Consider the following 60,948-nt stretch of genomic DNA (forward strand, 5'->3'; position numbering starts at 1 on the left):
GATCATGAAGTTGTGGAAAGACAATACGACAAAAATCATGAAAAACGCATAACATCCCACTACGAAAAGGAACACATAGCTATTAATGAAAGTTGAGCTATAATGACTACAGCAGGAATCAAAGCTTAGTAATTTTAATCATAAATGAAGTTCTGTTACCATAGATGTAATATTATGAAAGTGAATATTGGCTCCTCTACTTCAGACAATACTGCTAACCAAGAACAGACCACGATAGAAGGTGACTTTGAATGAACCAATACACATAGACAGAGAAGCCATATTAATATAAAGGTGTAATAAGCAGGAAAATGCAGTAAATGCGAATATATTTGGTGAGCCATAATATCTGCCGGCAAATATTTTAATAAAAACTGGTAAAAGCAGAGGGCAAAACAATAACCATAAAGGAATTCCTTTATTGTGCTCATTCCTATTTCTCTGAATATTACCCAGCAAGTAGCAGATATTAATCCTAGTTGAAATAGATAGTTCAATTGATAGAGCCACATAAGGAGAAAGAAAAGTATCATGAAGATTTTTATATTTATCCTGCAAACATAGATTATAATCATCGTCAACATCTAAGAAAATGTCACCCCAAAGCCTAAAAAGATCACCTAAAAAGAATCCAGTTTTAAAAACAACCCAAAGGACTCCACGAATTTGTTCGGATAAATGCGGAATTACAGATGTGGTGCTTGACGTTTTCTTTTTATTCTTAGGTAGGTCGTTCTTTATATTCTTAAGTCTAAAAATGGTTAATGACTGTTCATCAGTACGCACTCTGATTCAGGAAGAAAATAATTGTAAAGATGAAAAGCAGCCTTTACTTGAAACCTACTTAGCACGCAAAGGAATTTGTCCTTCTGATGCAAGTTAGGATACATCATTTTTGAAACACACAATTTTATTTTCAATATTAGAATAATCCATACGTTTTAAAAATCAGGGGACAAAAAACACTTAAAATTCTGTTCCCTCCAGCCCCCTAGATAACCACTTTTCTTAATTTTTTGTTTATGCGAAACATCATTTCTAAACCATTTCTTCACTGTTCATTTATAAAACTGTCAAGTGTCATCTGAGTTCAAAGAAGAAACAGAAAAAAACCAGGCAACTACATATGACTTTCCTGGTGAGCTGCTTTTCCTAGTGACACCCTGCTGTAGCCTTAGTTTCCTTCTTAGTCCGGTCATCTAAGCACTTGCTGACTTCATTTTGCCCTGCTCTGAGGAGATTTCCCTCTATGCTCGTGCCCCTTTCATATAAAATCTCGAGTCCCCTTCAGCATTCCATCACAAACTGCCTTCTTTTTTCCTGAGAACTCCTGCGTGCTCTCCACCTCTTTCATCTAGTTTCTCCTTCCTCATTTTTACATTCACTTGCCCCTGTCAGTTCCTGTTGGCCTGTGCTGGATGAAAACAGTTGCCAAACTTCCTTGCCCCAAGAACATCTGTCTCCTTCTGGCCCGCTACTCTCCATCCCCTCTCCCTATATGTCTTCACCTAGTTTACACAGAAAACGCCACAACAAGTGAATGTTACTTTTTGAACAGCACTGAATTTGAAATACTGGAGTTAATATATTACTACAGGGAGACAATTACAGATGAAACCTCTTGGTAGATGTTGTTAGTTTTCTACACCACCGAGGCTTTTTCTCTGTTTCTCTTGAAGCAAACAGTCTCAAGAAGTGTCTAATTTCATTTTCTGTGCACAAGCTCTTTAAGATCTAACATTAGAAAGGAAAGGGTCCAGAAAGAATAACCAATCTATTATCCTAATATAACATATGAGGAAACAGATTTTGTGAGAGAGTAAATGGTTTGTCCGAAGTTACACAGCTAGTACATGCCAGAGCCAAAACTGAAATGAGGTTTCCAGATTTCTGGTTCAATACTTTACCCCATTATTCTAAAGTGTCTTTAACTGTACTACTAACTTTAGGGGGAAGAAATCCAATGAAACACTAGGAAGTTCCTGTCCTTACCTGACATGGAGAGAGACGAGGAAACGTCAACTGAGGACACACAGGATGAGGAGACGATACTGGAGGATGTCTGGGTGGCAGAAGCCAAAGGGCGCATGTGTCCAGTACAGAGGTTACCGATCACTGGCCACTGGCCACTGGCGATGATTCGAGTTTATTGACACACAACTCCATGGAAACCCCAAGATTCTACCAGGTGGCAGTAGGTTGGTGGGCAAATGATGTCACAAAACAGGCAGTTTAAAGGTATCCGGTAGCCAATAGGGAGGTCAAATTTCCAACAGGAAGGTGAGATTGGACGGAGAGAGTGGCAGGAGCAGCATCTAAATGTCTGAACTCTGGGGAGGTTCAATACTGCAAGGCAGACATGATAGTTCCACGTTCCCCTAGATCATCTCAGTGCTTCTTATAGATGTTCGTTAATATAATTAACTAAGAGTCATTGATATTTTGTATGTTATTTTTAATGGAATATATAATATTATACATTTCTAAGTAGATATTACATATTCAGTTAATTAATATCCTTGGGGAGGAAGGAAAGGGGCACATAGTGTAAGCAATAGCAGTTGTTCTGAAACTATTTCAGTTATTTTGCTTAGTGAAATTACTGCAACTTTCAGGGAGCAAAGGAAGGGATTAAAGGGCTCTTTCTGTGCCTTGGTTGAAGACTAGGGTGAGTGTGCCTTGTAGGGAATGATGTAATCCACGGCTCTTCTCTTAGTTTCTTCTCCTTGAATCCTACCTTCCTTGGGCTGGGCTGGGCTGGTCGGGGCTGGGCTGGGCTGGGCCGGGCCAGGTGGCGCCAGATCGGACTTGCAACTCTCTTCTGCTCTCCTTTCTTCCCCTTCATTTTAGGCATTGTTTCTGAGATGAGCCTTGATGTCGCCTTCTTATACTCGTGGATGTTACTTCCTGCAAACTTCAAGAAGCAGCGGTCTTCCCTTCAATGCCCCGATGCTTTGAATAATGGACTCTGCCTAGTCAAAGCCAACACCAGAGTGGTAGATGATACAGGTAATTGCAGACGTTCCTTCTTCTGGTCTGTGGTCACAATTCTTTTGCCCATAAGTTGCTACCTCTGGCTCCTTGCACCTCTTCATAGACATTCTGCCATCCTGCTCTTTTATACGTGGGAAGCATTTGGGATATTTTCTCTCTTCTCACTCGAGAGAATCCAGTGTGGCAGTTACTGTAGCTTCCTCTCCCTTGAAAACAGCCACTGGAGAATCTTGGGCATCTAGGATTTTTCCTATGCCATGCTTGAGTGCAATGCCAGGCAAAATGAAGAGAAGAATAGTTAGAGAAAGAAGACATCGATGGAAAATAGGGAACGGGTAAGGCAAGGGCACAGGAAAAAAGAGACTTGTGTACTTTTTGGTTTCTGTAAGAAACAAGTTGACATTCTTTGGCCTCATTTTGTACTAGCAGAGCAGACAATTCAATGTGTGTTGTGTGTGTGTGTGTGTGTGTGTGTGTGTGTGTGTGTGTGTGTGTGTGTGTGTGTGTGTGTGTGTGTGTGTGTGTAGATATATGTTTTTGACGTGTATATGTTTTATGTAGCTAGAGAATCCAGAACCTGCCATGGATTTGTACACTGAAGAGAATAGTCATAAATGGATTTGCTTTTTTTGTTTTATGTCATATTACCTTATGTATGCCATTCATTATTATGTTTGTAGAATAGGGATTGCTTTTAAATGCTTTGGTTTTTCTACATTTTTTTTTCGACCCCTAGTCCTATGTTTCAAGAATCCAACCCTGGAAGACATATTGCATGTTCTTTTCTCTTGATTAGCTTATATTGAAACATCACAAACTAACTTGACCTGATGGATTTTGTTGAGAAAATTAAAGAGGGGTCCGTGAAAAAGGCATTGTGGTGAGCTATACCACATTAAGTGTGGTGTAACTTATGTGCCTGAGCATAAGGAACAGATGTTGCTGTCAGCCCACTTGGCCTGGTTGCCTTTGCTTTTGTTCCCCTGTTTAGTGCTTTTCTCACCAACTTCTCTTGTGAACGTGATAAAGGGAGTTAAGGCTGAGTTGCTAACGGTTGATATGTGGATTAAGCTGGTTTGGGGGAGGAAATGCGTGGCTAGAATCATTTTTCTTGGTGGCAAGCTTTCAGGCACGCCTAGAACCATCTTTCTGGGGACTTTTCTAGTGGCAGTGAGAAGGTAGCATTCGATACAAGATGCTAAGAGCCCAGAAGAAGATACATTGATAGGTGGGACCTGTGACGATCAGTATTGCTTTTATAGACTTATTTTTCCCATCTCTTCCCGTCATGCTCCTACTGCTTCTTACGCAATTTCAGTGATTGTATGTGTGCGTCTGTGGGGGTGATGCTTATCTGAGAAGAAATTGTGAAAGGTGTGGCAGGGTAGACATATGGTTTAACTTTCCAAGTGTTTTTCCCTTTGAGCTTAGCTTCCCCTCTCACATAGCTTACTTCCATAATACTAACATGGAATGTGAGGCTAACAATGTATACGAAGTGTCTGCAAGCCAACCAGTGTCGATTTTCTCTGTGGTCCCACAGAAATCAAGGGCATCCATAGCTACTACATGTTTGGGTGGGTGATATGGATAGGGAGGAGCGTGGTAAGAACAACAACGTGTTTACATATGAAAATGCTCAGTTGCAACATTCAATTCTATTTAGGCAAATGCTTCTCATAGTTTGGTCTCTCCTGGTTCCTTGCCTCTGTACCGATTTTCTCTCCACAGTTTCTAGCCACTTAACTCTAGCTCCCAGTCTCAGCATCATCTTAACCTCTAAAATGAATCTCAAATGTAGGAGGAAGAACCTAAAGAGCTTCAGTCTAACACTCTGGAACTTGGTTAAGCCCTACCCTGACTAAAGCCTCCGTTTTCATAGTCAGGGTGTTATCTTGTTCCAGAGACCCATTCCCTGCATTTCGTACCCATCAGGATAACTGGGCTTGTCTCAGTGTAACATCCCCAGACCTAAATGACATAAATCAGAACGAAAAGTGCTGAGAGAACTCAGTACACAGTTAAAAATTTTAAATATTCTAAGAACTAAACACCAAACTAAACGCAACACAAGGGTAAATGAAAACACAAGAAATACTTTAAAATGAAAAAGAAGATGATAGAAATGATTCTAGAGAAATGGCAAATATAAAAGGTAAGCAAAAAAAGCCAGGACAGTTCTGAAAAGGGTAGTGCAAATAAACAGAAGCATTTAGAATAACACAAAAATGATATTTCAAGTCAGTCGGATGGATTACTCAATAAATTGGGATGCGAACATCATGTTGGGCTACATATAAATAAGTTCTCTGGAAGGATCCAAAAAGTGGCAAAAGTAGATGTCTCTGAGGGAGGGGCAAAGTGCTTGGCTGAGAAATGGGGAAAATGGTGAATTTCCACTGAATAGCCTTTTGCATCTTTCTAATGTTCTGTCATGTCAATCTATTACCTCCCAAGTCTGAATGCCTGGGTTCAAATTGCTCCCCCAATTGCTAGCACTTAATTTTGGGCAAATGCTTGACACTATCGCTTTATCTGTGAAATGGGGTGAGTACCTTAGCCAGGTGCTGCCTGGCACAGAATAAACTCTCTCTACGTGTAAAGGACTAAAGAAACAACCCAGTGTCCAGCAGCTCTTGAACAGATGAACTGAGGTGGTATGTCCAGAAAATAGAATATTCTGCAGTCGTGAAAAGGAATGACATAGTGACAGTCTACAACATGGATGAACTTGCAAACATTATGCTGAGTGAAAGGAGCCAGGTACCAAAGGTTACACTATGTGATTCCATTTACAGCATGTACATGAAATGTCCCCAAAAGGCAAATCAGTAGAAATTACCGGTCGCCTGGAGCAGGAGTAGGAGGGAGGGGGTAGAGAGGACTCTTTTTAGGATGATGAAAATGGTATGGATGAGGCAGTGGTGACGGGTGCACAACCTTGGGAATGTACGAAGTGCCACCGAACTGTGCGCTTTTAAACGGTCGATTTTACGTTGAGCGAATCATACCTCAAAGACCAGTTTTACTGCTGTAAAGTACTAACTCTCCCGTGGTGACGATCGGCTGCCGCATTTCTCCCTTGCCCCCCTCCCTGCCTTTCCTGCGCTCCCCCCGCCGTCTCCCACCCAGTCTCCCTCGCGCGCGCGCCACCAGGACGCCCGACGAGCGCTCTGGACCTTTGGGCGCCCGCGTCCCTGGCCCTCGGAGGGCCGCCAAGTGCGCACGCGCACCCCCGCTCTCACCTAGAAATGGACGCTCCGGGACGAGTTTTCTCCAGCGTTTCGGTTGATGGGGATGGTCCGGGAAGGCAGCACGCGCCCGGGTCGGTGGAGAACTTGCTGGGCTTTTCACCTTAATATTCAGGCCCCTCCAGAAGCTGATCTCGTCCACCCGAAACCTCCAGATGCTGTGCTCTAAAAGCCAGGTTGACCGCCTGTGGGCGCTTGCAAACACTGAGGACTTGGGGGGCTCGTAGGCTTCCAATGGAGGCCTTGCTCCTTTGCGTGCAATGCGACCCCAGCCCCAGCTGAACCTGCTACTGAAGTGGCAGGGCGGTAAATAATATTGGCCTTGCACGTTGCCAAGTTTAACTGAAGTAATACATCTTTCCGGCCCGGTTCATAGGTGTTGAGTGCATAGAGATTTATATTCCAGGCCCTGTTTTGGGTGAGCCTCATGCTGCTGCGATTCACTTTGCTAGGCCCCAGGTTATCACCTGCCTGCAGGAAATCTGTGAGCTCTTGCCACTCCCCTGGTAGATTCCCCTGTGTTTAGTATTCACCTTTCCCAGCTCTACTCACACATGCATAAGGTAACCCAAACCCGTTGGAGATATGTCCTGATCGTATTTTCTCAAAAGCTATCTGGTAGGTCATGAGACATAAAGCCATCCTGTGTCAGAGATTTTTTACATTTCTTCTGTTCAGCCCAGACTGCTCTTCAGCCTTCTTCAACTTTATCCAAATTTTACTCTTTTCACCTAACCTCAGACTCTGCATCTCACTTTTGCCATTTCCCCTATTTCTGATTCTCTCTATGAGCCCATAAAACCTCTCCCCTTATGGCCTTCCTAGTCCTGAACCGGGCTGCTTCCTCTCTCCTCAGGTCTTATCCCTTTATTTCCTGTTCTTCCACCCAAGTTTCCTTTCCTTCTCTCTAAAGCAGCCTTTGATCCCCACCACGACCACCATGGAAAAACCACAGTAAAGAGCATCGGAAAACTCAACAGGCTTTTTTATTACTCAGCTATTAATTCTAGGACATGTGTTTATTCAGTTTCATTAAGGTTTAAAAATATATCAGAAGAGGGAAATTTGTATCTATCTATCTATGTGCATATTATATCTATCTATATTCCTATCTATCTATCTATATCTATCTTGTCTCTATCTACATATATATGCAGAAAACCAGCTGGTACCCAAAGTGGCACCAACAATCTTAGAAGCTCTTATTTTGCATAGCCATAGTATCTAGCCATTTCCATCTCTTTTTCCCTCTCGATGAAATACTGACTTTCCCCAAAGATGTACATTTGGCAGCATTCTCACGCTCTTGCTGAGCCAGCTTCTTCATGGCCTCGCGCTCTGGCCTCTGCTCTTTTGTAATGGGCGTTGACATTACTGGCTCAGGAACATTTGGATTCCTCCATGGAATTCGTTGGTAGCGCAAGTCTTGGAGTGGATATTGGGTTTGAGGCTTGGGTGGTGGCTGGAGTTTGGTCACAGCAGTGGAAACGGGCCCCTGCCGCAGAGAAGTGCAGGATGATGTTTTGTCGGGTGCGGTCCCAGAAGCAGCCCTCTGAGGGACACTGGGCGACCTAGGGTTGGTCAAACCTGGTTGGGTTGTGTTGATTGGAATTGGCTGAGCTGGCCTGGCAGGGCCTGTCAAGGATGCATTGGCAGGAGCTGGTTGGGATGGATTGGCTGAGTTAGTAGCACCAGGCTGGGCAGAGTAAGCCATAGCAGGCCTATGTGAGGCCAGAGACTGTGGCCTCCGAGGAGCAGGTCGAGGTCGAGGCCTGTCCAGGGTCAGAAAAGGCAAAGGTATCAGCCTGACCTTCCCAGGAGGTGGCAGCTCAAACTGGGATGGAGATGGAGACTCCTCTTCAGCACTGCCATCTCGTTTCTGGGCTTTGACTTGAGTTTTCTCAGGACTTTTACCCTTCCATGGGGTATCCGGCTGTCGTTTGATAGCTCGGGCTGGCTGGGGTTCTCTGGTGTTGCTAGAGTTTCCTAGGGCCCGAGAGGAAGAGAGCCCAGCTTTCTTGTCATTCTTCCTCCCCAGTGCATGAAAAACCTGCACAGACTCCAGCATGTGCATGCCTAGGCTGCTTCGAGGCTTTTTGAAGACCTCTTGGCTAAGGTCAGGTTGATTTTTCTTCCGCTTCATCCTGGGAATAGTTGGCTTCCCTTCTGCCTGGACTTTGTTCCCTGGCTGCTTACTCTCTTCAGCTTTCCTGGACTGATTTTCTCTTGATCTTTTGTTTTTTTCCTGCCCGTGGCTCTTAGTTTTGCTCATCCTGCTAGAGGCACCATTCTCAGGTTCGCTCTTAGGATGCTTGACCGCATTCACAGGAGCCCTGTCACTGGCTGCAGCACTGCAAACAACCACTTCTTCCCCTAACAGGCACTCTGGGTTCTTTGGCTGGCTTTTGGCTCTGGGAGCACCACTCATATGCTCAGAGGCTTTACGCCTGTTCTTCCTGACCTGATTGAAGGGACCCGTTATGGTACTCGTCTTGTCCTGCACCTGATTCATCTTGATGGCTCTGGTGTCTTTGGCTTTGATGGCTGTGAGATCTTTGGATTGGTCAAGGTATTTCAAGGAATTCGAGAGCTGGGGAAGGTGAATATCTTCCACCAGTTTAGGAGTGTTCTGAAAACCACTGCTGGGCTCAATCCCATTTTCAAGTGTCCCTTGGTCCTCAAGACTAAGGCTGTTCTTTCCGAGACTGGCATTTTCAGGACCAGGAGGTTCCTTTTGTCCCGGAGGATCAATGCACGCCAGAATCTGGTGAATGTCAGGGATTTCTAAACGGAGTAGTGGAAGATCTTGGTTTTCTATTGGGATCTGGTCGTCATCCAGAGGCTTCGAAACCTTGGTTTTCATCTCATCCGAATTCTTATGCTCTGCTTGTTCCTTGCTTGAAGGTTGCAATCCCAGGGAAGTCTCCATCCCAAAGGAAGTTTCCATCACTACAAAGGAATCAAGGAAAACGTCAGTCCCTGGGTAAGTGAGATACTCCCCCTACATACATACACAGCAATCAGGCACCTTCCAACAGTGGGCAAGGCATTTCCACTAGCTCTTCTTAAGGACCATGGACAGGACCTTGTGTTAAAAGATAGGCAGGGACCGGTCTACTTTGCTTGTGATCATTTGATCTCATGGTTTGTCGGTTTTCTTGGTATTTCATAGGGTTGTGGTAAGTGACTAAAAAGTGAACGTGATTTTTGAACTATGAAATGTTTTATACAGCCTAGTATTCTCATATACAGTCCTTTCAATTCTCTCCACTCTTCTGAGGGAATAAGAACACTTCATGTCAAGGACCGGGACAGAGAGTGGAGCCCTTGCTCATGAAATACACAAGCAAGGACGCATTCTGAGCCGGCTTGCTATGGGCAGGATCTCTGAACACAAGGTCTGAAATCCTGGTGTACATTAAGGGAAATTAAACTGTCACTACCACATAAGAATTCTGAAGTGCCTTCCAAAGAGACTAAAGCAGTAGATCAGGGAAGGCCCTTAATTACAGTGTGGTGGTGTAGGGAGACTGAGGAGCACGGCAGCAAACAGTGAGGCATCCCTTGGTGTGTTCTTGATGTTCTCTTGTGTGTAGCATAGATGGCATTGTAGTATCCCACCTTCCCACCTATATAGAGTCTGAAAGTGGAGAGCACTGAGCAATGGTGGTGGTTAAACTCTCAGGACCTAAACTCTACCTATCTGTGGACTCACCACTTCTCAGCTGCAGACGTGACCCTCCTTTGCAATGCGGACTTAAGTCCTCTCCCTTCTTGCTGTTTGGACTCACCTTGAAAAGGTATTTCTGCCATGGATTGAGCGGACACCGAGTTGTAGGTTCCAGACGTGGAGACTGGTGTTAGGACATTTGTGGCCTGAAACTCCTCCAGCACCATCACTATCTCTGGTTGAGGGGCAGAGGCCCTGCTTCCCGTGTACGACACAGAGCCATAGGACTGCAGGCAGGGGCCAAGCTCTCCACACAGTAGAGGCCCCAATGTGCCTTGATTATAGTAATACATCTGGCTTCCTTCCTGGTAGGGAAGTGACAGGCTACGTCCCTGATTTGGAATCTGAGATGGTGTCCCCTGAGCAAGGCTGGCAGACAGTGATGGATACACAGGGACCACAGTATTGGCAACTGAAGTTTTATCATACTGGGCTGCCATAGACGTGGCAGAAGCAGCTGTGTCTTGGTCAATGACAATCACAGTGTAGTCTTCAAGTGAAGATGACTTCTTTTCAGTGCTTCCTGTGGTATCCCACTTAAGAATACCTGGATAGGAGGCAGCTGAAGTGGAGATCTGGCTCTGGCCAGTCACCCCAGACAACATAGCTGTGCTAGAATGTGGGTAAGGGTAGGCACTACCTATGAGTGGCTGGAAAGAGGTGCCAGAGGCTGATGGCAGTAGCCATGCCGAATTGACAGCTGGTGCACGGGTGCTGGAAAAGTTGCAGACACTTCCTTTTATGGAAACTGCATTGTTCACCACAGGAACAGAGAGCTGAAGAGAATTTGCAGCTCCAAGTACAGATGGATTTTGGAAATTTTCTGCAGGAAACAAAAGGGTGATGAAAGATCGATGAGATTGATAAACTTTCACTTTCTTTAAGGAACAGCATTATGTTAAGCTTGTTGCAATCAGGAAGTCTCTAATACCAATGCTCACTGAGATACCAAAAATCAAAGCTGATGATGTCCGTAAGTGCTGGAACACTTTGGTACTCTTCTGAGGAACTGCCTCTGCTCCAACCTGGGCACAGATGTGCAGAAGACCCAAGTGGTCTGCTACATATGTTGTTCCCAGGTTAGAAGCAAACTTCTCCTTGCCCTGTCTTTCCCTTCAGCGGGTACTAGCATGGCCTCGTAATTATCTCCTAGAATCGAAGCATTTCAGAAGTAGGAGGCCCTTAGCAAACTTCAGTTTGAACATTCTCATATTACAAGTGAGGAAACTGAGGCTCACAGAGGTCAGATTGACTTAGTCAGGTTCTCTCATTTTGTTAGTATCATTACCAGGTTACAGACCCTGACTCCATTGCTAGTACTCTTGCTCTGAGCAAAGGCCAGACAGAAACAGGGAGAAATACAACGTTAAATACAGGCAATTTTATTTTGTCCATTAGAAAACTGTACAGCTACTACTATTGTAATCTTCGGTCTCATTTTGCTTGGGTAGGTCACATGCCATTTCCTAGAGTTCACGTGTAAGCCCGTCCAGTTGGTAAATGTAAAGGACCATTCTTTACCCTCTTCAAACCTAGCTTCTGATCCAAAGTCAAAATGACTACCTGAGTGTTTCTCAAGAAATGCTTTTGGGAAAAGAAAAAAACGTTATTGAAACTCTGTGAGCTTTAGGTTACTCATCTAAAAAGTGATCATCATAATAATACCTGGTATCATTCATACATGTATGAAGGTAATACATATGACTTGTAGAAAGGAAGATCATGAAGTTGTGGAAAGACAATAGGACAAAAATCATGAAAAACGCATAACATCCCACTGCGAAAAGGAACACATAGGTATTAATGAAAGTTGAGCTATAATGACTACAGCAGGAATCAAAGCTTAGTAATTTTAATCATAAATGAAGTTCTGTTACCATAGATGTAATATTATGAAAGCGAATATTGGCTCCTCTACTTCAGACAGTACTGCTAACCAAGAACAGACCACGATAGAAGGTGACTTTGAATGAACCAATACACATAGACAGAGAAGCCATATTAATATAAAGGTGTAATAAGCAGGAAAATGCAGTAAATGCGAATGTATAGGGAGCCATAATATCTGCCGGCAAATATTTTAATAAAAACTGGTAAAAGCAGAGGGCAAAACAATAACCATAAAGGAATTCCTTTATAGTGATCATTCCTATTTCTCTGAATATTACCCAGCAAGTAGCAGATATTAATCCTAGTTGAAATAGATAGTTCAATTGATAGAGCCACATAAGGAGAAAGAAAAGTATCATGAAGATTTTTATATTTATCCTGCAAACATAGATTATAATCATCGTCAACATCTAAGAAAATGTCACCCCAAAGCCTAAAAAGATCACCTAAAAAGAATCCAGTTTTAAAAACAACCCAAAGGACTCCACGAATTTGTTTGGATAAATGCGGAATTACAGATGTGGTGCTTGACAATTTCTTTTTATTCTTAGGTAGGTCGTTCTTTATATTCTTAAGTCTAAAAATGGTTAATGACTGTTCATCAGTACGCACTCTGATTCAGGAAGAAAATAATTGTAAAGATGAAAAGCAGCCTTTACTTGAAACCTACTTAGCACGCAAAGGAATTTGTCCTTCTGATGCAAGTTAGGATACATCATTTTTGAAACACACAATTTTATTTTCAATATTAGAATAATCCATACGTTTTAAAAATCAGGGGACAAAAAACACTTAAAATTCTGTTCCCTCCAGCCCCCTAGATAACCACTTTTCTTAATTTTTTGTTTATGCGAAACATCATTTCTAAACCATTTCTTCACTGTTCATTTATAAAACTGTCAAGTGTCATCTGAGTTCAAAGAAGAAACAGAAAAAAACCAGGCAACTACATATGACTTTCCTGGTGAGCTGCTTTTCCTAGTGACACCCTGCTGTAGCCTTAGTTTCCTTCTTAGTCCGGTCATCTAAGCACTTGCTGACTTCATTTTGCCCTGCTCTGAGGAGATTTCCCTCTATGCTCGTGCCCCTTTCATATAAAATCTCGAGTCCCCTTCAGCATTCCATCACAAACTGCCTTCTTTTTTCCTGAGAACTCCTGCGTGCTCTCCACCTCTTTCATCTAGTTTCTCCTTCCTCATTTTTACATTCACTTGCCCCTGTCAGTTCCTGTTGGCCTGTGCTGGATGAAAACAGTTGCCAAACTTCCTTGCCCCAAGAACATCTGTCTCCTTCTGGCCCGCTACTCTCCATCCCCTCTCCCTATATGTCTTCACCTAGTTTACACAGAAAACGCCACAACAAGTGAATGTTACTTTTTGAACAGCACTGAATTTGAAATACTGGAGTTAATATATTACTACAGGGAGACAATTACAGATGAAACCTCTTGGTAGATGTTGTTAGTTTTCTACACCACCGAGGCTTTTTCTCTGTTTCTCTTGAAGCAAACAGTCTCAAGAAGTGTCTAATTTCATTTTCTGTGCACAAGCTCTTTAAGATCTAACATTAGAAAGGAAAGGGTCCAGAAAGAATAACCAATCTATTATCCTAATATAACATATGAGGAAACAGATTTTGTGAGAGAGTAAATGGTTTGTCCGAAGTTACACAGCTAGTACATGCCAGAGCCAAAACTGAAATGAGGTTTCCAGATTTCTGGTTCAATACTTTACCCCATTATTCTAAAGTGTCTTTAACTGTACTACTAACTTTAGGGGGAAGAAATCCAATGAAACACTAGGAAGTTCCTGTCCTTACCTGACATGGAGAGAGACGAGGAAACGTCAACTGAGGACACACAGGATGAGGAGACGATACTGGAGGATGTCTGGGTGGCAGAAGCCAAAGGGCGCATGTGTCCAGTACAGAGGTTACCGATCACTGGCCACTGGCCACTGGCGATGATTCGAGTTTATTGACACACAACTCCATGGAAACCCCAAGATTCTACCAGGTGGCAGTAGGTTGGTGGGCAAATGATGTCACAAAACAGGCAGTTTAAAGGTATCCGGTAGCCAATAGGGAGGTCAAATTTCCAACAGGAAGGTGAGATTGGACGGAGAGAGTGGCAGGAGCAGCATCTAAATGTCTGAACTCTGGGGAGGTTCAATACTGCAAGGCAGACATGATAGTTCCACGTTCCCCTAGATCATCTCAGTGCTTCTTATAGATGTTCGTTAATATAATTAACTAAGAGTCATTGATATTTTGTATGTTATTTTTAATGGAATATATAATATTATACATTTCTAAGTAGATATTACATATTCAGTTAATTAATATCCTTGGGGAGGAAGGAAAGGGACACATAGTGTAAGCAATAGCAGTTGTTCTGAAACTATTTCAGTTATTTTGCTTAGTGAAATTACTGCAACTTTCAGGGAGCAAAGGAAGGGATTAAAGGGCTCTTTCTGTGCCTTGGTTGAAGACTAGGGTGAGTGTGCCTTGTAGGGAATGATGTAATCCACGGCTCTTCTCTTAGTTTCTTCTCCTTGAATCCTACCTTCCTTGGGCTGGGCTGGGCTGGTCGGGGCTGGGCTGGGCTGGGCCGGGCCAGGTGGCGCCAGATCGGACTTGCAACTCTCTTCTGCTCTCCTTTCTTCCCCTTCATTTTAGGCATTGTTTCTGAGATGAGCCTTGATGTCGCCTTCTTATACTCGTGGATGTTACTTCCTGCAAACTTCAAGAAGCAGCGGTCTTCCCTTCAATGCCCCGATGCTTTGAATAATGGACTCTGCCTAGTCAAAGCCAACACCAGAGTGGTAGATGATACAGGTAATTGCAGACGTTCCTTCTTCTGGTCTGTGGTCACAATTCTTTTGCCCATAAGTTGCTACCTCTGGCTCCTTGCACCTCTTCATAGACATTCTGCCATCCTGCTCTTTTATACGTGGGAAGCATTTGGGATATTTTCTCTCTTCTCACTCGAGAGAATCCAGTGTGGCAGTTACTGTAGCTTCCTCTCCCTTGAAAACAGCCACTGGAGAATCTTGGGCATCTAGGATTTTTCCTATGCCATGCTTGAGTGCAATGCCAGGCAAAATGAAGAGAAGAATAGTTAGAGAAAGAAGACATCGATGGAAAATAGGGAACGGGTAAGGCAAGGGCACAGGAAAAAAGAGACTTGTGTACTTTTTGGTTTCTGTAAGAAACAAGTTGACATTCTTTGGCCTCATTTTGTACTAGCAGAGCAGACAATTCAATGTGTGTTGTGTGTGTGTGTGTGTGTGTGTGTGTGTGTGTGTGTGTGTGTGTGTGTGTGTGTGTAGATATATGTTTTTGACGTGTATATGTTTTATGTAGCTAGAGAATCCAGAACCTGCCATGGATTTGTACACTGAAGAGAATAGTCATAAATGGATTTGCTTTTTTTGTTTTATGTCATATTACCTTATGTATGCCATTCATTATTATGTTTGTAGAATAGGGATTGCTTTTAAATGCTTTGGTTTTTCTACATTTTTTTTTCGACCCCTAGTCCTATGTTTCAAGAATCCAACCCTGGAAGACATATTGCATGTTCTTTTCTCTTGATTAGCTTATATTGAAACATCACAAACTAACTTGACCTGATGGATTTTGTGGAGAAAATTAAAGAGGGGTCCGTGAAAAAGGCATTGTGGTGAGCTATACCACATTAAGTGTGGTGTAACTTATGTGCCTGAGCATAAGGAACAGATGTTGCTGTCAGCCCACTTGGCCTGGTTGCCTTTGCTTTTGTTCCCCTGTTTAGTGCTTTTCTCACCAACTTCTCTTGTGAACGTGATAAAGGGAGTTAAGGCTGAGTTGCTAACGGTTGATATGTGGATTAAGCTGGTTTGGGGGAGGAAATGCGTGGCTAGAATCATTTTTCTTGGTGGCAAGCTTTCAGGCACGCCTAGAACCATCTTTCTGGGGACTTTTCTAGTGGCAGTGAGAAGGTAGCATTCGATACAAGATGCTAAGAGCCCAGAAGAAGATACATTGATAGGTGGGACCTGTGACGATCAGTATTGCTTTTATAGACTTATTTTTCCCATCTCTTCCCGTCATGCTCCTACTGCTTCTTACGCAATTTCAGTGATTGTATGTGTGCGTCTGTGGGGGTGATGCTTATCTGAGAAGAAATTGTGAAAGGTGTGGCAGGGTAGACATATGGTTTAACTTTCCAAGTGTTTTTCCCTTTGAGCTTAGCTTCCCCTCTCACATAGCTTACTTCCATAATACTAACATGGAATGTGAGGCTAACAATGTATACGAAGTGTCTGCAAGCCAACCAGTGTCGATTTTCTCTGTGGTCCCACAGAAATCAAGGGCATCCATAGCTACTACATGTTTGGGTGGGTGATATGGATAGGGAGGAGCGTGGTAAGAACAACAACGTGTTTACATATGAAAATGCTCAGTTGCAACATTCAATTCTATTTAGGCAAATGCTTCTCATAGTTTGGTCTCTCCTGGTTCCTTGCCTCTGTACCAATTTTCTCTCCACAGTTTCTAGCCACTTAACTCTAGCTCCCAGTCTCAGCATCATCTTAACCTCTAAAATGAATCTCAAATGTAGGAGGAAGAACCTAAAGAGCTTCAGTCTAACACTCTGGAACTTGGTTAAGCCCTACCCTGACTAAAGCCTCCGTTTTCATAGTCAGGGTGTTATCTTGTTCCAGAGACCCATTCCCTGCATTTCGTACCCATCAGGATAACTGGGCTTGTCTCAGTGTAACATCCCCAGACCTAAATGACATAAATCAGAACGAAAAGAGCTGAGAGAACTCAGTACACAGTTAAAAATTTTAAATATTCTAAGAACTAAACACCAAACTAAACGCAACACAAGGGTAAATGAAAACACAAGAAATACTTTAAAATGAAAAAGAAGATGATAGAAATGATTCTAGAGAAATGGCAAATATAAAAGGTAAGCAAAAAAAGCCAGGACAGTTCTGAAAAGGGTAGTGCAAATAAACAGAAGCATTTAGAATAACACAAAAATGATATTTCAAGTCAGTCGGATGGATTACTCAATAAATTGGGATGCGAACATCATGTTGGGCTACATATAAATAAGTTCTCTGGAAGGATCCAAAAAGTGGCAAAAGTAGATGTCTCTGAGGGAGGGGCAAAGTGCTTGGCTGAGAAATGGGGAAAATGGTGAATTTCCACTGAATAGCCTTTTGCATCTTTCTAATGTTCTGTCATGTCAATCTATTACCTCCCAAGTCTGAATGCCTGGGTTCAAATTGCTCCCCCAATTGCTAGCACTTAATTTTGGGCAAATGCTTGACACTATCGCTTTATCTGTGAAATGGGGTGAGTACCTTAGCCAGGTGCTGCCTGGCACAGAATAAACTCTCTCTACGTGTAAAGGACTAAAGAAACAACCCAGTGTCCAGCAGCTCTTGAACAGATGAACTGAGGTGGTATGTCCAGAAAATAGAATATTCTGCAGTCGTGAAAAGGAATGACATAGTGACAGTCTACAACATGGATGAACTTGCAAACATTATGCTGAGTGAAAGGAGCCAGGTACCAAAGGTTACACTATGTGATTCCATTTACAGCATGTACATGAAATGTCCCCAAAAGGCAAATCAGTAGAAATTACCGGTCGCCTGGAGCAGGAGTAGGAGGGAGGGGGTAGAGAGGACTCTTTTTAGGATGATGAAAATGGTATGGATGAGGCAGTGGTGACGGGTGCACAACCTTGGGAATGTACGAAGTGCCACCGAACTGTGCGCTTTTAAACGGTCGATTTTACGTTGAGCGAATCATACCTCAAAGACCAGTTTTACTGCTGTAAAGTACTAACTCTCCCGTGGTGACGATCGGCTGCCGCATTTCTCCCTTGCCCCCCTCCCTGCCTTTCCTGCGCTCCCCCCGCCGTCTCCCACCCAGTCTCCCTCGCGCGCGCGCCACCAGGACGCCCGACGAGCGCTCTGGACCTTTGGGCGCCCGCGTCCCTGGCCCTCGGAGGGCCGCCAAGTGCGCACGCGCACCCCCGCTCTCACCTAGAAATGGACGCTCCGGGACGAGTTTTCTCCAGCGTTTCGGTTGATGGGGATGGTCCGGGAAGGCAGCACGCGCCCGGGTCGGTGGAGAACTTGCTGGGCTTTTCACCTTAATATTCAGGCCCCTCCAGAAGCTGATCTCGTCCACCCGAAACCTCCAGATGCTGTGCTCTGAAAGCCAGGTTGACCGCCTGTGGGCGCTTGCAAACACTGAGGACTTGGGGGGCTCGTAGGCTTCCAATGGAGGCCTTGCTCCTTTGCGTGCAATGCGACCCCAGCCCCAGCTGAACCTGCTACTGAAGTGGCAGGGCGGTAAATAATATTGGCCTTGCACGTTGCCAAGTTTAACTGAAGTAATACATCTTTCCGGCCCGGTTCATAGGTGTTGAGTGCATAGAGATTTATATTCCAGGCCCTGTTTTGGGTGAGCCTCATGCTGCTGCGATTCACTTTGCTAGGCCCCAGGTTATCACCTGCCTGCAGGAAATCTGTGAGCTCTTGCCACTCCCCTGGTAGATTCCCCTGTGTTTAGTATTCACCTTTCCCAGCTCTACTCACACATGCATAAGGTAACCCAAACCCGTTGGAGATATGTCCTGATCGTATTTTCTCAAAAGCTATCTGGTAGGTCATGAGACATAAAGCCATCCTGTGTCAGAGATTTTTTACATTTCTTCTGTTCAGCCCAGACTGCTCTTCAGCCTTCTTCAACTTTATCCAAATTTTACTCTTTTCACCTAACCTCAGACTCTGCATCTCACTTTTGCCATTTCCCCTATTTCTGATTCTCTCTATGAGCCCATAAAACCTCTCCCCTTATGGCCTTCCTAGTCCTGAACCGGGCTGCTTCCTCTCTCCTCAGGTCTTATCCCTTTATTTCCTGTTCTTCCACCCAAGTTTCCTTTCCTTCTCTCTAAAGCAGCCTTTGATCCCCACCACGACCACCATGGAAAAACCACAGTAAAGAGCATCGGAAAACTCAACAGGCTTTTTTATTACTCAGCTATTAATTCTAGGACATGTGTTTATTCAGTTTCATTAAGGTTTAAAAATATATCAGAAGAGGGAAATTTGTATCTATCTATCTATGTGCATATTATATCTATCTATATTCCTATCTATCTATCTATATCTATCTTGTCTCTATCTACATATATATGCAGAAAACCAGCTGGTACCCAAAGTGGCACCAACAATCTTAGAAGCTCTTATTTTGCATAGCCATAGTATCTAGCCATTTCCATCTCTTTTTCCCTCTCGATGAAATACTGACTTTCCCCAAAGATGTACATTTGGCAGCATTCTCACGCTCTTGCTGAGCCAGCTTCTTCATGGCCTCGCGCTCTGGCCTCTGCTCTTTTGTAATGGGCGTTGACATTTCTGGCTCAGGAACATTTGGATTCCTCCATGGAATTCGTTGGTAGCGCAAGTCTTGGAGTGGATATTGGGTTTGAGGCTTGGGTGGTGGCTGGAGTTTGGTCACAGCAGTGGAAACGGGCCCCTGCCGCAGAGAAGTGCAGGATGATGTTTTGTCGGGTGCGGTCCCAGAAGCAGCCCTCTGAGGGACACTGGGCGACCTAGGGTTGGTCAAACCTGGTTGGGTTGTGTTGATTGGAATTGGCTGAGCTGGCCTGGCAGGGCCTGTCAAGGATGCATTGGCAGGAGCTGGTTGGGATGGATTGGCTGAGTTAGTAGCACCAGGCTGGGCAGAGTAAGCCATAGCAGGCCTATGTGAGGCCAGAGACTGTGGCCTCCGAGGAGCAGGTCGAGGTCGAGGCCTGTCCAGGGTCAGAAAAGGCAAAGGTATCAGCCTGACCTTCCCAGGAGGTGGCAGCTCAAACTGGGATGGAGATGGAGACTCCTCTTCAGCACTGCCATCTCGTTTCTGGGCTTTGACTTGAGTTTTCTCAGGACTTTTACCCTTCCATGGGGTATCCGGCTGTCGTTTGATAGCTCGGGCTGGCTGGGGTTCTCTGGTGTTGCTAGAGTTTCCTAGGGCCCGAGAGGAAGAGAGCCCAGCTTTCTTGTCATTCTTCCTCCCCAGTGCATGAAAAACCTGCACAGACTCCAGCATGTGCATGCCTAGGGTGCTTCGAGGCTTTTTGAAGACCTCTTGGCTAAGGTCAGGTTGATTTTTCTTCCGCTTCATCCTGGGAATAGTTGGCTTCCCTTCTGCCTGGACTTTGTTCCCTGGCTGCTTACTCTCTTCAGCTTTCCTGGACTGATTTTCTCTTGATCTTTTGTTTTTTTCCTGCCCGTGGCTCTTAGTTTTGCTCATCCTGCTAGAGGCACCATTCTCAGGTTCGCTCTTAGGATGCTTGACCGCATTCACAGGAGCCCTGTCACTGGCTGCAGCACTGCAAACAACCACTTCTTCCCCTAACAGGCACTCTGGGTTCTTTGGCTGGCTTTTGGCTCTGGGAGCACCACTCATATGCTCAGAGGCTTTACGCCTGTTCTTCCTGACCTGATTGAAGGGACCCGTTATGGTACTCGTCTTGTCCTGCACCTGATTCATCTTGATGGCTCTGGTGTCTTTGGCTTTGATGGCTGTGAGATCTTTGGATTGGTCAAGGTATTTCAAGGAATTCGAGAGCTGGGGAAGGTGAATATCTTCCACCAGTTTAGGAGTGTTCTGAAAACCACTGCTGGGCTCAATCCCATTTTCAAGTGTCCCTTGGTCCTCAAGACTAAGGCTGTTCTTTCCGAGACTGGCATTTTCAGGACCAGGAGGTTCCTTTTGTCCCGGAGGATCAATGCACGCCAGAATCTGGTGAATGTCAGGGATTTCTAAACGGAGTAGTGGAAGATCTTGGTTTTCTATTGGGATCTGGTCGTCATCCAGAGGCTTCGAAACCTTGGTTTTCATCTCATCCGAATTCTTATGCTCTGCTTGTTCCTTGCTTGAAGGTTGCAATCCCAGGGAAGTCTCCATCCCAAAGGAAGTTTCCATCACTACAAAGGAATCAAGGAAAACGTCAGTCCCTGGGTAAGTGAGATACTCCCCCTACATACATACACAGCAATCAGGCACCTTCCAACAGTGGGCAAGGCATTTCCACTAGCTCTTCTTAAGGACCATGGACAGGACCTTGTGTTAAAAGATAGGCAGGGACCGGTCTACTTTGCTTGTGATCATTTGATCTCATGGTTTGTCGGTTTTCTTGGTATTTCATAGGGTTGTGGTAAGTGACTAAAAAGTGAACGTGATTTTTGAACTATGAAATGTTTTATACAGCCTAGTATTCTCATATACAGTCCTTTCAATTCTCTCCACTCTTCTGAGGGAATAAGAACACTTCATGTCAAGGACCGGGACAGAGAGTGGAGCCCTTGCTCATGAAATACACAAGCAAGGACGCATTCTGAGCCGGCTTGCTATGGGCAGGATCTCTGAACACAAGGTCTGAAATCCTGGTGTACATTAAGGGAAATTAAACTGTCACTACCACATAAGAATTCTGAAGTGCCTTCCAAAGAGACTAAAGCAGTAGATCAGGGAAGGCCCTTAATTACAGTGTGGTGGTGTAGGGAGACTGAGGAGCACGGCAGCAAACAGTGAGGCATCCCTTGGTGTGTTCTTGATGTTCTCTTGTGTGTAGCATAGATGGCATTGTAGTATCCCACCTTCCCACCTATATAGAGTCTGAAAGTGGAGAGCACTGAGCAATGGTGGTGGTTAAATTCTCAGGACCTAAACTCTACCTATCTGTGGACTCACCACTTCTCAGCTGCAGACGTGACCCTCCTTTGCAATGCTGACTTAAGTCCTCTCCCTTCTTGCTGTTTGGACTCACCTTGAAAAGGTATTTCTGCCATGGATTGAGCGGACACCGAGTTGTAGGTTCCAGACGTGGAGACTGGTGTTAGGACATTTGTGGCCTGAAACTCCTCCAGCACCATCACTATCTCTGGTTGAGGGGCAGAGGCCCTGCTTCCCGTGTACGACACAGAGCCATAGGACTGCAGGCAGGGGCCAAGCTCTCCACACAGTAGAGGCCCCAATGTGCCTTGATTATAGTAATACATCTGGCTTCCTTCCTGGTAGGGAAGTGACAGGCTACGTCCCTGATTTGGAATCTGAGATGGTGTCCCCTGAGCAAGGCTGGCAGACAGTGATGGATACACAGGGACCACAGTATTGGCAACTGAAGTTTTATCATACTGGGCTGCCATAGACGTGGCAGAAGCAGCTGTGTCTTGGTCAATGACAATCACAGTGTAGTCTTCAAGTGAAGATGACTTCTTTTCAGTGCTTCCTGTGGTATCCCACTTAAGAATACCTGGATAGGAGGCAGCTGAAGTGGAGATCTGGCTCTGGCCAGTCACCCCAGACAACATAGCTGTGCTAGAATGTGGGTAAGGGTAGGCACTACCTATGAGTGGCTGGAAAGAGGTGCCAGAGGCTGATGGCAGTAGCCATGCCGAATTGACAGCTGGTGCACGGGTGCTGGAAAAGTTGCAGACACTTCCTTTTATGGAAACTGCATTGTTCACCACAGGAACAGAGAGCTGAAGAGAATTTGCAGCTCCAAGTACAGATGGATTTTGGAAATTTTCTGCAGGAAACAAAAGGGTGATGAAAGATCGATGAGATTGATAAACTTTCACTTTCTTTAAGGAACAGCATTATGTTAAGCTTGTTGCAATCAGGAAGTCTCTAATACCAATGCTCACTGAGATACCAAAAATCAAAGCTGATGATGTCCGTAAGTGCTGGAACACTTTGGTACTCTTCTGAGGAACTGCCTCTGCTCCAACCTGGGCACAGATGTGCAGAAGACCCAAGTGGTCTGCTACATATGTTGTTCCCAGGTTAGAAGCAAACTTCTCCTTGCCCTGTCTTTCCCTTCAGCGGGTACTAGCATGGCCTCGTAATTATCTCCTAGAATCGAAGCATTTCAGAAGTAGGAGGCCCTTAGCAAACTTCAGTTTGAACATTCTCATATTACAAGTGAGGAAACTGAGGCTCACAGAGGTCAGATTGACTTAGTCAGGTTCTCTCATTTTGTTAGTATCATTACCAGGTTACAGACCCTGACTCCATTGCTAGTACTCTTGCTCTGAGCAAAGGCCAGACAGAAACAGGGAGAAATACAACGTTAAATACAGGCAATTTTATTTTGTCCATTAGAAAACTGTACAGCTACTACTATTGTAATCTTCGGTCTCATTTTGCTTGGGTAGGTCACATGCCATTTCCTAGAGTTCACATGTAAGCCCGTCCAGTTGGTAAATGTAAAGGACCATACTTTACCCTCTTCAAACCTAGCTTCTGATCCAAAGTCAAAATGACTACCTGAGTGTTTCTCAAGAAATGCTTTTGGGAAAAGAAAAAAACGTTATTGAAACTCTGTGAGCTTTAGGTTACTCATCTAAAAAGTGATCATCATAATAATACCTGGTATCATTCATACATGTATGAAGGTAATACATATGACTTGTAGAAAGGAAGATCATGAAGTTGTGGAAAGACAATAGGACAAAAATCATGAAAAACGCATAACATCCCACTGCGAAAAGGAACACATAGGTATTAATGAAAGTTGAGCTATAATGACTACAGCAGGAATCAAAGCTTAGTAATTTTAATCATAAATGAAGTTCTGTTACCATAGATGTAATATTATGAAAGCGAATATTGGCTCCTCTACTTCAGACAGTACTGCTAACCAAGAACAGACCACGATAGAAGGTGACTTTGAATGAACCAATACACATAGACAGAGAAGCCATATTAATATAAAGGTGTAATAAGCAGGAAAATGCAGTAAATGCGAATGTATAGGGAGCCATAATATCTGCCGGCAAATATTTTAATAAAAACTGGTAAAAGCAGAGGGCAAAACAATAACCATAAAGGAATTCCTTTATAGTGATCATTCCTATTTCTCTGAATATTACCCAGCAAGTAGCAGATATTAATCCTAGTTGAAATAGATAGTTCAATTGATAGAGCCACATAAGGAGAAAGAAAAGTATCATGAAGATTTTTATATTTATCCTGCAAACATAGATTATAATCATCGTCAACATCTAAGAAAATGTCACCCCAAAGCCTAAAAAGATCACCTAAAAAGAATCCAGTTTTAAAAACAACCCAAAGGACTCCACGAATTTGTTTGGATAAATGCGGAATTACAGATGTGGTGCTTGACATTTTCTTTTTATTCTTAGGTAGGTCGTTCTTTATATTCTTAAGTCTAAAAATGGTTAATGACTGTTCATCAGTACGCACTCTGATTCAGGAAGAAAATAATTGTAAAGATGAAAAGCAGCCTTTACTTGAAACCTACTTAGCACGCAAAGGAATTTGTCCTTCTGATGCAAGTTAGGATACATCATTTTTGAAACACACAATTTTATTTTCAATATTAGAATAATCCATACGTTTTAAAAATCAGGGGACAAAAAACACTTAAAATTCTGTTCCCTCCAGCCCCCTAGATAACCACTTTTCTTAATTTTTTGTTTATGCGAAACATCATTTCTAAACCATTTCTTCACTGTTCATTTATAAAACTGTCAAGTGTCATCTGAGTTCAAAGAAGAAACAGAAAAAAAACAGGCAACTACATATGACTTTCCTGGTGAGCTGCTTTTCCTAGTGACACCCTGCTGTAGCCTTAGTTTCCTTCTTAGTCCGGTCATCTAAGCACTTGCTGACTTCATTTTGCCCTGCTCTGAGGAGATTTCCCTCTATGCTCGTGCCCCTTTCATATAAAATCTCGAGTCCCCTTCAGCATTCCATCACAAACTGCCTTCTTTTTTCCTGAGAACTCCTGCGTGCTCTCCACCTCTTTCATCTAGTTTCTCCTTCCTCATTTTTACATTCACTTGCCCCTGTCAGTTCCTGTTGGCCTGTGCTGGATGAAAACAGTTGCCAAACTTCCTTGCCCCAAGAACATCTGTCTCCTTCTGGCCCGCTACTCTCCATCCCCTCTCCCTATATGTCTTCACCTAGTTTACACAGAAAACGCCACAACAAGTGAATGTTACTTTTTGAACAGCACTGAATTTGAAATACTGGAGTTAATATATTACTACAGGGAGACAATTACAGATGAAACCTCTTGGTAGATGTTGTTAGTTTTCTACACCACCGAGGCTTTTTCTCTGTTTCTCTTGAAGCAAACAGTCTCAAGAAGTGTCTAATTTCATTTTCTGTGCACAAGCTCTTTAAGATCTAACATTAGAAAGGAAAGGGTCCAGAAAGAATAACCAATCTATTATCCTAATATAACATATGAGGAAACAGATTTTGTGAGAGAGTAAATGGTTTGTCCGAAGTTACACAGCTAGTACATGCCAGAGCCAAAACTGAAATGAGGTTTCCAGATTTCTGGTTCAATACTTTACCCCATTATTCTAAAGTGTCTTTAACTGTACTAGTAACTTTAGGGGGAAGAAATCCAATGAAACACTAGGAAGTTCCTGTCCTTACCTGACATGGAGAGAGACGAGGAAACGTCAACTGAGGACACACAGGATGAGGAGATGATACTGGAGGATGTCTGGGTGGCAGAAGCCAAAGGGCGCATGTGTTCAGTACAGAGGTTACCGATCACTGGCCACTGGCCACTGGCGATGATTGGAGTTTATTGACACACAACTCCATGGAAACCCCAAGATTCTACCAGGTGGCAGTAGGTTGGTGGGCAAATGATGTCACAAAACAGGCAGTTTAAAGGTATCCGGTAGCCAATAGGGAGGTCAAATTTCCAACAGGAAGGTGAGATTGGACGGAGAGAGTGGCAGGAGCAGCATCTAAATGTCTGAACTCTGGGGAGGTTCAATACTGCAAGGCAGACATGATAGTTCCACGTTCCCCTAGATCATCTCAGTGCTTCTTATAGATGTTCGTTAATATAATTAACTAAGAGTCATTGATATTTTGTATGTTATTTTTAATGGAATATATAATATTATACATTTCTAAGTAGATATTACATATTCAGTTAATTAATATCCTTGGGGAGGAAGGAAAGGGACACATAGTGTAAGCAATAGCAGTTGTTCTGAAACTATTTCAGTTATTTTGCTTAGTGAAATTACTGCAACTTTCAGGGAGCAAAGGAAGGGATTAAAGGGCTCTTTCTGTGCCTTGGTTGAAGACTAGGGTGAGTGTGCCTTGTAGGGAATGATGTAATCCACGGCTCTTCTCTTAGTTTCTTCTCCTTGAATCCTACCTTCCTTGGGCTGGGCTGGGCTGGTCGGGGCTGGGCTGGGCTGGGCCGGGCCAGGTGGCGCCAGATCGGACTTGCAACTCTCTTCTGCTCTCCTTTCTTCCCCTTCATTTTAGGCATTGTTTCTGAGATGAGCCTTGATGTCGCCTTCTTATACTCGTGGATGTTACTTCCTGCAAACTTCAAGAAGCAGCGGTCTTCCCTTCCATGCCCCGATGCTTTGAATAATGGACTCTGCCTAGTCAAAGCCAACACCAGAGTGGTAGATGATACAGGTAATTGCAGACGTTCCTTCTTCTGGTCTGTGGTCACAATTCTTTTGCCCATAAGTTGCTACCTCTGGCTCCTTGCACCTCTTCATAGACATTCTGCCATCCTGCTCTTTTATACGTGGGAAGCATTTGGGATATTTTCTCTCTTCTCACTCGAGAGAATCCAGTGTGGCAGTTACTGTAGCTTCCTCTCCCTTGAAAACAGCCACTGGAGAATCTTGGGCATCTAGGATTTTTCCTATGCCATGCTTGAGTGCAATGCCAGGCAAAATGAAGAGAAGAATAGTTAGAGAAAGAAGACATCGATGGAAAATAGGGAACGGGTAAGGCAAGGGCACAGGAAAAAAGAGACTTGTGTACTTTTTGGTTTCTGTAAGAAACAAGTTGACATTCTTTGGCCTCATTTTGTACTAGCAGAGCAGACAATTCAATGTGTGGTGTGTGTGTGTGTGTGTGTGTGTGTGTGTGTGTGTGTGTGTGTGTGTGTGTGTGTGTGTGTGTGTGTGTGTGTGTGTGTGTGTGTGTGTTTGTAGATATATGTTTTTGACGTGTATATGTTTTATGTAGCTAGAGAATCCAGAACCTGCCATGGATTTGTACACTGAAGAGAATAGTCATAAATGGATTTGCTTTTTTTGTTTTATGTCATATTACCTTATGTATGCCATTCATTATTATGTTTGTAGAATAGGGATTGCTTTTAAATGCTTTGGTTTTTCTACATTTTTTTTTCGACCCCTAGTCCTATGTTTCAAGAATCCAACCCTGGAAGACATATTGCATGTTCTTTTCTCTTGATTAGCTTATATTGAAACATCACAAACTAACTTGACCTGATGGATTTTGTGGAGAAAATTAAAGAGGGGTCCGTGAAAAAGGCATTGTGGTGAGCTATACCACATTAAGTGTGGTGTAACTTATGTGCCTGAGCATAAGGAACAGATGTTGCTGTCAGCCCACTTGGCCTGGTTGCCTTTGCTTTTGTTCCCCTGTTTAGTGCTTTTCTCACCAACTTCTCTTGTGAACGTGATAAAGGGAGTTAAGGCTGAGTTGCTAACGGTTGATATGTGGATTAAGCTGGTTTGGGGGAGGAAATGCGTGGCTAGAATCATTTTTCTTGGTGGCAAGCTTTCAGGCACGCCTAGAACCATCTTTCTGGGGACTTTTCTAGTGGCAGTGAGAAGGTAGCATTCGATACAAGATGCTAAGAGCCCAGAAGAAGATACATTGATAGGTGGGACCTGTGACGATCAGTATTGCTTTTATAGACTTATTTTTCCCATCTCTTCCCGTCATGCTCCTACTGCTTCTTACGCAATTTCAGTGATTGTATGTGTGCGTCTGTGGGGGTGATGCTTATCTGAGAAGAAATTGTGAAAGGTGTGGCAGGGTAGACATATGGTTTAACTTTCCAAGTGTTTTTCCCTTTGAGCTTAGCTTCCCCTCTCACATAGCTTACTTCCATAATACTAACATGGAATGTGAGGCTAACAATGTATACGAAGTGTCTGCAAGCCAACCAGTGTCGATTTTCTCTGTGGTCCCACAGAAATCAAGGGCATCCATAGCTACTACATGTTTGGGTGGGTGATATGGATAGGGAGGAGCGTGGTAAGAACAACAACGTGTTTACATATGAAAATGCTCAGTTGCAACATTCAATTCTATTTAGGCAAATGCTTCTCATAGTTTGGTCTCTCCTGGTTCCTTGCCTCTGTACCGATTTTCTCTCCACAGTTTCTAGCCACTTAACTCTAGCTCCCAGTCTCAGCATCATCTTAACCTCTAAAATGAATCTCAAATGTAGGAGGAAGAACCTAAAGAGCTTCAGTCTAACACTCTGGAACTTGGTTAAGCCCTACCCTGACTAAAGCCTCCGTTTTCATAGTCAGGGTGTTATCTTGTTCCAGAGACCCATTCCCTGCATTTCGTACCCATCAGGATAACTGGGCTTGTCTCAGTGTAACATCCCCAGACCTAAATGACATAAATCAGAACGAAAAGAGCTGAGAGAACTCAGTACACAATTAAAAATTTTAAATATTCTAAGAACTAAACACCAAACTAAACGCAACACAAGGGTAAATGAAAACACAAGAAATACTTTAAAATGAAAAAGAAGATGATAGAAATGATTCTAGAGAAATGGCAAATATAAAAGGTAAGCAAAAAAAGCCAGGACAGTTCTGAAAAGGGTAGTGCAAATAAACAGAAGCATTTAGAATAACACAAAAATGATATTTCAAGTCAGTCGGACGGATTACTCAATAAATTGGGATGCGAACATCATGTTGGGCTACATATAAATAAGTTCTCTGGAAGGATCCAAAAAGTGGCAAAAGTAGATGTCTCTGAGGGAAGGGCGAAGTGCTTGGCTGAGAAATGGGGAAAATGGTGAATTTCCACTGAATAGCCTTTTGCATCTTTCTAATGTTCTGTCATGTCAATCTATTACCTCCCAAGTCTGAATGCCTGGGTTCAAATTGCTCCCCCAATTGCTAGCACTTAATTTTGGGCAAATGCTTGACACTATCGCTTTATCTGTGAAATGGGGTGAGTACCTTAGCCAGGTGCTGCCTGGCACAGAATAAACTCTCTCTACGTGTAAAGGACTAAAGAAACAACCCAGTGTCCAGCAGCTCTTGAACAGATGAACTGAGGTGGTATGTCCAGAAAATAGAATATTCTGCAGTCGTGAAAAGGAATGACATAGTGACAGTCTACAACATGGATGAACTTGCAAACATTATGCTGAGTGAAAGGAGCCAGGTACCAAAGGTTACACTATGTGATTCCATTTACAGCATGTACATGAAATGTCCCCAAAAGGCAAATCAGTAGAAATTACCGGTCGCCTGGAGCAGGAGTAGGAGGGAGGGGGTAGAGAGGACTCTTTTTAGGATGATGAAAATGGTATGGATGAGGCAGTGGTGACGGGTGCACAACCTTGGGAATGTACGAAGTGCCACCGAACTGTGCGCTTTTAAACGGTCGATTTTACGTTGAGCGAATCATACCTCAAAGACCAGTTTTACTGCTGTAAAGTACTAACTCTCCCGTGGTGACGATCGGCTGCCGCATTTCTCCCTTGCCCCCCTCCCTGCCTTTCCTGCGCTCGCCCCGCCGTCTCCCACCCAGTCTCCCTCCCGCGCGCGCCACCAGGACGCCCGACGAGCGCTCTGGACCTTTGGGCGCCCGCGTCCTGGGCCGTCGGAGGGCCGCCAAGTGCGCACGCGCTCCCCCGCTCTCACCTAGAAATGGACGCTCCGGGACGAGTTTTCTCCAGCGTTTCGGTTGATGGGGATGGTCCGGGAAGGCAGCACGCGCCCGCGGGTCGGTGGAGAACTTGCTGGGCTTTTCACCTTAATATTCAGGCCCCTCCAGAAGCTGATCTCGTCCACCCGAAACCTCCAGATGCTGTGCTCTGAAATCCTGGTTGACCGCCTGTGGGTGCTTGCAAACACTGAGGACTTGGGGGGCTCGTAGGCTTCCAATGGAGGCCTTGCTCCTTTGCGTGCAATGCGACCCCAGCCCCAGCTGAACCTGCTACTGAAGTGGCAGGGCGGTAAATAATATTGGCCTTGCACGTTGCCAAGTTTAACTGAAGTAATACATCTTTCCGGCCCGGTTCATAGGTGTTGAGTGCATAGAGATTTATATTCCAGGCCCTGTTTTGGGTGAGCCTCATGCTGCTGCGATTCACTTTGCTAGGCCCCAGGTTATCACCTGCCTGCAGGAAATCTGTGAGCTCTTGCCACTCCCCTGGTAGATTCCCCTGTGTTTAGTATTCACCTTTCCCAGCTCTACTCACACATGCATAAGGTAACCCAAACCCGTTGGAGATATGTCCTGATCGTATTTTCTCAAAAGCTATCTGGTAGGTCATGAGACATAAAGCCATCCTGTGTCAGAGATTTTTTACATTTCTTCTGTTCAGCCCAGACTGCTCTTCAGCCTTCTTCAACTTTATCCAAATTTTACTCTTTTCACCTAACCTCAGACTCTGCATCTCACTTTTGCCATTTCCCCTATTTCTGATTCTTTCTATGAGCCCATAAAACCTCTCCCCTTATGGCCTTCCTAGTCCTGAATTGGGCTGCTTCCTCTCTCCTCAGGTCTTATCCCTTTATTTCCTGTTCTTCCACCCAAGTTTCCTTTCCTTCTCTCTAAAGCAGCCTTTGATCCCCACCACGACCACCAAGGAAAAACCACAGTAAAGAGCATCAGAAAACTCAACAGTCTTTTGTATTACTCAGCTATTAATTCTAGGACATGGGTTTATTCAGTTTCATTAAGGTTTAAAAATATATCAGAAGAGGGAAATTTGTATCTATCTATCTATGTGCATATTATATCTATCTATATTCCTATCTATCTATCTATATCTATCATGTGTCTATCTACATATATATGCGGAAAATCAGCTGGTACCCAAAGTGGCACCAACAATCTTAGAAGCTCTTATTTTGCATAGCCATAGTATCTAGCCATTTCCATCTCTTTTTTCTTCTCGATGAAATACTGCACTTTGCCCAAAGATGTACATTTGGCAGCATTCTCACGCTCTTGCTGAGCCAGCTTCTTCATGGCCTCGCGCTCTGGCCTCTGCTCTTTTGTAATGGGCGTTGACATTTCTGGCTCAGGAACATTTGGATTCCTCCATGGAATTCGTTGGTAGCGCAAGTCTTGGAGTGGATATTGGGTTTGAGGCTTGGGTGGTGACTGGAGTTTGGTCACAGCAGTGGAAACGGGCCCCTGCCGCAGAGAAGTGCAGGATGATGTTTTGTCCGGTGCGGGCCCAGAAGCAGCCCTCTGAGGGACACTGGGCGACCTAGGGTTGGTCAAACCTGGTTGGGTTGTGTTGATTGGAATTGGCTGAGCTGGCCTGGCAGGACCTGTCAAGGATGCATTGGCAGGAGCTGGTTGGGATGGATTGGCTGAGTTAGTAGCACCAGGCTGGGCAGAGTAAGCCATAGCAGGCCTATGTGAGGCCAGAGACTGTGGCCTCCGAGGAGCAGGTCGAGGTCGAGGCCTGTCCAGGGTCAGAAAAGGCAAAGGTATCAGCCTGACCTTCCCAGGAGGTGGCAGCTCAAACTGGGATGGAGATGGAGACTCCTCTTCAGCACTGCCATCTCGTTTCTGGGCTTTGACTTGAGTTTTCTCAGGACTTTTACCCTTCCATGGGGTATCCGGCTGTCGTTTGATAGCTCGGGCTGGCTGGGGTTCTCTGGTGTTGCTAGAGTTTCCTAGGGCCCGAGAGGAAGAGAGCCCAGCTTTCTTGTCATTCTTACTCCCCGGTGCATGAAAAACCTGCACAGACTCCAGCATGTGCATGCCTAGGCTGCTTCGAGGCTTTTTGAAGACCTCTTGGCTAAGGTCAGGTTGATTTTTCTTCCGCTTCATCCTGGGAATAGTTGGCTTCCCTTCTGCCTGGACTTTGTTCCCTGGCTGCTTACTCTCTTCAGCTTTCCTGGACTGATTTTCTCTTGATCTTTTGTTTTTTTCCTGCCCGTGGCTCTTAGTTTTGCTCATCCTGCTAGAGGCACCATTCTCAGGTTCGCTCTTAGGATGCTTGACCGCATTCACAGGAGCCCTGTCACTGGCTGCAGCACTGCAAACAACCACTTCTTCCCCTAACAGACACTCTGGGTTCTTTGGCTGGCTTTTGGCTCTGGGAGCACCACTCATATGCTCAGAGGCTTTACGCCTGTTCTTCCTGACCTGATTGAAGGGACCCGTTATGGTACTCGTCTTGTCCTGCACCTGATTCATCTTGATGGCTCTGGTGTCTTTGGCTTTGATGGCTGTGAGATCTTTGGATTGGTCAAGGTATTTCAAGGAATTCGAGAGCTGGGGAAGGTGAATATCTTCCACCAGTTTAGGAGTGTTCTGAAAACCACTGCTGGGCTCAATCCAATTTTCAAGTGTCCCTTGGTCCTCAAGACTAAGGCTGTTCTTTCCGAGACTGGCATTTTCAGGACCAGGAGGTTCCTTTTGTCCAGGAGGATCAATGCACGCCAGAATCTGGTGAATGTCAGGGATTTCTAAAGGGAGTAGTGGAAGATCTTGGTTTTCTATTGGGATCTGGTCGTCATCCAGAGGCTTCGAAACCTTGGTTTTCATCTCATCCGAATTCTTATGCTCTGCTTGTTCCTTGCTTGAAGGTTGCAATCCCAGGGAAGTCTCCATCCCAAAGGAAGTTTCCATCACTACAAAGGAATCAAGGAAAACGTCAGCCCCTGGGTAAGTGAGATACTCCCCCTACTTACATACACAGCAATCAGGCACCTTCCAACAGTGGGCAAGGCATTTCCACTAGCTCTTCTTAAGGACCATGGACAGGAACTTGTGTTAAAAGATAGGCAGGGACCGGTCTACTTTGCTTGTGATCATTTGATCTCATGGTTTGTTGGTTTTCTTGGTATTTCATAGGGTTGTGGAAAGTGACTAAAAAGTGAACGTGATTTTTGAACTATGAAATGTTTTATACAGCCTAGTATTCTCATATACAGTCCTTTCAATTCTCTCCACTCTTCTGAGGGAATAAGAACACTTCATGTCAAGGACCGGGACAGAGAGTGGAGCCCTTGCTCATGAAATACACAAGCAAGGACGCATTCTGAGCCGGCTTGCTATGGGCAGGATCTCTGAACACAAGGTCTGAAATCCTGGTGTACATTAAGGGAAATTAAACTGTCACTACCACATAAGAATTCTGAAGTGCCTTCCAAAGAGACTAAAGCAGTAGATCAGGGAAGGCCCTTAATTACAGTGTGGTGGTGTAGGGAGACTGAGGAGCACGGCAGCAAACAGTGAGGCATCCCTTGGTGTGTTCTTGATGTTCTCTTGTGTGTAGCATAGATGGCATTGTAGTATCCCACCTTCCCACCTATATAGAGTCTGAAAGTGGAGAGCACTGAGCAATGGTGGTGGTTAAACTCTCAGGACCTAAACTCTACCTATCTGTGGACTCACCACTTCTCAGCTGCAGACGTGACCCTCCTTTGCAATGCTGACTTAAGTCCTCTCCCTTCTTGCTGTTTGGACTCACCTTGAAAAGGTATTTCTGCCATGGATTGAGCGGACACCGAGTTGTAGGTTCCAGACGTGGAGACTGGTGTTAGGACATTTGTGGCCTGAAACTCCTCCAGCACCATCACTATCTCTGGTTGAGGGGCAGAGGCCCTGCTTCCCGTGTACGACACAGAGCCATAGGACTGCAGGCAGGGGCCAAGCTCTCCACACTGTAGAGGCCCCAATGTGCCTTGATTATAGTAATACATCTGGCTTCCTTCCTGGTAGGGAAGTGACAGGCTATGTCCCTGATTTGGAATCTGAGATGGTGTCCCCTGAGCAAGGCTGGCAGACAGTGATGGATACACAGGGACCACAGTATTGGCAACTGAAGTTTTATCATACTGGGCTGCCATAGACGTGGCAGAAGCAGCTGTGTCTTGGTCAATGACAATCACAGTGTAGTCTTCAAGTGAAGATGACTTCTTTTCAGTGCTTCCTGTGGTATCCCACTTAAGAATACCTGGATAGGAGGCAGCTGAAGTGGAGATCTGGCTCTGGCCAGTCACCCCAGACAACATAGCTGTGCTAGAATGTGGGTAAGGGTAGGCACTACCTATGAGTGGCTGGAAAGAGGTGCCAGAGGCTGATGGCAGTAGCCATGCCGAATTGACAGCTGGTGCACGGGTGCTGGAAAAGTTGCAGACACTTCCTTTTATGGAAACTGCATTGTTCACCACAGGAACAGAGAGCTGAAGAGAATTTGCAGCTCCAAGTACAGATGGATTTTGGAAATTTTCTGCAGGAAACAAAAGGGTGATGAAAGATCGATGAGATTGATAAACTTTCACTTTCTTTAAGGAACAGCATTTTGTTAAGCTTGTTGCAATCAGGAAGTCTCTAATACCAATGCTCACTGAGATACCAAAAATCAAACTGATGATGTCCGTAAGTGCTGGAACACTTTGGTACTCTTCTGAGGAACTGCCTCTGCTCCAACCTGGGCACAGATGTGCAGAAGACCCAAGTGTTCTGCTACATATTTTGTTCCCAGGTTAGAAGCAAACTTCTCCCTGCCCTGTCTTTCCCTTCAGCGGGTACTAGCATGGTCTCGTAATTATCTCCTAGAATCGAAGCTTTTCAGAAGTAGGAGGCCCTTAGCAAACTTCAATTTGAGCATTCTCATATTACAAGTGAGGAAACTGAGGCTCAGAGAGGTCAGATTGACTTAGTCAGGTTCTCTCATTTTGTTAGTATCATTACCAGGTTACAGACCCTGACTCCATTGCTAGTACTCTTGCTCTGAGCAAAGGCCAGAACCAGGGAGAAATACAACGTTAAATACAGGCAATTTTATTTTGTCCATTAGAAAACTGTACAGCTACTACTATTGTAATCTTCGGTCTCATTTTGCTTGGGTAGGTCACATGCCATTTCCTAGAGTTCACATGTAAGCCCGTCCAGTTGGTAAATGTAAAGGACCATACATTACCCTCTTCAAACCTAGCTTCTGATCCAAAGTCAAAATGACTACCTGAGTGTTTCTCAAGAAATGCTTTTGGGGAAAAAAAAAAAAACGTTATTGAAACTCTGTGAGCTTTAGGTTACTCATCTAAAAAGTGATCATCATAATAATACCTGGTATCATTCATACATGTATGAAGGTAATACATATGACTTGTAGAAAGGAAGATCATGAAGTTGTGGAAAGACAATACGACAAAAATCATGAAAAACGCATAACATCCCACTACGAAAAGGAACACATAGCTATTAATGAAAGTTGAGCTATAATGACTACAGCAGGAATCAAAGCTTAGTAATTTTAATCATAAATGAAGTTCTGTTACCATAGATGTAATATTATGAAAGTGAATATTGGCTCCTCTACTTCAGACAATACTGCTAACCAAGAACAGACCACGATAGAAGGTGACTTTGAATGAACCAATACACATAGACAGAGAAGCCATATTAATATAAAGGTGTAATAAGCAGGAAAATGCAGTAAATGCGAATATATTTGGTGAGCCATAATATCTGCCGGCAAATATTTTAATAAAAACTGGTAAAAGCAGAGGGCAAAACAATAACCATAAAGGAATTCCTTTATAGTGATCATTCCTATTTCTCTGAATATTACCCAGCAAGTAGCAGATATTAATCCTAGTTGAAATAGATAGTTCAATTGATAGAGCCACATAAGGAGAAAGAAAAGTATCATGAAGATTTTTATATTTATCCTGCAAACATAGATTATAATCATCGTCAACATCTAAGAAAATGTCACCCCAAAGCCTAAAAAGATCACCTAAAAAGAATCCAGTTTTAAAAACAACCCAAAGGACTCCACGAATTTGTTCGGATAAATGCGGAATTACAGATGTGGTGCTTGACATTTTCTTTTTATTCTTAGGTAGGTCGTTCTTTATATTCTTAAGTCTAAAAATGGTTAATGACTGTTCATCAGTACGCACTCTGATTCAGGAAGAAAATAATTGTAAAGATGAAAAGCAGCCTTTACTTGAAACCTACTTAGCACGCAAAGGAATTTGTCCTTCTGATGCAAGTTAGGATACATCATTTTTGAAACACACAATTTTATTTTCAATATTAGAATAATCCATACGTTTTAAAAATCAGGGGACAAAAAACACTTAAAATTCTGTTCCCTCCAGCCCCCTAGATAACCACTTTTCTTAATTTTTTGTTTATGCAAAACATCATTTCTAAACCATTTCTTCACTGTTCATTTATAAAACTGTCAAGTGTCATCTGAGTTCAAAGAAGAAACAGAAAAAAACCAGGCAACTACATATGACTTTCCTGGTGAGCTGCTTTTCCTAGTGACACCCTGCTGTAGCCTTAGTTTCCTTCTTAGTCCGGTCATCTAAGCACTTGCTGACTTCATTGTGCCCTGCTCTGAGGAGATTTCCCTCTATGCTCGTGCCCCTTTCATATAAAATCTCGAGTCCCCTTCAGCATTCCATCACAAACTGCCTTCTTTTTTCCTGAGAACTCCTGCGTGCTCTCCACCTCTTTCATCTAGTTTCTCCTTCCTCATTTTTACATTCACTTGCCCCTGTCAGTTCCTGTTGGCCTGTGCTGGATGAAAACAGTTGCCAAACTTCCTTGCCCCAAGAACTTCTGTCTCCTTCTGGCCCGCTACTCTCCATCCCCTCTCCCTATATGTCTTCACCTAGTTTACACAGAAAACGCCACAACAAGTGAATGTTACTTTTTGAACAGCACTGAATTTGAAATACTGGAGTTAATGTATTACTACAGGGAGACAATTACAGATGAAACCTCTTGGTAGATGTTGTTAGTTTTCTACACCACCGAGGCTTTTTCTCTGTTTCTCTTGAAGCAAACAGTCTCAAGAAGTGTCTAATTTCATTTTCTGTGCACAAGCTCTTTAAGATCTAACATTAGAAAGGAAAGGGTCCAGAAAGAATAACCAATCTATTATCCTAATATAACATATGAGGAAACAGATTTTGTGAGAGAGTAAATGGTTTGTCCGAAGTTACACAGCTAGTACATGTCAGAGCCAAAACTGAAATGAGGTTTCCAGATTTCTGGTTCAATACTTTACCCCATTATTCTAAAGTGTCTTGACTGTACTACTAACTTTACGGGGAAGAAATCCAATGAAACCCTAGAAAGTTCCTGTCCTTACCTGACATGGAGAGAGACGAGGAAACGTCAACTGAGGACACACAGGATGAGGAGACGATACTGGAGGATGACTGGGTGGCAGAAGCCAAAGGGCGCATGTGTCCAGTACAGAGGTTACCGATCACTGGCCACTGGCCACTGGCGATGATTCGAGTTTATTGACACACAACTCCATGGAAACCCCAAGATTCTACCACGTGGCAGTAGGTTGGTGGGCAAATGATGTCACAAAACAGGCAGTTTAAAGGTATCCAGTAGCCAATAGGGAGGTCAAATTTCCAACAGGAAGGTGAGATTGGACGGAGAGAGTGGCAGGAGCAGCATCTAAATGTCTGAACTCTGGGGAGGTTCAATACTGCAAGGAAGACATGATAGTTCCATGTTCCCCTAGATCATCTCAGTGCTTCTTATAGATGTTCGTTGGTATAATTAACTAAGAGTCATTTATATTTTGTATGTTATTTTTAATGGAATATATAATATTATACATTTCTAAGTAGATATTACATATTCAGTTAATTAATATCCTTGGGGAGGAAGGAAAGGGACACATAGTGTAAGCAATAGCAGTTGTTCTGAAACTATTTCAGTTATTTTGCTTAGTGAAATTACTGCAACTTTCAGGGAGCAAAGGAAGGGATAAAAGGGCTCTTTCTGTGCCTTGGTTGAAGACTAGGGTGAGTGTGCCTTGTAGGGAATGATGTAATCCACGGCTCTTCTCTTAGTTTCTTCTCCTTGAATCCTACCTTCCTTGGGCTGGGCTGGGCTGGGCGGGGCTGGGCTGGGCTGGGCCGGGCCAGGTGGTGCCAGATCGGACTTGCAACTCTCTTCTGCTCTCCTTTCTTCCCCTTCATTTTAGGCATTGTTTCTGAGATGAGCCTTGATGTTGCCTTCTTATACTCGTGGATGTTACTTCCTGCAAACTTCAAGAAGCAGCGGTCTTCCCTTCAATGCCCCGATGCTTTGAATAATGGACTCTGCCTAGTCAAAGCCAACACCAGAGTGGTAGATGATACAGGTAACTGCAGACGTTCCTTCTTCTGGTCTGTGGTCACAATTCTTTTGCCCATAAGTGGCTACCACTGGCTCCTTGCACCTCTTCATAGACATTCTGCCATCCTGCTCTTTTATACGTGGGAAGCATTTGGGATATTTTCTCTCTTCTCACTCGAGAGAATCCAGTGTGGCAGTTACTGTAGCTTCCTCTCCCTTGAAAACAGCCACTGGAGAATCTTGGGCATCTAGGATTTTTCCTATGCCATGCTTGAGTGCAATGCCAGGCAAAATGAAGAGAAGAATAGTTAGAGAAAGAAGACATCGATGGAAAATAGGGAACGGGTAAGGCAAGGGCACAGGAAAAAAGAGACTCGTGTACTTTTTGGTTTCTATAAGAAACAAGTTGACATTCTTTGGCCTCATTTTGTACTAGCAGAACAGACAATTCAATGTGTGTGGTGTGTGTGTGTGTGTGTGTGTGTGTGTGTGTGTGTGTGTGTGTGTGTGTGTGTGTGTGTGTGTGTGTGTGTGTAGATATATGTTTTTGACGTGTATATGTTTTATGTAGCTAGAGAATCCAGAACCTGCCATGGATTTGTACACTGAAGAGAATAGTCATAAATGGATTTGCTTTTTTTGTTTTATGTCATATTACCTTATGTATGCCATTCATTATTATGTTTGTAGAATAGGGATTGCTTTTAAATGCTTTGGTTTTTCTACATTTTTTTTTTCGACCCCTAGTCCTATGTTTCAAGAATCCAACCCTGGAAGACATATTGCATGTTCTTTTCTCTTGATTAGCTTATATTGAAACATCACAAACTAACTTGACCTGATGGATTTTGTGGAGAAAATTAAAGAGGGGTCCGTGAAAAAGGCATTGTGGTGAGCTATACCACATTAAGTGTGGTGTAACTTATGTGCCTGAGCATAAGGAACAGATGTTGCTGTCAGCCCACTTGGCCTGGTTGCCTTTGCTTTTGTTCCCCTGTTTAGTGCTTTTCTCACCAACTTCTCTTGTGAACGTGATAAAGGGAGTTAAGGCTGAGTTGCTAACGGTTGATATGTGGATTAAGCTGGTTTGGGGGAGGAAATGCGTGGCTAGAATCATTTTTCTTGGTGGCAAGCTTTCAGGCACGCCTAGAACCATCTTTCTGGGGACTTTTCTAGTGGCAGTGAGAAGGTAGCATTCGATACAAGATGCTAAGAGCCCAGAAGAAGATACATTGATAGGTGGGACCTGTGACGATCAGTATTGCTTTTAGAGACTTATTTTTCCCATCTCTTCCCGTCATGCTCCTACTGCTTCTTACGCAATTTCAGTGATTGTATGTGTGCGTCTGTGGGGGTGATGCTTATCTGAGAAGAAATTGTGAAAGGTGTGGCAGGGTAGACATATGGTTTAAGTTTCCAAGTGTTTTTCCCTTTGAGCTTAGCTTCCCCTCTCACATAGCTTACTTCCATAATACTAACATGGAATGTGAGGCTAACAATGTATACGAAGTGTCTGCAAGCCAACCAGTGTCGATTTTCTCTGTGGTCCCACAGAAATCAAGGGCATCCATAGCTACTACATGTTTGGGTGGGTGATATGGATAGGGAGGAGCGTGGTAAGAACAACAACGTGTTTACATATGAAAATGCTCAGTTGCAACATTCAATTCTATTTAGGCAAATGCTTCTCATAGTTTGGTCTCTCCTGGTTCCTTGCCTCTGTACCGATTTTCTCTCCACAGTTTCTAGCCACTTAACTCTAGCTCCCAGTCTCAGCATCATCTTAACCTCTAAAATGAATCTCAAATGTAGGAGGAAGAACCTAAAGAGCTTCAGTCTAACACTCTGGAACTTGGTTAAGCCCTACCCTGACTAAAGCCTCCGTTTTCATAGTCAGGGTGTTATCTTGTTCCAGAGACCCATTCCCTGCATTTCGTACCCATCAGGATAACTGGGCTTGTCTCAGTGTAACATCCCCAGACCTAAATGACATAAATCAGAACGAAAAGAGCTGAGAGAACTCAGTACACAATTAAAAATTTTAAATATTCTAAGAACTAAACACCAAACTAAACGCAACACAAGGGTAAATGAAAACACAAGAAATACTTTAAAATGAAAAAGAAGATGATAGAAATGATTCTAGAGAAATGGCAAATATAAAAGGTAAGCAAAAAAAGCCAGGACAGTTCTGAAAAGGGTAGTGCAAATAAACAGAAGCATTTAGAATAACACAAAAATGATATTTCAAGTCAGTCGGACGGATTACTCAATAAATTGGGATGCGAACATCATGTTGGGCTACATATAAATAAGTTCTCTGGAAGGATCCAAAAAGTGGCAAAAGTAGATGTCTCTGAGGGAGGGGCGAAGTGCTTGGCTGAGAAATGGGGAAAATGGTGAATTTCCACTGAATAGCCTTTTGCATCTTTCTAATGTTCTGTCATGTCAATCTATTACCTCCCAAGTCTGAATGCCTGGGTTCAAATTGCTCCCCCAATTGCTAGCACTTAATTTTGGGCAAATGCTTGACACTATCGCTTTATCTGTGAAATGGGGTGAGTACCTTAGCCAGGTGCTGCCTGGCACAGAATAAACTCTCTCTACGTGTAAAGGACTAAAGAAACAACCCAGTGTCCAGCAGCTCTTGAACAGATGAACTGAGGTGGTATGTCCAGAAAATAGAATATTCTGCAGTCGTGAAAAGGAATGACATAGTGACAGTCTACAACACGGATGAACTTGCAAACATTATGCTGAGTGAAAGGAGCCAGATACCAAAGGTTACACTATGTGATTCCATTTACAGCATGTATATGAAATGTCCCCAAAAGGCAAATCAGTAGAAATTACCGGTCGCCTGGAGCAGGAGTAGGAGGGAGGGGGTAGAGAGGACTCTTTTTAGGATGATGAAAATGGTATGGATGAGGCAGTGGTGACGGGTGCACAACCTTGGGAATGTACGAAGTGCCACCGAACTGTGCGCTTTTAAACGGTCGATTTTACGTTGAGCGAATGATACCTCAAAGACCAGTTTTACTGCTGTAAAGTACTAACTCTCCCGTGGTGACGATCGGCTGCCGCATTTCTCCCTTGCCCCCCTCCCTGCCTTTCCTGCGCTCGCCCCGCCGTCTCCCACCCAGTCTCCCTCCCGCGCGCGCCACCAGGACGCCCGACGAGCGCTCTGGACCTTTGGGCGCCCGCGTCCCGGGCCCTCGGAGGGCCGCCAAGTGCGCACGCGCTCCCCCGCTCTCACCTAGAAATGGACGCTCCGGGACGAGTTTTCTCCAGCGTTTCGGTTGATGGGGATGGTCCGGGAAGGCAGCACGCGCCCGCGGGTCGGTGGAGAACTTGCTGGGCTTTTCACCTTAATATTCAGGCCCCTCCAGAAGCTGATCTCGTCCACCCGAAACCTCCAGATGCTGTGCTCTGAAATCCTGGTTGACCGCCTGTGGGTGCTTGCAAACACTGAGGACTTGGGGGGCTCGTAGGCTTCCAATGGAGGCCTTGCTCCTTTGCGTGCAATGCGACCCCAGCCCCAGCTGAACCTGCTACTGAAGTGGCAGGGCGGTAAATAATATTGGCCTTGCACGTTGCCAAGTTTAACTGAAGTAATACATCTTTCCGGCCCGGTTCATAGGTGTTGAGTGCATAGAGATTTATATTCCAGGCCCTGTTTTGGGTGAGCCTCATGCTGCTGCGATTCACTTTGCTAGGCCCCAGGTTATCACCTGCCTGCAGGAAATCTGTGAGCTCTTGCCACTCCCCTGGTAGATTCCCCTGTGTTTAGTATTCACCTTTCCCAGCTCTACTCACACATGCATAAGGTAACCCAAACCCGTTGGAGATATGTCCTGATCGTATTTTCTCAAAAGCTATCTGGTAGGTCATGAGACATAAAGCCATCCTGTGTCAGAGATTTTTTACATTTCTTCTGTTCAGCCCAGACTGCTCTTCAGCCTTCTTCAACTTTATCCAAATTTTACTCTTTTCACCTAACCTCAGACTCTGCATCTCACTTTTGCCATTTCCCCTATTTCTGATTCTTTCTATGAGCCCATAAAACCTCTCCCCTTATGGCCTTCCTAGTCCTGAACTGGGCTGCTTCCTCTCTCCTCAGGTCTTATCCCTTTATTTCCTGTTCTTCCACCCAAGTTTCCTTTCCTTCTCTCTAAAGCAGCCTTTGATCCCCACCACGACCACCAAGGAAAAACCACAGTAAAGAGCATCAGAAAACTCAACAGTCTTTTGTATTACTCAGCTATTAATTCTAGGACATGGGTTTATTCAGTTTCATTAAGGTTTAAAAATATATCAGAAGAGGGAAATTTGTATCTATCTATCTATGTGCATATTATATCTATCTATATTCCTATCTATCTATCTATATCTATCATGTGTCTATCTACATATATATGCGGAAAATCAGCTGGTACCCAAAGTGGCACCAACAATCTTAGAAGCTCTTATTTTGCATAGCCATAGTATCTAGCCATTTCCATCTCTTTTTTCTTCTCGATGAAATACTGCACTTTGCCCAAAGATGTACATTTGGCAGCATTCTCACGCTCTTGCTGAGCCAGCTTCTTCATGGCCTCGCGCTCTGGCCTCTGCTCTTTTGTAATGGGCGTTGACATTTCTGGCTCAGGAACATTTGGATTCCTCCATGGAATTCGTTGGTAGCGCAAGTCTTGGAGTGGATATTGGGTTTGAGGCTTGGGTGGTGACTGGAGTTTGGTCACAGCAGTGGAAACGGGTCCCTGCCGCAGAGAAGTGCAGGATGATGTTTTGTCCGGTGCGGGCCCAGAAGCAGCCCTCTGAGGGACACTGGGCGACCTAGGGTTGGTCAAACCTGGTTGGGTTGTGTTGATTGGAATTGGCTGAGCTGGCCTGGCAGGACCTGTCAAGGATGCATTGGCAGGAGCTGGTTGGGATGGATTGGCTGAGTTAGTAGCACCAGGCTGGGCAGAGTAAGCCATAGCAGGCCTATGTGAGGCCAGAGACTGTGGCCTCCGAGGAGCAGGTCGAGGTCGAGGCCTGTCCAGGGTCAGAAAAGGCAAAGGTATCAGCCTGACCTTCCCAGGAGGTGGCAGCTCAAACTGGGATGGAGATGGAGACTCCTCTTCAGCACTGCCATCTCGTTTCTGGGCTTTGACTTGAGTTTTCTCAGGACTTTTACCCTTCCATGGGGTATCCGGCTGTCGTTTGATAGCTCGGGCTGGCTGGGGTTCTCTGGTGTGGCTAGAGTTTCCTAGGGCCCGAGAGGAAGAGAGCCCAGCTTTCTTGTCATTCTTCCTCCCCGGTGCATGAAAAACCTGCACAGACTCCAGCATGTGCATGCCTAGGCTGCTTCGAGGCTTTTTGAAGACCTCTTGGCTAAGGTCAGGTTGATTTTTCTTCCGCTTCATCCTGGGAATAGTTGGCTTCCCTTCTGCCTGGACTTTGTTCCCTGGCTGCTTACTCTCTTCAGCTTTCCTGGACTGATTTTCTCTTGATCTTTTGTTTTTTTCCTGCCCGTGGCTCTTAGTTTTGCTCATCCTGCTAGAGGCACCATTCTCAGGTTCGCTCTTAGGATGCTTGACCGCATTCACAGGAGCCCTGTCACTGGCTGCAGCACTGCAAACAACCACTTCTTCCCCTAACAGACACTCTGGGTTCTTTGGCTGGCTTTTGGCTCTGGGAGCACCACTCATATGCTCAGAGGCTTTACGCCTGTTCTTCCTGACCTGATTGAAGGGACCCGTTATGGTACTCGTCTTGTCCTGCACCTGATTCATCTTGATGGCTCTGGTGTCTTTGGCTTTGATGGCTGTGAGATCTTTGGATTGGTCAAGGTATTTCAAGGAATTCGAGAGCTGGGGAAGGTGAATATCTTCCACCAGTTTAGGAGTGTTCTGAAAACCACTGCTGGGCTCAATCCAATTTTCAAGTGTCCCTTGGTCCTCAAGACTAAGGCTGTTCTTTCCGAGACTGGCATTTTCAGGACCAGGAGGTTCCTTTTGTCCAGGAGGATCAATGCACACCAGAATCTGGTGAATGTCAGGGATTTCTAAAGGGAGTAGTGGAAGATCTTGGTTTTCTATTGGGATCTGGTCGTCATCCAGAGGCTTCGAAACCTTGGTTTTCATCTCATCCGAATTCTTATGCTCTGCTTGTTCCTTGCTTGAAGGTTGCAATCCCAGGGAAGTCTCCATCCCAAAGGAAGTTTCCATCACTACAAAGGAATCAAGGAAAACGTCAGCCCCTGGGTAAGTGAGATACTCCCCCTACTTACATACACAGCAATCAGGCACCTTCCAACAGTGGGCAAGGCATTTCCACTAGCTCTTCTTAAGGACCATGGACAGGAACTTGTGTTAAAAGATAGGCAGGGACCGGTCTACTTTGCTTGTGATCATTTGATCTCATGGTTTGTTGGTTTTCTTGGTATTTCATAGGGTTGTGGAAAGTGACTAAAAAGTGAACGTGATTTTTGAACTATGAAATGTTTTATACAGCCTAGTATTCTCATATACAGTCCTTTCAATTCTCTCCACTCTTCTGAGGGAATAAGAACACTTCATGTCAAGGACCGGGACAGAGAGTGGAGCCCTTGCTCATGAAATACACAAGCAAGGACGCATTCTGAGCCGGCTTGCTATGGGCAGGATCTCTGAACACAAGGTCTGAAATCCTGGTGTACATTAAGGGAAATTAAACTGTCACTACCACATAAGAATTCTGAAGTGCCTTCCAAAGAGACTAAAGCAGTAGATCAGGGAAGGCCCTTAATTACAGTGTGGTGGTGTAGGGAGACTGAGGAGCACGGCAGCAAACAGTGAGGCATCCCTTGGTGTGTTCTTGATGTTCTCTTGTGTGTAGCATAGATGGCATTGTAGTATCCCACCTTCCCACCTATATAGAGTCTGAAAGTGGAGAGCACTGAGCAATGGTGGTGGTTAAACTCTCAGGACCTAAACTCTACCTATCTGTGGACTCACCACTTCTCAGCTGCAGACGTGACCCTCCTTTGCAATGCTGACTTAAGTCCTCTCCCTTCTTGCTGTTTGGACTCACCTTGAAAAGGTATTTCTACCATGGATTGAGCGGACACCGAGTTGTAGGTTCCAGACGTGGAGACTGGTGTTAGGACATTTGTGGCCTGAAACTCCTCCAGCACCATCACTATCTCTGGTTGAGGGGCAGAGGCCCTGCTTCCCGTGTACGACACAGAGCCATAGGACTGCAGGCAGGGGCCAAGCTCTCCACACTGTAGAGGCCCCAATGTGCCTTGATTATAGTAATACATCTGGCTTCCTTCCTGGTAGGGAAGTGACAGGCTATGTCCCTGATTTGGAATCTGAGATGGTGTCCCCTGAGCAAGGCTGGCAGACAGTGATGGATACACAGGGACCACAGTATTGGCAACTGAAGTTTTATCATACTGGGCTGCCATAGACGTGGCAGAAACAGCTGTGTCTTGGTCAATAACAATCACAGTGTAGTCTTCAAGTGAAGATGACTTCTTTTCAGTGCTTCCTGTGGTATCCCACTTAAGAATACCTGGATAGGAGGCAGCTGAAGTGGAGATCTGGCTCTGGCCAGTCACCCCAGACAACATAGCTGTGCTAGAATGTGGGTAAGGGTAGGCACTACCTATGAGTGGCTGGAAAGAGGTGCCAGAGGCTGATGGCAGTAGCCATGCCGAATTGACAGCTGGTGCACGGGTGCTGGAAAAGTTGCAGACACTTCCTTTTATGGAAACTGCATTGTTCACCACAGGAAGAGAGAGCTGAAGAGAATTTGCAGCTCCAAGGACAGATGGATTTTGGAAATTTTCTGCAGGAAACAAAAGGGTGATGAAAGATCGATGAGATTGATAAACTTTCACTTTCTTTAAGGAACAGCATTTTGTTAAGCTTGTTGCAATCAGGAAGTCTCTAATACCAATGCTCACTGAGATACCAAAAATCAAAGCTGATGATGTCCGTAAGTGCTGGAACACTTTGGTACTCTTCTGAGGAACTGCCTCTGCTCCAACCTGGGCACAGATGTGCAGAAGACCCAAGTGTTCTGCTACATATTTTGTTCCCAGGTTAGAAGCAAACTTCTCCCTGCCCTGTCTTTCCCTTCAGCGGGTACTAGCATGGTCTCGTAATTATCTCCTAGAATCGAAGCTTTTCAGAAGTAGGAGGCCCTTAGCAAACTTCAATTTGAGCATTCTCATATTACAAGTGAGGAAACTGAGGCTCAGAGAGGTCAGATTGACTTAGTCAGGTTCTCTCATTTTGTTAGTATCATTACCAGGTTACAGACCCTGACACCATTGCTAGTACTCTTGCTCTGAGCAAAGGCCAGAACCAGGGAGAAATACAACGTTAAATACAGGCAATTTTATTTTGTCCATTAGAAAACTGTACAGCTACTACTATTGTAATCTTCGGTCTCATTTTGCTTGGGTAGGTCACATGCCATTTCCTAGAGTTCACATGTAAGCCCGTCCAGTTGGTAAATGTAAAGGACCATACATTACCCTCTTCAAACCTAGCTTCTGATCCAAAGTCAAAATGACTACCTGAGTGTTTCTCAAGAAATGCTTTTGGGGAAAAAAAAAAAAAAACGTTATTGAAACTCTGTGAGCTTTAGGTTACTCATCTAAAAAGTGATCATCATAATAATACCTGGTATCATTCATACATGTATGAAGGTAATACATATGACTTGTAGAAAGGAAGATCATGAAGTTGTGGAAAGACAATACGACAAAAATCATGAAAAACGCATAACATCCCACTACGAAAAGGAACACATAGCTATTAATGAAAGTTGAGCTATAATGACTACAGCAGGAATCAAAGCTTAGTAATTTTAATCATAAATGAAGTTCTGTTACCATAGATGTAATATTATGAAAGTGAATATTGGCTCCTCTACTTCAGACAATACTGCTAACCAAGAACAGACCACGATAGAAGGTGACTTTGAATGAACCAATACACATAGACAGAGAAGCCATATTAATATAAAGGTGTAATAAGCAGGAAAATGCAGTAAATGCGAATATATTTGGTGAGCCATAATATCTGCCGGCAAATATTTTAATAAAAACTGGTAAAAGCAGAGGGCAAAACAATAACCATAAAGGAATTCCTTTATTGTGCTCATTCCTATTTCTCTGAATATTACCCAGCAAGTAGCAGATATTAATCCTAGTTGAAATAGATAGTTCAATTGATAGAGCCACATAAGGAGAAAGAAAAGTATCATGAAGATTTTTATATTTATCCTGCAAACATAGATTATAATCATCGTCAACATCTAAGAAAATGTCACCCCAAAGCCTAAAAAGATCACCTAAAAAGAATCCAGTTTTAAAAACAACCCAAAGGACTCCACGAATTTGTTCGGATAAATGCGGAATTACAGATGTGGTGCTTGACGTTTTCTTTTTATTCTTAGGTAGGTCGTTCTTTATATTCTTAAGTCTAAAAATGGTTAATGACTGTTCATCAGTACGCACTCTGATTCAGGAAGAAAATAATTGTAAAGATGAAAAGCAGCCTTTACTTGAAACCTACTTAGCACGCAAAGGAATTTGTCCTTCTGATGCAAGTTAGGATACATCATTTTTGAAACACACAATTTTATTTTCAATATTAGAATAATCCATACGTTTTAAAAATCAGGGGACAAAAAACACTTAAAATTCTGTTCCCTCCAGCCCCCTAGATAACCACTTTTCTTAATTTTTTGTTTATGCGAAACATCATTTCTAAACCATTTCTTCACTGTTCATTTATAAAACTGTCAAGTGTCATCTGACTTCAAAGAAGAAACAGAAAAAAAACAGGCAACTACATATGACTTTCCTGGTGAGCTGCTTTTCCTAGTGACACCCTGCTGTAGCCTTAGTTTCCTTCTTAGTCCGGTCATCTAAGCACTTGCTGACTTCATTGTGCCCTGCTCTGAGGAGATTTCCCTCTATGCTCGTGCCCCTTTCATATAAAATCTCGAGTCCCCTTCAGCATTCCATCACAAACTGCCTTCTTTTTTCCTGAGAACTCCTGCGTGCTCTCCACCTCTTTCATCTAGTTTCTCCTTCCTCATTTTTACATTCACTTGCCCCTGTCAGTTCCTGTTGGCCTGTGCTGGATGAAAACAGTTGCCAAACTTCCTTGCCCCAAGAACATCTGTCTCCTTCTGGCCCGCTACTCTCCATCCCCTCTCCCTATATGTCTTCACCTAGTTTACACAGAAAACGCCACAACAAGTGAATGTTACTTTTTGAACAGCACTGAATTTGAAATACTGGAGTTAATGTATTACTACAGGGAGACAATTACAGATGAAACCTCTTGGTAGATGTTGTTAGTTTTCTACACCACCGAGGCTTTTTCTCTGTTTCTCTTGAAGCAAACAGTCTCAAGAAGTGTCTAATTTCATTTTCTGTGCACAAGCTCTTTAAGATCTAACATTAGAAAGGAAAGGGTCCAGAAAGAATAACCAATCTATTATCCTAATATAACATATGACGAAACAGATTTTGTGAGAGAGTAAATGGTTTGTCCGAAGTTACACAGCTAGTACATGTCAGAGCCAAAACTGAAATGAGGTTTCCAGATTTCTGGTTCAATACTTTACCCCATTATTCTAAAGTGTCTTGACTGTACTACTAACTTTAGGGGGAAGAAATCCAATGAAACCCTAGAAAGTTCCTGTCCTTACCTGACATGGAGAGAGACGAGGAAACGTCAACTGCGGACACACAGGATGAGGAGACGATACTGGAGGATGACTGGGTGGCAGAAGCCAAAGGGCGCATGTGTCCAGTACAGAGGTTACCGATCACTGGCCACTGGCCACTGGCGATGATTCGAGTTTATTGACACACAACTCCATGGAAACCCCAAGATTCTACCACGTGGCAGTAGGTTGGTGGGCAAATGATGTCACAAAACAGGCAGTTTAAAGGTATCCAGTAGCCAATAGGGAGGTCAAATTTCCAACAGGAAGGTGAGATTGGACGGAGAGAGTGGCAGGAGCAGCATCTAAATGTCTGAACTCTGGGGAGGTTCAATACTGCAAGGAAGACATGATAGTTCCATGTTCCCCTAGATCATCTCAGTGCTTCTTATAGATGTTCGTTGGTATAATTAACTAAGAGTCATTTATATTTTGTATGTTATTTTTAATGGAATATATAATATTATACATTTCTAAGTAGATATTACATATTCAGTTAATTAATATCCTTGGGGAGGAAGGAAAGGGACACATAGTGTAAGCAATAGCAGTTGTTCTGAAACTATTTCAGTTATTTTGCTTAGTGAAATTACTGCAACTTTCAGGGAGCAAAGGAAGGGATAAAAGGGCTCTTTCTGTGCCTTGGTTGAAGACTAGGGTGAGTGTGCCTTGTAGGGAATGATGTAATCCACGGCTCTTCTCTTAGTTTCTTCTCCTTGAATCCTACCTTCCTTGGGCTGGGCTGGGCTGGGCGGGGCTGGGCTGGGCTGGGCCGGGCCAGGTGGCGCCAGATCGGACTTGCAACTCTCTTCTGCTCTCCTTTCTTCCCCTTCATTTTAGGCATTGTTTCTGAGATGAGCCTTGATGTTGCCTTCTTATACTCGTGGATGTTACTTCCTGCAAACTTCAAGAAGCAGCGGTCTTCCCTTCAATGCCCCGATGCTTTGAATAATGGACTCTGCCTAGTCAAAGCCAACACCAGAGTGGTAGATGATACAGGTAACTGCAGACGTTCCTTCTTCTGGTCTGTGGTCACAATTCTTTTGCCCATAAGTGGCTACCTCTGGCTCCTTGCACCTCTTCATAGACATTCTGCCATCCTGCTCTTTTATACGTGGGAAGCATTTGGGATATTTTCTCTCTTCTCACTCGAGAGAATCCAGTGTGGCAGTTACTGTAGCTTCCTCTCCCTTGAAAACAGCCACTGGAGAATCTTGGGCATCTAGGATTTTTCCTATGCCATGCTTGAGTGCAATGCCAGGCAAAATGAAGAGAAGAATAGTTAGAGAAAGAAGACATCGATGGAAAATAGGGAACGGGTAAGGCAAGGGCACAGGAAAAAAGAGACTCGTGTACTTTTTGGTTTCTATAAGAAACAAGTTGACATTCTTTGGCCTCATTTTGTACTAGCAGAACAGACAATTCAATGTGTGTGGTGTGTGTGTGTGTGTGTGTGTGTGTGTGTGTGTGTGTGTGTGTGTGTGTGTGTGTGTGTGTGTGTGTGTGTAGATATATGTTTTTGACGTGTATATGTTTTATGTAGCTAGAGAATCCAGAACCTGCCATGGATTTGTACACTGAAGAGAATAGTCATAAATGGATTTGCCTTTTTTGTTTTATGTCATATTACCTTATGTATGCCATTCATTATTATGTTTGTAGAATAGGGATTGCTTTTAAATGCTTTGGTTTTTCTACATTTTTTTTTTCGACCCCTAGTCCTATGTTTCAAGAATCCAACCCTGGAAGACATATTGCATGTTCTTTTCTCTTGATTAGCTTATATTGAAACATCACAAACTAACTTGACCTGATGGATTTTGTGGAGAAAATTAAAGAGGGGTCCGTGAAAAAGGCATTGTGGTGAGCTATACCACATTAAGTGTGGTGTAACTTATGTGCCTGAGCATAAGGAACAGATGTTGCTGTCAGCCCACTTGGCCTGGTTGCCTTTGCTTTTGTTCCCCTGTTTAGTGCTTTTCTCACCAACTTCTCTTGTGAACGTGATAAAGGGAGTTAAGGCTGAGTTGCTAACGGTTGATATGTGGATTAAGCTGGTTTGGGGGAGGAAATGCGTGGCTAGAATCATTTTTCTTGGTGGCAAGCTTTCAGGCACGCCTAGAACCATCTTTCTGGGGACTTTTCTAGTGGCAGTGAGAAGGTAGCATTCGATACAAGATGCTAAGAGCCCAGAAGAAGATACATTGATAGGTGGGACCTGTGACGATCAGTATTGCTTTTATAGACTTATTTTTCCCATCTCTTCCCGTCATGCTCCTACTGCTTCTTACGCAATTTCAGTGATTGTATGTGTGCGTCTGTGGGGGTGATGCTTATCTGAGAAGAAATTGTGAAAGGTGTGGCAGGGTAGACATATGGTTTAACTTTCCAAGTGTTTTTCCCTTTGAGCTTAGCTTCCCCTCTCACATAGCTTACTTCCATAATACTAACATGGAATGTGAGGCTAACAATGTATACGAAGTGTCTGCAAGCCAACCAGTGTCGATTTTCTCTGTGGTCCCACAGAAATCAAGGGCATCCATAGCTACTACATGTTTGGGTGGGTGATATGGATAGGGAGGAGCGTGGTAAGAACAACAACGTGTTTACATATGAAAATGCTCAGTTGCAACATTCAATTCTATTTAGGCAAATGCTTCTCATAGTTTGGTCTCTCCTGGTTCCTTGCCTCTGTACCGATTTTCTCTCCACAGTTTCTAGCCACTTAACTCTAGCTCCCAGTCTCAGCATCATCTTAACCTCTAAAATGAATCTCAAATGTAGGAGGAAGAACCTAAAGAGCTTCAGTCTAACACTCTGGAACTTGGTTAAGCCCTACCCTGACTAAAGCCTCCGTTTTCATAGTCAGGGTGTTATCTTGTTCCAGAGACCCATTCCCTGCATTTCGTACCCATCAGGATAACTGGGCTTGTCTCAGTGTAACATCCCCAGACCTAAATGACATAAATCAGAACGAAAAGAGCTGAGAGAACTCAGTACACAATTAAAAATTTTAAATATTCTAAGAACTAAACACCAAACTAAACGCAACACAAGGGTAAATGAAAACACAAGAAATACTTTAAAATGAAAAAGAAGATGATAGAAATGATTCTAGAGAAATGGCAAATATAAACAGTAAGCAAAAAAAGCCAGGACAGTTCTGAAAAGGGTAGTGCAAATAAACAGAAGCATTTAGAATAACACAAAAATGATATTTCAAGTCAGTCGGACGGATTACTCAATAAATTGGGATGCGTACATCATGTTGGGCTACATATAAAAAAGTTCTCTGGAAGGATCCAAAAAGTGGCAAAAGTAGATGTCTCTGAGGGAGGGGCGAAGTGCTTGGCTGAGAAATGGGGAAAATGGTGAATTTCCACTGAATAGCCTTTTGCATCTTTCTAATGTTCTGTCATGTCAATCTATTACCTCCCAAGTCTGAATGCCTGGGTTCAAATTGCTCCCCCAATTGCTAGCACTTAATTTTGGGCAAATGCTTGACACTATCGCTTTATCTGTGAAATGGGGTGAGTACCTTAGCCAGGTGCTGCCTGGCACAGAATAAACTCTCTCTACGTGTAAAGGACTAAAGAAACAACCCAGTGTCCAGCAGCTCTTGAACAGATGAACTGAGGTGGTGTGTCCAGAAAATAGAATATTCTGCAGTCGTGAAAAGTAATGACATAGTGACAGTCTACAACACGGATGAACTTGCAAACATTATGCTGAGTGAAAGGAGCCAGATACCAAAGGTTACACTATGTGATTCCATTTACAGCATGTATATGAAATGTCCCCAAAAGGCAAATCAGTAGAAATTACCGGTCGCCTGGAGCAGGAGTAGGAGGGAGGGGGTAGAGAAGACTCTTTTTAGGATGATGAAAATGGTATGGATGAGGCAGTGGTGACGGGTGCACAACCTTGGGAATGTACGAAGTGCCACCGAACTGTGCGCTTTTAAACGGTCGATTTTACGTTGAGCGAATCATACCTCAAAGACCAGTTTTACTGCTGTAAAGTACTAACTCTCCCGTGGTGACGATCGGCTGCCGCATTTCTCCCTTGCCCCCCTCCCTGCCTTTCCTGCGCTCGCCCCGCCGTCTCCCACCCGGTCTCCCTCCCGCGCGCGCCACCAGGACGCCCGACGAGCGCTCTGGACCTTTGGGCGCCCGCGTCCCGGGCCCTCGGAGGGCCGCCAAGTGCGCACGCGCACCCCCGCTCTCACCTAGAAATGGACGCTCCGGGACGAGTTTTCTCCAGCGTTTCGGTTGATGGGGATGGTCCGGGAAGGCAGCACGCGCCCGTGGGTCGGTGGAGAACTTGCTGGGCTTTTCACCTTAATATTCAGGCCCCTCCAGAAGCTGATCTCGTCCACCCGAAACCTCCAGATGCTGTGCTCTGAAATCCTGGTTGACCGCCTGTGGGTGCTTGCAAACACTGAGGACTTGGGGGGCTCGTAGGCTTCCAATGGAGGCCTTGCTCCTTTGCGTGCAATGCGACCCCAGCCCCAGCTGAACCTGCTACTGAAGTGGCAGGGCGGTAAATAATATTGGCCTTGCACGTTGCCAAGTTTAACTGAAGTAATACATCTTTCCGGCCCGGTTCATAGGTGTTGAGTGCATAGAGATTTATATTCCAGGCCCTGTTTTGGGTGAGCCTCATGCTGCTGCGATTCACTTTGCTAGGCCCCAGGTTATCACCTGCCTGCAGGAAGTCTGTGAGCTCTTGCCACTCCCCTGGTAGATTCCCCTGTGTTTAGTATTCACCTTTCCCAGCTCTACTCACACATGCATAAGGTAACCCAAACCCGTTGGAGATATGTCCTGATCGTATTTTCTCAAAAGCTATCTGGTAGATCATGAGACATAAAGCCATCCTGTGTCAGAGATTTTTTACATTTCTTCTGTTCAGCCCAGACTGCTCTTCAGCCTTCTTCAACTTTATCCAAATTTTACTCTTTTCACCTAACCTCAGACTCTGCATCTCACTTTTGCCATTTCCCCTATTTCTGATTCTTTCTATGAGCCCATAAAACCTCTCCCCTTATGGCCTTCCTAGTCCTGAACTGGGCTGCTTCCTCTCTCCTCAGGTCTTATCCCTTTATTTCCTGTTCTTCCACCCAAGTTTCCTTTCCTTCTCTCTAAAGCAGCCTTTGATCCCCACCACGACCACCAAGGAAAAACCACAGTAAAGAGCATCGGAAAACTCAACAGGCTTTTTTATTACTCAGCTATTAATTCTAGGACATGTGTTTATTCAGTTTCATTAAGGTTTAAAAATATATCAGAAGAGGGAAATTTGTATCTATCTATCTATGTGCATATTATATCTATCTATATTCCTATCTATCTATCTATATCTATCTTGTGTCTATCTACATATATATGCGGAAAACCAGCTGGTACCCAAAGTGGCACCAACAATCTTAGAAGCTCTTATTTTGCATAGCCATAGTATCTAGCCATTTCCATCTCTTTTTCCTTCTCGATGAAATACTGCACTTTCCCCAAAGATGTACATTTGGCAGCATTCTCACGCTCTTGCTGAGCCAGCTTCTTCATGGCCTCGCGCTCTGGCCTCTGCTCTTTTGTAATGGGCGTTGACATTTCTGGCTCAGGAACATTTGGATTCCTCCATGGAATTCGTTGGTAGCGCAAGTCTTGGAGTGGATATTGGGTTTGAGGCTTGGGTGGTGGCTGGAGTTTGGTCACAGCAGTGGAAACGGGCCCCTGCCGCAGAGAAGTGCAGGATGATGTTTTGTCCGGTGCGGGCCCAGAAGCAGCCCTCTGAGGGACACTGGGCGACCTAGGGTTGGTCAAACCTGGTTGGGTTGTGTTGATTGGAATTGGCTGAGCTGGCCTGGCAGGACCTGTCAAGGATGCATTGGCAGGAGCTGGTTGGGATGGATTGGCTGAGTTAGTAGCACCAGGCTGGGCAGAGTAAGCCATAGCAGGCCTATGTGAGGCCAGAGACTGTGGCCTCCGAGGAGCAGGTCGAGGTCGAGGCCTGTCCAGGGTCAGAAAAGGCAAAGGTATCAGCCTGACCTTCCCAGGAGGTGGCAGCTCAAACTGGGATGGAGATGGAGACTCCTCTTCAGCACTGCCATCTCGTTTCTGGGCTTTGACTTGAGTTTTCTCAGGACTTTTACCCTTCCATGGGGTATCCGGCTGTCGTTTGATAGCTCGGGCTGGCTGGGGTTCTCTGGTGTTGCTAGAGTTTTCTAGGGCCCGAGAGGAAGAGAGCCCAGCTTTCTTGTCATTCTTCCTCCCCAGTGCATGAAAAACCTGCACAGACTCCAGCATGTGCATGCCTAGGCTGCTTCGAGGCTTTTTGAAGACCTCTTGGCTAAGGTCAGGTTGATTTTTCTTCCGCTTCATCCTGGGAATAGTTGGCTTCCCTTCTGCCTGGACTTTGTTCCCTGGCTGCTTACTCTCTTCAGCTTTCCTGGACTGATTTTCTCTTGATCTTTTGTTTTTTTCCTGCCCGTGGCTCTTAGTTTTGCTCATCCTGCTAGAGGCACCATTCTCAGGTTCGCTCTTAGGATGCTTGACCGCATTCACAGGAGCCCTGTCACTGGCTGCAGCACTGCAAACAACCACTTCTTCCCCTAACAGGCACTCTGGGTTCTTTGGCTGGCTTTTGGCTCTGGGAGCACCACTCATATGCTCAGAGGCTTTACGCCTGTTCTTCCTGACCTGATTGAAGGGACCCGTTATGGTACTCGTCTTGTCCTGCACCTGATTCATCTTGATGGCTCTGGTGTCTTTGGCTTTGATGGCTGTGAGATCTTTGGATTGGTCAAGGTATTTCAAGGAATTCGAGAGCTGGGGAAGGTGAATATCTTCCACCAGTTTAGGAGTGTTCTGAAAACCACTGCTGGGCTCAATCCCATTTTCAAGTGTCCCTTGGTCCTCAAGACTAAGGCTGTTCTTTCCGAGACTGGCATTGTCAGGACCAGGAGGTTCCTTTTGTCCAGGAGGATCAATGCACGCCAGAATCTGGTGAATGTCAGGGATTTCTAAAGGGAGTAGTGGAAGATCTTGGTTTTCTATTGGGATCTGGTCGTCATCCAGAGGCTTCGAAACCTTGGTTTTCATCTCATCCGAATTCTTATGCTCTGCTTGTTCCTTGCTTGAAGGTTGCAATCCCAGGGAAGTCTCCATCCCAAAGGAAGTTTCCATCACTACAAAGGAATCAAGGAAAACGTCAGCCCCTGGGTAAGTGAGATACTCCCCCTACTTACATACACAGCAATCAGGCACCTTCCAACAGTGGGCAAGGCATTTCCACTAGCTCTTCTTAAGGACCATGGACAGGACCTTGTGTTAAAAGATAGGAAGGGACCGGTCTACTTTGCATGTGATCATTTGATCTCATGGTTTGTTGGTTTTCTTGGTATTTCATAGGGTTGTGGAAAGTGACTAAAAAGTGAACGTGATTTTTGAACTATGAAATGTTTTATACAGCCTAGTATTCTCATATACAGTCCTTTCAATTCTCTCCACTCTTCTGAGGGAATAAGAACACTTCATGTCAAGGACCGGGACAGAGAGTGGAGCCCTTGCTCATGAAATACACAAGCAAGGACGCATTCTGAGCCGGCTTGCTATGGGCAGGATCTCTGAACACAAGGTCTGAAATCCTGGTGTACATTAAGGGAAATTAAACTGTCACTACCACATAAGAATTCTGAAGTGCCTTCCAAAGAGACTAAAGCAGTAGATCAGGGAAGGCCCTTAATTACAGTGTGGTGGTGTAGGGAGACTGAGGAGCACGGCAGCAAAGAGTGAGGCATCCCTTGGTGTGTTCTTGATCTTCTATTGTGTGTAGCATAGATGGCATTGTAGTATCCCACCTTCCCACCTATATAGAGTCTGAAAGTGGAGAGCACTGAGCAATGGTGGTGGTTAAACTCTCAGGACCTAAACTCTACCTATCTGTGGACTCACCACTTCTCAGCTGCAGACGTGACCCTCCTTTGCAATGCTGACTTAAGTCCTCTCCCTTCTTGCTGTTTGGACTCACCTTGAAAAGGTATTTCTGCCATGGATTGAGCGGACACCGAGTTGTAGGTTCCAGACGTGGAGACTGGTGTTAGGACATTTGTGGCCTGAAACTCCTCCAGCACCATCACTATCTCTGGTTGAGGGGCAGAGGCCCTGCTTCCCGTGTACGACACAGAGCCATAGGACTGCAGGCAGGGGCCAAGCTCTCCACACTGTAGAGGCCCCAATGTGCCTTCATTATAGTAATACATCTGGCTTCCTTCCTGGTAGGGAATTGACAGGCTATGTCCCTGATTTGGAATCTGAGATGGTGTCCCCTGAGCAAGGCTGGCAGACAGTGATGGATACAGAGGGACCACAGTATTGGCAACTGAAGTTTTATCATACTGGGCTGCCATAGACGTGGAAGAAACAGCTGTGTCTTGGTCAATAACAATCACAGTGTAGTCTTCAAGTGAAGATGACTTCTTTTCAGTGCTTCCTGTGGTATCCCACTTAAGAATGCCTGGATAGGAGGCAGCTGAAGTGGAGATCTGGCTCTGGCCAGTCACCCCAGACAACATAGCTGTGCTAGAATGTGGGTAAGGGTAGGCACTACCTATGAGTGGCTGGAAAGAGGTGCCAGAGGCTGATGGCAGTAGCCATGCCGAATTGACAGCTGGTGCACGGGTGCTGGAAAAGTTGCAGACACTTCCTTTTATGGAAACTGCATTGTTCACCACAGGAAGAGAGAGCTGAAGAGAATTTGCAGCTCGAAGTACAGATGGATTTTGGAAATTTTCTGCAGGAAACAAACGGGTGATGAAAGATCGATGAGATTGATAAACTTTCACTTTCTTTAAGGAACAGCATTATGTTAAGCTTGTTGCAATCAGGAAGTCTCTAATACCAATGCTCACTGAGATACCAAAAATCAAAGCTGATGATGTCCGTAAGTGCTGGAACACTTTGGTACTCTTCTGAGGAACTGCCTCTGCTCCAACCTGGGCACAGATGTGCAGAAGACCCAAGTGGTCTGCTACATATGTTGTTCCCAGGTTAGAAGCAAACTTCTCCCTGCCCTGTCTTTCCCTTCAGCGGGTACTAGCATGGTCTCGTAATTATCTCCTAGAATCGAAGCATTTCAGAAGTAGGAGGCCCTTAGCAAACTTCAATTTGAACATTCTCATATTACAAGTGAGGAAACTGAGTCTCAGAGAGGTCAGATTGACTTAGTCAGGTTCTCTCATTTTGTTAGTATCATTACCAGGTTACAGACCCTGACTCCATTGCTAGTACTCTTGCTCTGAGCAAAGGCCAGAACCAGGGAGAAATACAACGTTAAATACAGGCAATTTTATTTTGTCCATTAGAAAACTGTACAGCTACTACTATTGTAATCTTCGGTCTCATTTTGCTTGGGTAGGTCACATGCCATTTCCTAGAGTTCACATGTAAGCCCGTCCAGTTGGTAAATGTAAACGACCATACTTTACCCTCTTCAAACCTAGCTTCTGATCCAAAGTCAAAATGACTACCTGAGTGTTTCTCAAGAAATGCTTTTGGGGAAAAAAAAAAAACGTTATTGAAACTCTGTGAGCTTTAGGTTACTCATCTAAAAAGTGATCATCATAATAATACCTGGTATCATTCATACATGTATGAAGGTAATACATATGACTTGTAGAAAGGAAGATCATGAAGTTGTGGAAAGACAATACGACAAAAATCATGAAAAACGCATAACATCCCACTACGAAAAGGAACACATAGCTATTAATGAAAGTTGAGCTATAATGACTACAGCAGGAATCAAAGCTTAGTAATTTTAATCATAAATGAAGTTCTGTTACCATAGATGTAATATTATGAAAGTGAATATTGGCTCCTCTACTTCAGACAATACTGCTAACCAAGAACAGACCACGATAGAAGGTGACTTTGAATGAACCAATACACATAGACAGAGAAGCCATATTAATATAAAGGTGTAATAAGCAGGAAAATGCAGTAAATGCGAATATATTTGGTGAGCCATAATATCTGCCGGCAAATATTTTAATAAAAACTGGTAAAAGCAGAGGGCAAAACAATAACCATAAAGGAATTCCTTTATTGTGCTCATTCCTATTTCTCTGAATATTACCCAGCAAGTAGCAGATATTAATCCTAGTTGAAATAGATAGTTCAATTGATAGAGCCACATAAGGAGAAAGAAAAGTATCATGAAGATTTTTATATTTATCCTGCAAACATAGATTATAATCATCGTCAACATCTAAGAAAATGTCACCCCAAAGCCTAAAAAGATCACCTAAAAAGAATCCAGTTTTAAAAACAACCCAAAGGACTCCACGAATTCGTTCGGATAAATGCGGAATTACAGATGTGGTGCTTGACGTTTTCTTTTTATTCTTAGGTAGGTCGTTCTTTATATTCTTAAGTCTAAAAATGGTTAATGACTGTTCATCAGTACGCACTCTGATTCAGGAAGAAAATAATTGTAAAGATGAAAAGCAGCCTTTACTTGAAACCTACTTAGCACGCAAAGGAATTTGTCCTTCTGATGCAAGTTAGGATACATCATTTTTGAAACACACAATTTTATTTTCAATATTAGAATAATCCATACGTTTTAAAAATCAGGGGACAAAAAACACTTAAAATTCTGTTCCCTCCAGCACCCTAGATAACCACTTTTCTTAATTTTTTGTTTATGCGAAACATCATTTCTAAACCATTTCTTCACTGTTCATTTATAAAACTGTCAAGTGTCATCTGAGTTCAAAGAAGAAACAGAAAAAAACCAGGCAACTACATATGACTTTCCTGGTGAGCTGCTTTTCCTAGTGACACCCTGCTGTAGCCTTAGTTTCCTTCTTAGTCCGGTCATCTAAGCACTTGCTGACTTCATTGTGCCCTGCTCTGAGGAGATTTCCCTCTATGCTCGTGCCCCTTTCATATAAAATCTCGAGTCCCCTTCAGCATTCCATCACAAACTGCCTTCTTTTTTCCTGAGAACTCCTGCGTGCTCTCCACCTCTTTCATCTAGTTTCTCCTTCCTCATTTTTACATTCACTTGCCCCTGTCAGTTCCTGTTGGCCTGTGCTGGATGAAAACAGTTGCCAAACTTCCTTGCCCCAAGAACTTCTGTCTCCTTCTGGCCCGCTACTCTCCATCCCCTCTCCCTATATGTCTTCACCTAGTTTACACAGAAAACGCCACAACAAGTGAATGTTACTTTTTGAACAGCACTGAATTTGAAATACTGGAGTTAATGTATTACTACAGGGAGACAATTACAGATGAAACCTCTTGGTAGATGTTGTTAGTTTTCTACACCACCGAGGCTTTTTCTCTGTTTCTCTTGAAGCAAACAGTCTCAAGAAGTGTCTAATTTCATTTTCTGTGCACAAGCTCTTTAAGATCTAACATTAGAAAGGAAAGGGTCCAGAAAGAATAACCAATCTATTATCCTAATATAACATATGAGGAAACAGATTTTGTGAGAGAGTAAATGGTTTGTCCGAAGTTACACAGCTAGTACATGTCAGAGCCAAAACTGAAATGAGGTTTCCAGATTTCTGGTTCAATACTTTACCCCATTATTCTAAAGTGTCTTGACTGTACTACTAACTTTAGGGGGAAGAAATCCAATGAAACACTAGAAAGTTCCTGTCCTTACCTGACATGGAGAGAGACGAAGAAACGTCAACTGAGGACACACAGGATGAGGAGACGATACTGGAGGATGTCTGGGTGGCAGAAGCCAAAGGGCGCATGTGTCCAGTACAGAGGTTACCGATCACTGGCCACTGGCCACTGGCGATGATTGGAGTTTATTGACACACAACTCCATGGAAACCCCAAGATTCTACCAGGTGGCAGTAGGTTGGTGGGCAAATGATGTCACAAAACAGGCAGTTTAAAGGTATCCGGTAGCCAATAGGGAGGTCAAATTTCCAACAGGAAGGTGAGATTGGACGGAGAGAGTGGCAGGAGCAGCATCTAAATGTCTGAACTCTGGGGAAGTTAAATACTGCAAGGCAGACATGATAGTTCCACGTTCCCCTAGATCATCTCAGAGCTTCTTATAGATGTTCATTAATATAATTAACTAAGAGTCATTTATATTTTGTATGTTATTTTTAATGGAATATATAATATTATACATTTCTAA

General features: G+C 44.0%; 1 protein-coding gene across 1 annotated transcript; it reads right to left on the minus strand.

Annotated features, from left to right (window-relative positions):
• Nucleotides 1-42,539: 42,539 nt before the first annotated feature.
• On the minus strand, nt 42,540-60,550 carry LOC134362539 (uncharacterized protein C2orf78-like; the record flags this gene model as incomplete). The annotated part of the gene is made up of 4 exons (XM_063077776.1): nt 60,454-60,550; nt 56,809-57,570; nt 55,929-55,966; nt 42,540-44,210 (listed from the first exon to the last, which is right to left on the minus strand). Coding segments are annotated over exons 1-4 (2,568 nt in total), but the record flags the coding sequence as incomplete, so codon positions are not given.
• Nucleotides 60,551-60,948: the final 398 nt, after the last annotated feature.

Source organism: Cynocephalus volans, chromosome 14, assembly GCF_027409185.1.
Source record: "Cynocephalus volans isolate mCynVol1 chromosome 14, mCynVol1.pri, whole genome shotgun sequence".
NCBI lineage: Eukaryota > Metazoa > Chordata > Mammalia > Dermoptera > Cynocephalidae > Cynocephalus > Cynocephalus volans.